Source organism: Tachypleus tridentatus, chromosome 2, assembly GCF_004210375.1.
Source record: "Tachypleus tridentatus isolate NWPU-2018 chromosome 2, ASM421037v1, whole genome shotgun sequence".
In the NCBI taxonomy this organism is placed as follows: Eukaryota; Metazoa; Arthropoda; class Merostomata; order Xiphosura; family Limulidae; genus Tachypleus; species Tachypleus tridentatus.
Window position 1 is genome coordinate 101,702,507 of NC_134826.1, and position 67,795 is coordinate 101,770,301.

Consider the following 67,795-nt stretch of genomic DNA (forward strand, 5'->3'; position numbering starts at 1 on the left):
TCTGTCTTTGATATAAAATGTGTCATAAAATAAACGTATCGTTGCTATTAGATAGATCAAAACTGACCAATGTCAATGATTTGAAACATTTGTTTGACATTTTGCAACAATGTTTCTAAATATTGAGAATACACAGTGTTTTGTATGACTTTGTAATAAATTTACATAGGTAGCAACAATGTTTCATCATTGATTATTGTATTTTAGAAAAATACAGTTTAATTAAATACAAAAACTGATATGTGTCACTACATATTTATAGTTTTGTAAAACAAACTATCGATCTTAAACATACTGTAAATACATATACAGCAACAGTGTATTATAATTGATTTTTATTTTAATAAAAACTTTTCTATAACTTTAAATAAATATCATATGTTTAAGTAGAACTTATAGGACTATAACATTCTTTTCATAATTTATACTGAGTAAAAAATTGACCAATTAAACTTTATGTAAAAACATTTCACTAATTAAAGTACAATGTAAAGTTCATTATTAAATATTCTGAGTATCATAATTACAGTCTAATTGAATTCATTTAGCGATCTGTAAAAGTGAATATTTAAAAAGTGGTATACTAACTGTTCAGTATGTATATGACAAACACTAAATTGTTATCAAAAACTTTAATTGGTCCTTGGACAAGGTAGCCAGCTATTGCGAAGGAGATTAGGTCATTCTAATCCTACGGTTTCTCCTAATTTTGTATATTTTCTTAACCAACATGGTCAGTAGCTTTCAACATCAATGCCAGTTTTTCAGACACTATGACAAACATGAGTTTTATATATAAGCATAGAATATTGTTTTGTAATTTATCTATAAAATGAAATAATCAAAAAATTGTAATATTGGTGACGTTATTTTGTATACTTGGAGAACAACTAAGTTTAAATACACATAAACTTTTGAAAGATGGAAAAAAGAACATTAAGGTTATTTTCAATGTGACTAATGAGCAAAGGTCATCGACTGAAATCTCTCACAGCCCTAGACTGACAATGTTATAATGTTACGGTCAATCTCACTATTCGTTGGTAAAAGAGTAGCCCAAGACTTGTGGTGGGTGGTGATGACTAGCTGCCTTCCCTATAGTCTTACACTGCGAAATTAGGGGCGGCTAGCGCAGATAGCCTCGTGTAGCTTTGCGCAAAATTCAAAAACAAAAAATAAACTTGAATTACCTATTAGTGGGAGGTAGAGGTCTTTTACACCCGACTCTCCTGAGTATCAAAATTTCCAACATACCCAAATACCCACAAAGAAGCGAGTGAACGAACGTATCAGTAGAATTCTTAACTTCTGCCTTTTGGAGTTATTACCTTGAATACTGTAATGAGTGTATTTCTCCGAACAGTAATTTTTCTTAAGGGAATAATAATAATAATACGACGAAACAGTATATTTTTGTAATTATTGTTATAAAAATAACTAAAACATAAAAATTAAAAATGAACTGGGTTAGATTATCTAAGATAATGAAAATTAATAATGACAATACACAACCCCGGATTGAAAGGGTTAATAAATAAGTACATTTTTCAGTGCAAATTTAAACTTTACATCTTAACATAATATACTACTTCATGAAGAACTTTCGTTAGTACTGTTTCTATCTTTTCGTATTTGAAAGAAACCCACTAACTCGAGCGATATGATATTAAAAAGTGAACTTCCCTTCCTTAAGGGTTAGTTGCAAATGACCATTTTTAATAACAACAATTTTTGATCTCTTGAAAACGCACACGCACGTTCTTTTCAATGAAAGTAAATAAAACGCTGACATAAATATATTTTAGTAGACATTTTGTACAACATATTAAAATTTTATCAAAATTTTTAAAAATATTTAACATTATGTCGAATAATAAGATTGCAAGTTTCTTTATTGTTAGTATTAAGTGCAAAAAAGTTCAATAAGAAACTTCACAAGTTACAGCCTTAATTTCTTTTGTATCGAATACAGGCCTAAGACAAATGGACTTATAAATTTTGGTGTCTGCAATTAAAATTGTTTACGTATTATTACTGATATCTTATGTGGTCGTTGCACCAGACTTGAAACGTCACGCGTTTCTAAACGTATGACCTAAATTGCGAAGTAACTATGTGTTTGTTATATAACGTGTATAGGATTTTGAATCAGTTGTACTTTACCATGTAGTAAATAAATTAACTTTGGTATATGAATAATGTTATCACATTTCGTCCAATTTTATTACATTCATTCAAACCTGCGACCTTCAGATTACGAATCCAACATCTTAATCACAAAGTCATGCCAGATCTGTTACGTATAACATAGTAGTCTCTCGATCTGAATTATTAATTAGCGGTATTCGTTTATTTGTCCCGTCCACAGGAAGTACACATTTCCCTTCTTCATTTGTGTTTATCTGTACTTTATGGAGTACAAGGTACAAAATTATGAATACATTCTGTGGCATGAACATATTACTGCTAGGCCAGTGGTTCTAAACTCTTTCGTTCAAAAACAGTGGCAGATTTTACGTTGTGTGGGCCCAGGGGCTAATAATTTTTGTGGGTCCTACGTCCTATGCAATTTAACATACAATAAGATTATCAATAGGCCCTGGGTCTGAGCCCCCCTCTAGCCCTTACCTAAATACGCTACTGACCGCAAACCTCATTCCACAGAGAAAAGGAAATCGCTTGCCACTTACAGACCCACTACGAACCTTATTTCATTCCACCTTGGGAAATTTTCATGCTTTTTGCTGTTTTGAAAATAACTTTCTGCACACCTGACAACTAATCAACCATTGTTCATTAGTCTTTGTTCTAGAAGTGGCCTGAAATCCACATAGCTGTTAGATTCAACTATTAATTCTTTTCCATCTCAGGTTGTTTTGAAAGTATTGTTTCATTGAATTATTTGTTGCATGTTTGATGATGGTCTTCAAATGTGAGGCTTAGGGTTTTGTGCAGACTTAAGTATGAAATATTAAAATTCAGGTTGCATAAACATCATTAGGATAACATTTAATATTTAAACCTCATTTTATGTGTATGTAATTTTTGCATGGACTTTATACAACATATGGAATGAAGACAAAAATTATTTACAAAAGTGATAGAATACAACCTATACTACACATATTCTCATGGCTATACATGTAATTCATAGCTTACAGTTTTAACAGAGATAAAGAAATTAATCTCTTCTCATTTTGCACATTTGTATTACAATTGTAATTCTATCTAGTACAATGCCCAGTCTTAACAGATATGTACAATAATTATTATATAAGTAAACACCTGTCCACTTTAAGAGTGTTTAAACAACATGGTATGTTAAATGCCTGGGTCATATATAAAGTAAAATTATAATATTCCTGAAAACCTCTAAATACTGGTAACCCATATTTATATGCTCTCCTTTACAAGTTCCAAATAGACTGGCAAATCATTAACATTGACAATACAAAGTGTAATAATATTGACACACTCTCAACACAAAAGATATGTAAGCACACAATATCTTCAAGTTTGAAAAACATGTTTTTCCTTGTAAACTTGTAACACAGGTGACATTTGGACATGTACTTTCCTACTGAGCTTCTAACAGTCTATTGAGGTATTGCCACATCCACGAAAAGTTCCAACATGAGGGAATCCTGAATAGACAGCTGTAATTACATCACAAATTGAACAAGAGATAGTGCTATGAGCATTGTAATTGGAAATATACCCAACAAACTCTATCATTCTATGAGCCACAGCTAAAATAGATGACATAACTAGTAGGATATCCCTTTAAACTCTCAATACCTAAAATATGAGTTGTGATAAAATCTACAGAAATAGTTTTTCCCTCTGTTTGAAAACCAATAGCAAATCTCAGGAGTGAAAAAAATTGAAACAAATACTCATTAGCTTTGCACTAAAACATTTTAAGAGAGAGCCAGTTGACTTCTTGCTATGTTTTAAATTTCTTTACAACAAAATTTATACTTACTTGCATTTAGAATTCTCAAAGCAGATGAAATCAATGTTATACTTTTAAAAATTCTTCAAAAGTGTGATATAAGAGGAAAATGTTACACAATACTTTTCTTCTTTATTGTTTTCATAATTTAATAACTACACACAAAACCAAAAGGATGAAGATAAATTTGAAGAATAGCATTTGAACTGAGTCATAGCACTTTGAGGATTGTTTGTTTGTAGTTAAGCAGAAAGCTACACAATAGGCTGTCTGTACTCTTCTCCCCATGGGTATCGAAACCTAGTTTCTAGCATTGTAAGTCTACAGAAATACTGTTATACTGCTAAGGGGACAGCTGGAGAACAGAACCTGTATTAACAATTATCTTAAATTTTGTTTTATCATAAAAGTGTAATATGAAAAAAGGAACTTCATATTGACAAAAGACTAATACTATGTAGAAACGATGTAGGAAAATTTAATTACAAAAATCAAACTATTTCTAACTGGAAATAGAACATGTGAACTAGAACTGATTTTGTGATGATATCATAAAATACACTTTCAGAATTACCAACAAATTGAAACTCTTTAATAAAGAATTTCAACAAAATAACAGCTTTAGTAGCTCTTAAATTTATACCTAATTTATAAATTTGAAATTTGTACAATATTTCCATAAAGTCTAGAAACAAATAAATCTAGTTACTTTTTAAAATTTTATCTCCAGTTTTAGATAACTGTAACCATGATATTAAAACATAAATAAAAAATTTATGGGAAAGACAAATTATGAATATCCAGCATGCAAAATTTTATATACAAAGCATACATTACTAGGCATCTGAAAAACTTACCTATGAAAATAACAGATTTGCGATTTTCATTTTTTTTTAATAATAGCAACACAAAACTACAGTAGATTGAAAAGAACCTCACAACTCACCACATAAACTTTCTATAATACCCAAATGCAAAAAAAAAAAAGCATAAAAATGTAATAATAATTTGTAATGGAAAATCAATACATTAAAACTTCATGAAAATAATGGTTTGTATTTAAAACTATACAATATAACAGAGATACTGATTTGTAAAATTCTATATGTCACTTGATCATCTGAAACTCATAAATACTTTTACCAAAATGAACACACTTCTCTGAAGATTTCTTTCAAAATATTTTTTTCAGCAAGTTTTAATCTAAAACTTGTGTATTTGTAAAGGAGTTTTTGAATATTTCTTATTTACATTTTTTTAAACTAAGCTTTTATCTTATGAAACTACAGTTAACCAGAATCTCTTAACTTTTGCAGTTTTATTCCTCTACTTTAGTTTCCAGTTCAGTTTTTTGTTTCTTTCCCTTTTCTTCTCTTTCAGCCTTTTGTAATATTTCTTCTTTCACTAACAGCTCTATAATTTCTCTCATTTGGGATCCACTAACTTTCACATTGTCCTTCCCAAGCAATTCAATCACCTAAAAGATATGTACCACAATGCCATAAATGTGCTTTTAATTTCAAACGGAAGGCTTTATTCTGTCAAAGAAGCAAGAAATTGGAGTGAATTTCCCTGATGCATGTTGTAATATACATATAGTAAATTCATTCTAAACACTGACTATATAACAAATAATGACATTTTTTCATATGCTCTCTTACAAAATAAAGAATTATATATGACTTGATCCAATAATTACCAAATAAAAGTATGCACACAATTAGACAACCTAAGTAATATTCTAAGTGGAAAATATCTGAAAGAACCTTTACAAAGTATTCCTACTCAACTACTAAATTTTATGAGTGAGCCTATTAGCTTTAAATGTATCAAAATACAAAATGAAACAAACAGAAATGATGATGATATTAAGATAGCTTTCTGAACTTTTGTCAACTGGTTATTCCTGAAAGCATTTCTTTAAAATGATTTATAATATTTCTCATTACAAACTCTGCTTTCTTCTATAATAAGTTCAATTGAGCTTTGTTGGATCACTTTTTTCTTATTTCTCCAATACAGAGGCAATCTATTTACTATTATGAACAGGTATTCTTGAATCATTAATATTTAATCTGCTTTATAATATAGTATATGAAACTGTTCAGTCCCTTTCTGCAGAATATCTTTTAGCTCCTCATTATATTGTGGTATTATTCAATGTATCTCTAAGTTTGCTATTTTGAGTATTATTGAACTTAAAAAAGAATGTAATGTATTTAAACATCTTTACATCTTCTGCATGTTTGATTTGTGTTAAGAATCTCTCATCGTACTTAGCTGAAAAAATGATTATGGAATCTTTCTCTTCACTCATATCCATTTTTACTTTGTCTAACATATTTAATTTTTTGCTTATATTTTGAAGTATAGTAATTAACCCTTTTTGATTTTGTAAACAACTGTCATATCCAGATCTAGCTGACTTTTTAGAACCTTGTTTTGGCCTCCAGTTTTAGTTGATTTCAATGAATTATTTGTTTCAGTTACTTACACTGTTATGTACTTAATTTTGATTGTTGCTGGTTTTCTAGGTAGATTTTTCTTCCTTGACTAAACCTGAAGTTATAATTTTCCTATACTAAATATGTATTTCTGATAGATATTTACCTCCTCTCACAAGAATAGCTATTCTCATTCAGTGCTAGCTCTCTATATGCAAGTTTTTTTTACCTATGCAACAATCTTTTCACTCTCCCCTATTGGAATTGAAAGATTCTAACATGTCTCTCCTGCCAATCATCATGCCTCACCTCATAACTAAAAGGAGCACTATATGCTCATACAATGCATGCGACTCCCTATACACTCCTCTACCGAACTACCACTTTGAAGTTTGGCAGAAAATGTTGACACCAGACAAACGTGGGAAAAAAGACTTGGAGGTGTAAGAAGAGGTAAAATACATTTTCAGTATAAGAAATTTACGACTTGTATGGTACTTACCTCTCATATTAACAATAAGGAGGGTTCAGTGTGAGGGAAAAATAGAAGTATCCCTGAAAGCATCTGAAGGATATCACAAGAAATGAGAAATTTAGATCAGAAGATGGGAACCACACCACTTCTGAGCTAGGTATACCCTTCACCCAACTGTAAAACGTGTAAGATATAAGGGTGGAATATGACAGGAGAACATTCGAACGGAAAGAAATGTGGCAGGAAAGTTATCTTAATGACCAAAATGTATTATAACTCTATCCCATAGTGAGAAAGGTGGGTAAACAAAGAATGCACCCCTTGGTGTAGAGTTACTAGCATGTGGCAGATTGTACTTGGTAAGTAGAAGGACTTAAGTTGATTGGTTCATTCTGAATCAAAATCCTACCACTGGGATACCAACATCCATGCATGAGTAGGACGAGGGCTCCCAAGTGAAGGAGTGAACTGCATTTTGATGTCTCAAACATGAAAATATCATGTTATCTACACCCACAAAACAACACTACCCTACTCTGTAACTAAATGGTTATTGTGAAAAACTCATTCAGCAGGGTGCCTCCATGGTCAACTACCCCAGTAGTTTGAAACTAGAAAGTAGTAATGACTTCCATACCTCACTTGAAGAGAGGAAGGTAACAATGCTGTGGAGGGTCTGTAGGAACATTATCACCTGAGACACTGCAATGGATTCCCCTCTGAGCAATATCTTTACTATAATAAAGTTATAGTAAAGTATCTAAAACAATGTTTATTGATATTTGCACTTTATTTATTTTTTTATAAATGTTCTACATGTATGTCAGTAATATTTATATTCTAGTTTCCTGAGTAGGCTTCCAATATATTTATAGTCTCGTAAAATCTGTATTGTATTTCCTTTTTCATACTTTTTCTATTGTATTATTTTTCCTGTAAAGCTTTGTGTTTATCTTTAAATTAATAGTGAACTTCACTTTTAAAATACTTCTCTAATTTATCTTAGAACAATAATTTATAATATTTACCTTCATTACATGATAGATTTCCACAGCACCATCATGGTCAATGTCCATCTGGTCTAATACATCAACTATTTTCTGAAGACGAATGTCATCTGACACCTTTTGAATTCTTCGAATTGCCAGTACAAGGTCATTAATGTTTATAATATCATCCCTATGTTAGAAAAAACATACAAACCTGTAATGAATATTCTTATATTAATCTGTTTTAAAGGCTCAATGATAAAGATGCTTTCCATAATCTTGTGTTCCTAATTTCACTTAATTTCTTACATAGCAGTGATATCAAGATTCTATATATATAGATATGAATGTTAACAAATTTTACCAGTGTTTTACTTGAATGCATTAAGACTAGTTTAGTATTTTTAACAATTTAAAATACAAATAAACATAGCCATGAAAAATGAACTACAATCTACAGAAAAAAAAAACAGTATAAATTTTAAAAAAATGTAAACACTTAGATAAGATATGATGATATCCAGTCCCCAACAAAAACTGATGGACCAGTGTTTTGCTTCAAACAGACCAGTCACATTATAAAAAGAGACTGTTTTCTTAATCTAGTTTCTGATAATTCTTATGGCTTGTTTCCATTTATTAATGATACTAAGAAGCAAAATGTTGCATTATCACAAGCAGAGGTTGAATCATCACAGGATCACAGTAACTATAACTATATATTAAGTTACAAATATCTCAGCCAATCAAAACCAATTCTTTTATTCTGACAAGTACTGCAAGGTGTTCCAAACACTTATGTTTTATTCATCTGAAATTAAGAGGAAACACAATTTTGTCTTTTCTTTTGCCACATTCTGAACAGACAGGGCAGATGTTTGACATTCTATTGGAATATCAAAATGAAAGTTTTTCAAATAAAAGATTTTTTAATAATAAACTGCTTATTTAATATATAGCAATATACCACATTCCAGACTGCTTAGTTTAATTTTAATTGCATTTACCTCATAAAGACTTCATGTACTAGTTTTATGATAATGTTTTCAGAATATCTCAGCTAAAGTAGGTGTTCCAAAATTTTGTGTAGCTTCGAAGTTTTGAACCTTAGGTTTAAGTCTAATGATATCATAACTGAGCAAGGATCCTGAGTAACTAATGAATTAAGTTTCTTCTCTTTATGTTAAAATTTAACCTACACTAATAAAACCTTAATAGGAACAAAGCAAATAATATTTGGCTGCAAGAAAACAAGTAGTTTTGAAACATGATCTAATTGCATTGAAATAGTAAGCTCTTAAATGCACTACTGTTGATTTCATGTACCTGTTGTTGGGTTTGCTTTTGTTTTATTGCTTGAAAAAAGAAAAAAAAAACTACTGGATGAAAGTGTCTAGAATTTGAAATGGCCTTTGTATAGATAAAGTAGCTTCAATAAAATAAGATGTGATATTTATCCAAATTTTCAACATTGAAATTGTAAAAAGATTTAATTGTGATATATTTTTTAAGAAACAGTTCAGAATGCTTATGCTTTTTATGGATTTTTAATTGCTGATTTTCATGTCTTTCTACATATTTGAAAAGCTTTGTAATACACTTATTCTTTGATCTTTATTTTGATTTTAAAAACAGTGAATGCAATTTCACCATATGCAATTACTGACAAAGAATAAAAATAACTTTTCAGCATATCAAAATTATAAACAAAGCATTTTTTTTAGTGTTAGTCAGGCTTCATTTAATATATGTAATATGTTTAAAGTTAACATTTTTCCAACACTGAAAATTTATTTCTGATAGATACCTCTAACTCTTATAACAGCTTTCTACTATTTATGCTACCATTTATATGTGCCTTCACTGTACAAATGAGCATGTAACAATCATTCATCAAATGAAGTGCAACACACCCTATTTATGAAGCTGACTCCCTTTATACTATACAGCACAATCAAATCAGGCAAGAAAAGATGTATCAGAAGTGGGGAGGACAGGTGAGAAAACATATGTATAAGATGCCACAGCAAAGCTGATAGTGTCAGAGTGCAAAGCTTCTAAAAGAAGGGACATCATGCAGATGAATGAAGAAGTTGAGTAAAGACAAAATAAGAGAAAGAGAAAAGAACAGATTATTAAATTAAAAGACAATGTTCATGTGCTGGAAGTTCATGAAACAAGGGAGCCAAGATTCAGTATAAAATAGCTGGGGGAAGAGAAAAGAAAAAAAAATCATGCCTTTAAAATCCTTGCAATGAAAAAGGAAGATGGGCCTACACCATCATCAGTGAATGGAAGGAACTAGAAGTAAAATTAGTCATAGAAACAGCAGTGGGGAAACATTATCAGATGTGGCAGGCTCAGCTTAAGAATCAGAATTTGATGATCAGGAATCCTGGCTCCAAAATTAGAATGAAACTAACCACATGGTGCACAATAGTGGTAGTATCATTAACTGTCAGAGTGCCTCTAATGGCTAGTACAATACTGGATGACTCTTGTGAAGTAGTGTCAAAAACCTTGCAAGATGTCAGAAATATGGCAACATAAATTTGTAATCCATGTATTCCATGAAACTGAATTTGTGGTGGTTCTATTTTAATCACTTACAAGAAACAGAATCTTTTTATTTTGAAGAAATAAAATTAACCTAATATGCTGATGTTACACAGGCCTAATGCCAACCATAAAAAGTACAAAATGAAAATATCCAGCTTTACATTGCTCATTTTTTATATTAAGTTCTATTGTACTTTTAAACAAATATCTTGCTAAGTCTAGAAATACCATTTATTTTAGTACTTAAGATTTAACAATATAAATATATACCAACCCAATAAATATGTTTGATTTAATGAATGAACTGCTTATTTTTAAATTCAATTTTACTGACTGAAAACATTTCACACAGAAAAAGTGAACTCTCAAGGACTAATATACAGTATACTATTTCATTTACCTTTTTCTTACAGGGCACAGATGATTAATACATACATTAAACAGTGCAAAAAATAAGTTGAAATATCTAACCTTTCCTGCTGGACATTTTCTCCTTTTTGTGCCATGTCTTCAATATGTTGCTGCAAGGTGCTTTTCTCCTTAGCTAGTTCAGCTAACACTAAGTCCATTTTAGTTATCATGTTGTTGACTTTGTTAAACAAATGTTTTGCTGCTTTTGATTCTTGAAGGTTTGTATCACCTCGCATTAAAATTACTTCACGAAATTCCTCAATATCCTGATACACACAAAACATTTCAACAGTATTTATATCAACATTTAATAACTGTATAATCATTACAATACAAAATGGCATTTTTAATATAATTATATACCAATCAGTTTAAACAAAGCTTGGATTAATTACTTCTAATTTCTACTTTATTTTCAGTATTTGTAGTCACACAAATGCAAGCATACAACAGAAATTAATCTGGTGCAAAATATGAATTTATGTAAATATTGCCTGCCATACACTGATGTCATGACAACCATTTATTCAAAACACTACTACCAATTAAGTTCATAAATATAAATTATAGCTTGTAAATTAATGTTTCTCAGAACTATTATTTGCCAAATCTAGACTCACAGAATGTATATTAAAATATGCAAAATAGTTTTATGTGACTCTCATGATTAACGCATCTTGAAGAATCAAGTATACATAGTAAAACAGAACACTTTTAACCTAAGAACTAACTCACAAAACCTTTAATATATACCGTAACAGATTTACTGCATTACTGATATCATCAGATTTAGTATCTGTGTGTCACAAAACTTCTAAACTTCTAGCTACACCAACTTTTAAAATTGTACCAAACAAATCACATCAGCCTAAAGGCTTGCAAAAAAAATCTTTTCACTCAATCCCTTAAGAAACCCAGGTTTTCTCAAAAACACTTTTAAGTGGCTTCCCCAGAAGAATATCCCATATTTGGCAATGATTTACATTTTAACATGTAAAAAAAACCCAATTAGTTACTGTTTGTAACTTGCTTAAAGAAATTAAACATGCATTATAGCAGTAGTAATCATTAAACTGAAAAAGTGCAAAGCCATAGATCAAACATTAAATTTTCACTATAGAGGCCCTATGAATGTGGGCCATAGGTCCAAAGGTTTGCAAATATACTTATATTTTTAATTTTATAAGGCAATGTTAAAAAATCCTCAGTTCTTCTAGTATGATAATTGTGGCATTTGCCATCTAGATATCCCCTCTTTAATTTATTTACCACTCCTCCAAGAAGTATGAAATTTAATGTGAATGACTTAATTTTCTTTGGTGTTTAATACAATATTATTTATAATCAATAGAAAGCCAAAGTTTTAATCTGTCAAGTTACTTATTGTATTATGTTGTTTTTTGTACAGAGAATTGTCTTTTTATCTTCTAGTTCAAATTTTATTTTCGTGGGTAATGCAACTACAAGATCAGCTCAACTTTCAACAGCTGTTATCACATAGTTACAAATCCAGAAAAAGTGAGATACTTATAGCAAATTGTCTGCTCTTGCATGTTATTATTCTGTGTTCTTTGGTGCATTATTTAATTAGATATAAAATTTTGAATTCCATTAGTACTATAAATTTAAAAAAAGGTTAAATTTCATTGATAGTTCACAAGAAAAAAAAAGAATTGGGTAACTATATTTATATAAATTAATTCATTGTTCTATCATTCTTACATTGCTAAGTGTTCAAATTATGTTGTAAGGTTCTATCTTAAAACATTTAAAATCCTTTTATCTTGAAACGTAATTTTTTTTATTGTTGATTAGAAAGTCCATGTTTTATATCCAGTCAGTTTCAACTTGGTTTACATTTTTTAACATTTCTTTTGATAATTTATTTTTCCTGTTTGCAACAGTCATTACTTCCAACTACAAATCATACCAAAATGGCAAAAACTGAATTTTAGTAATGACCTGAGATCCTACCTTCAGGAATGGCATCAATATCACCTTTTTCAGGAACATCAATAATATTTTTGGTCAAGAAAAATATATGCAAAAACGGCTCGTTTGGGTTGAGAAAATATTTTATGTAAAACAAGACTATGTAAAATATTTTCTCAACCCAAACGAGCCGTTTTTGCATATATATTTCTCAACAAGTGGGTTTCTCGACATCACTGGTCAAGATATATTTTTATCCAATGAATACAATTTGTTTGGATAATTAATAATTTTTTTATTTATGCACAGTGTTTGAATATGATAAACTTAACAATGATGTTAAAAACATAAGGATTTGAGACAATGGAATATTTGACTGTTGCTTACTGTACTTATTAAATTGCACTAAACAACTGAGGTTTAGGTATAGAACAAAATTTACATATATTTCAAGCATTCATAACATAACATTAAAACCTTTTTCAGGACTGAAAATAATGTTTAAAGAAATAAAAAGAATTCTTAAATTTGTGGTTTGCTACACAGTCTTCTAAACTTCCGATTAGATTCCATCCTTCATACCTGCAGGAGTTTCATCTAGCCAATTTTCCAAACCATTTTATTTACTCTACATTGTTGTAAATAGTTTAGAATATGCTTTTTCCAATGTTATTTAAACTTAGTTTGTAGATTTTATCAAATTTGTGCTTTATAAATTATTGTTCAGACCACATACTGTCATAATAAAAACATGGAAACAAATGGTTGTTAAATTATACCTCAAAGATAGAAAGAAAATCATGTGAAAAATAAGATACGAATAATTATATCCTTAGAAAAGGATAGTTCCTATCATTTTGAATGCACAGAAAAGTTTAAAATGTCAGTAGGTGTATAATTCACAGGCAAGACTTCTCAGGACTGAGCAGAACTAGAACACTGAACCTTTCTTTAATTTTTTTTTTGTGAACAATAAACAAATGTTACAAAATAACATCACAAAATATCAAGACTAAAATATTTTTGAGTACAAAAATTAGTGAGTTACTTTTGATATTTTTACCTAAATATTGAAATATATGAAGGTGTGCACTTGACATGTGAAAGGTGGTCTGTGGTCATAAAAGTATTAAGCACATTTACATAACAGAACATAAACACGTACCTCTTTATAGTCTGCCATCTCTTCTTTTAGTTCCTCTAACTCTTCCTTTTCTAACAAAAGCTTTCTCTTCTCATTTGCTATATTCTCAAGTGCATCTTCTAAATCTGCAAAGTCTTCCTTGGACAATTCCTCATACTTCAGTCTCTCCATAATAGACTGTTCTGCTTGATCCACTATTGTCAAGAATAAAATTACAGTTTCATTTCTACGTCCTTAAATATTTTACCAATAACTTTTGAAAACTACAAGAACATTACAGAAGTAACTAGCAGCAGTACAGTTTTCTTCTGAATTTTAGTTATTTACACAAAATAAAATTATTCTTAAACTAAATCAGGCTTATATATTTTCCAAATTAACTGAGTTTTACCAAAATATTCTGGAAAAAGCAGAGTTACAAACATATTTCAAACTAAGCTGATCATACAATGATAAGATAGAATAAATTTTAATTAATAACTGGTTGGGCTTGACAAACTTATATTACAAAAATGTATAAATGTAAGTCAAATATGAAAGCAAATATGTCATGTTTTCTTGTACAAGTTACAAACCAAGTTCATGTGAAATAAATATTGCTTTTGGCCAATGAATCCAATTGTTACATAATGTCATTTATGAAGTAGTGATGAAATGAGCATAGGGAACTTTCTAGGAGTGTTCTCAAGTGCAGGAGAAAACCACAAATCAAAATCTGACAATTTAATCATGTATTTAATAACAGAAGGAACAAAATTAGCATGTATTAAACAGTAAGGACCTCCAGACAGTATAAATGTTAGTGCAGTTAACAATGTATTTATTTAAAATATTAAGTAAAGAATAAGCCATTTAGGCGACTCTGACAGAGAAAGCCTTTAGCCCTGTAAAATCAGGGCTGTTTGTTTTTCATCATATATTATTATTGTTTCACAAGTGTACAAAAAAAAAAAAGGTTATGAATATATTATTCAAACTTGGGCAAATTAGACAAACCTGCTGAGAAGTTCATATAAAGGTCATACAATTATTTTTATGGTGATTCATAAAAGAAAATGAGAAAACTTATGTTACTTCATCACTATTGGCCAAGTTTCTCTTTGATGTCATTGAAGCACAAAGGCCTAAAGCAACAACAGCCAGGTATACTCTGCCAAAACAAATGCACAACTATTAAACAAAATTCTGTGAAGATTGTAGGGCTATTTTTAAGCTGATTCTTTATTACACCTTTCAAGATTTTTTAAGTTATTCTTTGCTACCAAAATAAGTTTTTGTAGCCATTAAAATTTTCAGTCATCTAAGCACCATTATTCCCAATAGAAATATTCTGTTTTATACTAACTAGAAATGCTTCATTTTATTAAAGTAAACAATGTGTATATTTATAACAGTCTCCTGCTTTATTATTACTAATTACAGTTCTACAAGCTGCTACAGAAAAAACAGCTATGAATATTTCACTGAAACACTGACAAAAGTAATGAATAAAGAATTGAGTATGTCACAAAGTAGTTTTAGAATTAATTCATATGCCTTTGTTTTTGTACTCTGGAGAATTTTAGTCCTTTATTTTCTGCTATTGAAAAAAATCTGGTATTTAACTAATATACATTAAAAATGACAATAATTTGTGTAATATATAGTGCAATTGGAAATTGTCATACTGACTATTTGTCATTTTCTTAGCTCACTGTTGTACTTTATTTCTACATGATTTTTCTACAACTATTTCAGTGAGTTTATCAATAGCAAATAATTGCCATAAAAGATTCCATTAATTGGCGATTTATTCTACTGAGTTTCATACTTGAGTTGTTTAATGCATGTTTACATGAAACCTCAGAAAACAAGCCACCTCATGAAGTATATAACAGTTGGGTGGAGAAAAACCAATGTAGCAGTAAACTATTGAAAAACATTTAATTGAATGCACATGTTCCTATGTATCATTAACTTTAAATGAGACATAAATTGATAATCACTATGAAAATGAGCTTGAACCACATTAATTATGTATTAAGTGTCAAGTAAATGCATAAAAACAAGAATCTTCATTTTTCATTGTAATGAAACAATTTCTGTAAGTCAAACTAAAAAACAGGTTATGCATTCCTGCATTATTATAAAGAGTAATATAACTGTTTAGCATAATCAAATAACCCACTTTCATTGCAACCTGATTTCTTGTAAATTCATTAAGGTGTTTACATTTTAGCTAGTTAAAAAAGTAAATATGTGGAATACTATTAACATTTTCACAAATTTAACAAGAAAAATGTATTATTTTGACACAAATTTACATGTAACACATTCACTGCTATAAATGATATATTCAGTAACTCTTTTGGTACAAGCATTTTCTTCTGCATATTTCATGAGGATTTAGTAAGTTACACTTAAAATGTAATTAACCTACTTCTTTATTGTAGTGTACGAATAAGTTTGATGTAACAGTGTAGCTAATAATGCAAACTTCAACAGTATACAAGTTTAAGAAGATAATCTTATTTGATAATATTAAAATAAGATTATGAATTTCCTTTAGTATAATAATTGTGAAATATATACTCTAGGCATTGCGTCTTCTCTAATTCACTTACCACCCCTGCAAGAAGTACAAAATTTAACATAAAGTACTCACTATAATTGTTTTCACTTAGGAAAAACATATCTTTGTAGCCTTCACTCTTATTTAGTTATATAGCCATCAAATAAAAATTCAAACCTCTCTTGCCACATTCATCTGTCACATCATATCTTTCAATAATTGTCAACAGTTCTATCTTATATTTACTACTATATTATTTATAACCCATAGGAAACCAAGGTTTTAATCTATCACATGACATATTATGTTCAAGTGCAAACTCCATTTTCATAGGAAGCACACTGGTGAGCTTAGCTGATTTTTTAACAGCTCTTGTTACATAGTTAGAAAATAAAAAAAAATTAGTACACTGTTATGAGTTTAAAGATATTTAAGATAAACAAATATAGTTTCATGTTAGAATCTGAAGTCATTCTAGAAGAAAAAAGGGGTAACAGATTTTGTTAAGAAGTCTGTCAAATTCACCAGCCAAATATGGATTTAGGGTAAAAGAAATAACAGATAAAATAAACTTTTATTGTTCATTTCTTATTTAGTTTAGTTAATGATGTAATTAATTATATATAAATCCCTCCAAACACTAGTGCAAGCTGACCTAAAGACAACAGATGAAAAGCCTGCAAAACAGCACCCTTTCTATCAGAGGTCTTTTGTAGATTATTTCTCCAACATCTTTTTTACAACATCACCATTATGAACATTACCATTTTACTCAGTTGAAAATGCATTTTCAATAGATACCCCCTTCTTTTCTCAAGTTCACAACTTCTGCCAGAGATATGTTAGCATTCAGCCTTGTGAAAACTACCACCTAATCTCGTATGAAGCTATGTAAATTTGTGCCACTGCATGATAATGCCATCTTGCAGCAGAACCTTCCACCAATAGGAGCACAAGACACTTGGGCATGTAGCAACTTCCTTTAAATTTGCTTTCCTGAATCATTATCTTTTGATGAGAGAAGAGGAAATGTAACACCAGAAAAGTAGGGAGAATGGGTAGGAATATATGGATAGATGAGTATTTATCAGAAATACATTTTCAAATTGAGAAAATGTTAACTTCCAAAAGTAGCACCTTATAGACACAACAGCTAGAATCCTACAATGAGAAGATGGATGGACTGTTGCAAAGATTACTTAGATGAACTTAATGAGCTACCTTCTTAAACAATCAAAGGAATTCCATTGGATGTGATATCCAATAGCAGGGGGCATACCTGTAGGAAACTGCATATTTTTTGTATCAAGGTTATATTCTGCAACCATGTAGGAGAAAAGCCAATTTTATGTCACAAGGATAGAATGAGTACATGATTGTCAAATTACTCGTACATAATTTGTTCGACAGCTAGTATATGTAGTGAGGTTGGTGCCCATTCAGACTTTATCTTGTGTGCACACATTTTCTACTATCAGACTTGATGGTCAAAGCCAGGTATGAGAAAAGTGCATTTCTAATAAGTTTCTTTACTCACCTCCTCTACCATCAGTCTTACATACCCCATTCTAGCTGTAGGAAGAAGACACAATATGAGATATACATGCACTTGAACATCAGTTTCTGCAGGCTGCATGCTGGCTGTGGAAGTGGAGTATTTTTTTTTTTCTCAGAGTATAATGTCAAATAAATCAGTAATAGAACGTTCACCTACATGTTAATGAAATTTGGCTGCAAAAGGATAATATGTAAGGTAAAAATGCATAAAAGTACCAATATAGTAAGTTGTATCATTGGTCCAAATGATAATTATGATGTATCATTTTCTAGGGTAACCCACACTAAACTTTGATATCACCTCAAACCCACTTTTCCCTGCACATGGGCTCCTTGTTCTACACTCAGGTCCTAGCTGGTGAGGATTAGTCATAGTCCAATACTAAACCATCTGGAAACTAGTAAATGTTGAGGATCTCCAGTGATGTGAGAGAGAAAATTCTTATTTTTATAGGTTATGGTTTTGTTTATCATTCATTTATTATTCTTTCTCTCAGTTAATTTATTTATAAATTTTTAGTTTCATTAAAGGTAGTTCACCTTCTACCTAAACATGTTTATTTTGAATAAAAAATATATAAATTATGAAACTGACACTAGCTTCTCTAGGAGTAATATTAACACTGCACGTTTATTTTCTGCACGTCATAATGTTTTAATGCGTTATTTATTTAAACCTTTTTTTTTCACTGTATAACAAATAACACAGCATAAAAATATAGCTAATAATACACATTTGAATAGTAAATAGATTTTAAGTTCTCATTTTAATAAGGCAACATATAAAAAATCTAGAATTTCCCCTAGTGTGAGAACAGAGACATTTGCTCTCTAGACATCCCCTCTTTTCCAATTTATTTACCACCCTTTCAAGAAGTATGAAATTTAACATAAATTACTTATGATAATATCATCATCCCTCAGGCAAAGCACAATTTTCACAGCCTTCATTCTTTTGTTACAGAGCATGAAACAGACAGTCAGGCCATTCTTTTGATGCCCATATATCACATTCTTTCTTTCAAAAATTGGCAATAGTTCTCTCTGACATTCAATACAAAAGCCAATTAAAAATAAATTATGTATTATATTACTTTGCTTTAAGCTTGATTCCCAAAGGAAACACATTGATGAGGTAGATGACATTTTAAAGGCTCTCATCCCATAGTAAGGAAAAATTGTGATAGTTATGGGACATTGTCTGCTTTTTGCATGTTATCATCCTGTACATATTGTATCTCAAGTCTCAAGACTGCTAGTATGGGTATTAACACTTTTACTAATGATAAATAATCTTTATTAGTAAAAGTGTTAATACCCATATCAGCCATCTTGATATACATTTTTACTGGATTTATCATCATTACAAATTATTCATGCATTACCTAATTCAAGAAAAAGTAATTTCATGCAGTACTACCATTGGTATAAAAAAGTAGAGTTACGTTTGACCAATAACCAACATGAAAAAAACCCAAAGAAGTACTTTATTTCTAATTTATCATGCATATTCTTTATTATTATAAAGGTAACTAAAATGTAAAAATAGGAAACGTTTTATTTAAGGTTAGATTAGGTGAAATAAATACTGATATAATAAAATTTTTTCATGAGATACAGTTGCAAGCAACTTGTGAGTAATGCAATTCAATAGTTAATGTAAACTGTGCATTTTCCAAGTGATTTACATCTTAAAACGGCATGATTAGCAGTTAGACAGGGTTCAAATGTCAGCAGAATTTATGTATAAATAGATGTATACTGTTATTAGTATAAATCTTTTTAGGATAAACAAATGTAGTTCCATATTGCAATTTGAAGTAATTCTAGAAAGAAGAAAAGAGTAATCAAGATTTATTTCAATATTTTTTATATTTACAAGGTCAGCCAAATTGACCAACCTTGTATAAAGTTAGGATAGAGAAATTAATAGATAAAATATATAGTTTTACAGAAAAAAGTCTGAAATTTAATTTGGAGATTTCATAAATTATGCAAATTAAATGAGATTTTTGTGACGAAGAGAAGTATTTTTAATCTTGACATGAAAACCACTTAGCAAACTGACTAATATACAGAAATACTATGTAAGAAAAAAATTTCAGTAAAATACTTCATAAAAAATAAATTTTTGTATACAAAAGAATTGTAATGTTTACTGAAATTCTGCCATATTTTGTAAACATACACAAAGTGTATTAAAAGTTATAGTATTTATAGCACTGAAACTATAACAAGGATATAATGGCTATAAGAGAGTTAACTCTAATTCACACATTGCCATTTTTATATTCCTTTCTGCATATAATATTGCATTACATTCAAAAGTTAATTGGACTACTTTACTATCAATATAGGTCAATGAAATTAATATTATAATGTATGTTAAAATTTGTATTTTTATGTCATCTAAGTTATAATTCTTCTTTCAAAGTAAACATTTACAAAAATGCTTAAACTGTAGTTTTCATGTCACATGATCCATGCATCCTATAAAACTTGAATTTAAAAGCAGTTCACTCTTACTCACATAAGCTGGCAATGCACATGGGTATGTAGACACTAAGTACATACGGTTAACATGAGATATCCAGTCTTACAACTCTATTTACTGGAAAAGAGAAATAAATTTTCCAACCCTTAACAGTTACCACACCATCCTTTTATACTTTGCCTTGAGAACTACAACATACATGTAGTTAGTTGACACAAGTTTGTGTAATCATTTGAAAGAGCTCAGTTTATGTTATACTCTACAAGCAATTAATTTGAAACTGGCATACAATATTCCTAAGAATGTACATGTAGCTGCCATTCATATAGTTGTTTGCTTGACCAACTATAGCATTTACAGTTTGTTTTTATTTAAATATGCTAAAATTAAGGAAGTGGTTAAATTGTAATTAGGTCTTACTTTCATATTTTAGTTAATCACATAGTAATTTTTATTTAAAAATCACACTTGAAAGGTTAATGATTTTTAATTTCTTTAATTTGTTTTTGCCTGAATTTTGAAAGTATGTAAACAAGATGTCATCATTTGTGTGTTCAAAGCATTAGAGAAGCTAGTCTTTGCATGAGGGTTGCCATGTGATCACCAGCTGACACACTAACATAAATAATTAAAAACAAACTGAAAAGAAAAATTAAAAATGAACTATAAATGAAAAGACATAAATGTGAAATTATGCATATTAAAAAAAACAAGTTTCAAAAGACTTCTACAAAGAGCTAAAAGATATTTTCTTATTTCCATTTCTTAATTTTAAGCATTTAACTACAGTGTAAGAGGATGATGATAATAGTTAATAATATGGTAGAGAAAATGGAAAATAAAATATAAACATTTACCTTAAAACCTATTGATACTCATTTAAAACAGTCTAGAGATGAAATGTAAAAACTGAAGGATAATGAACAGTATTTTTATACCTCACATAAAAATCAACATTCCTGGCCAGTTTACCAGCAAGATGATTTTTATTGTTACAATTTAATAAATTATTTTTCTTTGAACTCTGATCATAATGGCATGTTATATTAGACTGCTACACTGATGCCCAAACAAGGACCTTTTCATAGAGGTTGAAACTTTGGATTGTTTGTTTTTCAATTCTGTGTTGAGTGATAAATGCAACAATAAATAAGATCAGTTAAATATATATTAACTTGTGTTGGAAAATAACTGTGTTACAATGGAAATTAGCAAATCTGACATGGTGAGTTTGAAGAAGTCTGTATCAGTATTGAAAGAACTGGTGGAAATGCTAACATAAATAGGGATTGATTTCCTAGTAAGAAAAATGAAGTCTCACTACCCATAACCTTTGAGAGTAGATTCCACCATTAGCCCTGTTGAGATGTATGATGGTAAGTCAGATGTTAATTACTTAAGAGTTTCTTAAAAGTTTGGAAAAGAATTTTTGTAAGTATCAAGTACCTGAGAATAAATGGGTGAAAAATACATCTTTTTATTCAAGGAGAGGGCCACTAGAATGGTGGAAGGCTTTTGAATTAGAAATGGCTTTTCAACACTGGAGAATAATTAAATATGTACCCAGCAGTTTTAGATAATATTGAATTGTAGAAAGTACCATAGAATGCACAGAAATTGAGATGTTCATTTGGAAAACTGTAAAAACATATAAACTATGGAACCCTGAAGTTACAGTAAAATAAACTGTAAAGTAAATAATATCACAACTGCAAATTTCTTTACAATGATACTTAGAATGCCACTTTGTTGTACCTAATGCTGATGTGCTAAAGTTTACAAAGTAATACAAATATTGCCAGAAATTAAACAAGAAACTGTTAATAGAGAAACAATTATTGAACATCACAACAGACCTGTGTGATGCTATAGTCATAATAAAACTTGGCACTTATTCATGCATTTTAATAAAAAATATATAAACAGAGAACACAAAAATGAAAGACAACTATTGGGAAACAAGAGCAGGGATCATTGAAGGTGGTTTTGAATACTGTGAAAATAAAACCTTTCATTAACTATTTAACAACAACTAAAATGGATCTGCCAATCTTAATGTTAAAAATTGAAGGCCTGAAAGTAGCAGGTCATATTAATACTGGGTTGTATTCTATGATTATGAGAAAAACCCACTTGTAAAGAATTATAAACTTAAAAATGGCTGGTATGGGTAGAGAAAGCACTAGTAGAGGAGCGAACAATGTTTTGATCTTCTTCAATCATTTACAGTCTCTTTACAGAAGTCCCAACTGCTGAAGCCTGCAAGATAGCCTTATAACTCTATATCTGAGACCCTAATCCATCAATAGACATTCCAAGCAACCAATTAGCAACCCTCATAGAATTCACCACGATGAAGACAAACTTTATGTTCAACAACCACAGCTATATAAAAACAAATGGCCTAGGCATGGGAAATCCAGTACAACCAGTTCTAGCCAATATTTTTATGACACAAGTTGAAACACAAGCAATTAACACAGCATTACATCTACCACTATATTGGTACAGATATGTAGACAACATGATTGCAAGATTCAGATCTACAGAAAATGCACTTAAGTTTTTCAATCACATTAACTCTATACATCCCAACATTAACTTCACATGTGAACAGGAAGAAAGTAATAAAATATCATTTCTTAACCTTAAAATTACAAGAACTGATACACAATTTAAAACAGGAATCCACCGAAAAATCACCCATACTGGACTATACATTCCTTGGGACTCAGCACATAAAACAAAACAAAAACTCAACATACTAAGAAACCAAATAAACACAGCCATAAAACTATGCTCACCAGATAAAATTAACGATGAATTAGACAAAATAAAACAATACTTTGTCAACATCAACAAGTTTCCTCCACAAACTGTAGAAAACATTATACGTACACACCTAGACAAAAAGCAAAATCAACTAATGAAAGTAAATATACCACACGATTTAAAAAAAATCACAAAAACATATACAGCTGCATACCACATATTTCCGAAATCAGCAGAAAAATAACCAACATTTGGCAAAATCTAGTAACAAAATATGACATTCCAGTTAATACCAAATTTATTCAAAAACTAGGACAAAACTAAGGTCTGTACTATGTAAAAACTACACTGACAAACACAACACCAACATTATATGTAAAATACAATGTGATAACTGCCATGACTTCTATATTGGAGAAACAAGTAAAAAATGGAAACCAGATTCAAAGAAAACAAAAAGTCACCTTCACACATTTTCAAACACTACAAATCAAATAAATACAACATAACCATAGAAAACACTCAAATACTAAATATAGAAACAAACATAAACAAATGCAAAATTAAAGAAGCCTTACTTATATAACAACTCAAGCCCAAAATAAACCAATACAAAGGAACACCTTTATACCTATATTGATAAATATAATCAAACATCTAGCATGCCCTCTACATTCCTACACTTAATTACACAACCGTCTGAAAAACAATAGGTAAAATATCTAGACACTGTTATTAGTCTGTTATGAGAATGGGCATTAGAAATTGTGTTGTTAAGCACTGTTTGTAAAACCACTAAAATTGATCAGAAATGACCAGTTGAATTTTACCAAAAAACTAAATGAATAGAACCTGGTGAGATAAAGTAGTAGACATCACAGGACCTTAACCTACCCCCATGTGGATTGTGCTGATGAATTACCTCTGTTCCTCTTCAAACGACATTCTAGATGGTCTCCAAACTATTAAACTTCCAGAAAGCTGAACCATAGCCATAATCAAGAACTGAAGCTGTATATATCTGTACTTAAATTGTAAAGGATTTATGAAGTCAGCATAAAGAGAGAATTAAAAGTAAGGGTATAAAAATTGGAATATTTTATAGAAAATGATTAATGTCATCACTTCATTTTTTGAGGAAAGAGTGTAAGATAGTGAATTCTGTTTTCTTTCTTTTTGGTTATGGTTTTGTTTATCATTCATTAATTATTCTTTTTATCATTTAGTTTATCAAAATTTTTAAGTTAAATTAAAATGCTAACTCACCTTGCTGATCATGTTTACTTTGAGTAAGTATGTAATATCATAAAACTGACATCAGCTTCCCGAGCAGTAATGTACAGATACTAGTGTAGCAAAAGATTATGCAAATTTATCATCACATGAGATGTACTCTGGGGACCTAAGAGAGTGAGTAAATACTTGCTATACTCTTCACAAATGGAGTCATGAGATAACTTATTATTGCTGTTTATCACTTGATATTATTAATATAAAAAAGTGATTTTAGAATACAGTGCTGTTGTGGTTTTCAGAATTAGGCCTTTTTAAATGTTCTGTTTTTTTCATGATTCCATTAGTTGAAATAATTAATACTGATACTTATGTTTTATTGTTTATTAACATTAGTATCAAGTCCTGGTCAGGTACGTGTTTATTAAGTGTATATTTGTAAATGCTGTTTTATTTCAAGTGTTGTTACATTTTAATTAATTGTTTTTTGTTGTTGTAGTGATGTGTTATTTTAGATCATTACAGTGCTCTACTTAATAATAGGGGTGGGGGAGGGTGAATTTGCACAGGGGAGATCTAGAGAATGTGCCTTGATCTAAGAGAAGTAAACAGAAAAATAACTCTGGTGCCAGCCCAATTTAATAATCCACGGGATGGACATAGTCAGGATTATATATGGAAAGTATTATAAATACTATGAGGAAGCCACAAATTGTCATGCAGAACACTTCATCTTACAGTAAAAACTTGTAAAGGCAGGGAGGATGATATGATGCTTTATTTTATTCTGATAAATTTGGATTTTGGGAAAGTATACCCTGGTAGACACCACTAGCTACCTAGTGCAATCCTTACAGATAAACAGAGGTGAGGAAAAAATTTTAGGTATACCCACTCACCTCTTTAAAGACAAACAACAATAAAGACAAGATAGCCAGATGAAGTAGATAGAAGGTTTGTGAGGTAATCCACATACCAACAAAGAGAATTTCCTCTAAAGGATGGTGAAAATGAGAAACTAGAGAATGTGTAAGGTGTTGAATCTATTAAGAGGAGACATGAATTGGTTATCATTCAACCCTAAACAGAAGTATAACACGCAGATGAGATGTCAATCCATCCTGTAAGGGTGATGGGCAAAAGGTCTTTAGTAGAGTGAAGGGAGTCCCAAGGAATGAAATGAAGTTGATGGGAGCCCCTAGAAAAGGAAGTGCAAGATAGATAATAACAAAAAGCTTGAACAGAATATATGAATCTCTTCAGGTCCAAACACTCATAGAAATGAGCTATAGAAGAAAGGGATATGGGAAAAAAATGTGTGGCCACCTTCACTAGCTGAAAAAAATCTTGGTAAGGAAAAGCAGTCAAGGTAATGGAGAAGATAAATGTGATGGTAGAGAGTTCAGTAAGGAAAAATAGCATGGACATTAGAGACAACTACAGGCAAGAAAGAGAAGGAAATATATTGTGAATGAGAGATGATATAACAAACAAGTTGCATGAGGTTTGAATGGGTCCTGGGTGAAAGTGCAAAGAACCACATTCAGGTCCAGACAGACAAGGGGGTTTGTTGATAAGGAAGAAATAGAAGTAGATATCAAAAATAGGTAAAAAAAACAAACTACATCAAAAAAGGCAGAGTATATTAGACAGCCCCACCTGATAACCCGAGATGGTTGAAACAGATAAGTCACAGTTGATTAGTCATGTGAAAAAGTAAGATGATGTAAAAGAGGAAGGAGGATTGTTGAGAACAATGAATAGATGGGAAGGTCTAATTTGATGCACAACATCCACTGTTCAAGAAAAACAATGGCCCCCAAAACAAAGAACCTTTCAGGCAGAATGTGTATTTGAGGTATGAACTTAAATGACCAAATGTTCATGGTCCAATAAGCAAATGGGAAAAAGTAGGGCACGGCTAAGGTGAGAGTTGAAAAGAACTTCCAGGTGGTAAGATATTGAATTGGAGTGAGAAAACACAGAAATTTTGACAAGTCACTCCAAGCAACCAGCTTTGTGATGAAAAAGGGAAGTGTGACTGGAGGATTCTACCTATAAATGAACAAGTGGAAATCAGTCAAGCATGTAAAACCATAATCACAAACTTAGACCATAAGTGTACTGACAAAGACCCAGATAATACAACTGTAAATGTAGAAGGCTAATATTAACCATTGACTATCCACAGGCCAAGCTGGAACATCCAAAAGAAGAAATAGAAGAAGAGGTCAGTAATCAGATACCAGTCCCCACTCTTTTTGGAGAAAACAAAGAAGTGGAAGTAGACACAAAGAAGAGTTTAAGAACCCTCTAAACAGTTTGTTTCTGCAACAATTCTGACATTGCTCCCTCCAGATGTTGAAAGAAAGTAAGATTTGATGGGTGGAGAAAGATGACAGGTTGGGATAGAAGAGGGGAAAAATGAAGAGAAAGACTGTGGGAAAGAACCAGAACAAACTATTTGTCAGTTGAAAGTGCACCCACAAGTCTGTAAACTGAAACAGATGAACTCCAACAGGTCCTGAACTGACTGACAGGCCACTGATAATTTAGCATATATGTGAGACATCAGAAGGGAGTGGAACAGGAGAAACTGGAAGATCTGGACACATGAAAAGTCAGAAAAGGACCAGGGTAAGGGTGGTTAAAATGGGAACTCAAGGAAATAAGGGGAAGATTGGTGGCAGGTAGTTTCATGGTGTGATTCAAATATATCAGTGACATGACCAAAAGCATTCAGAAGAAGGAAGGGAGCAAAATAAAGATCTTGGAAAAAGGAACACAGACTTAAGAAAGTATAGTACCCTATCCCAAAACATCCCAACAACAAATGGACCAAGTGAGAAGAGAAAGGGTAGAGAAGATGGAACAGGCCATTGTATAGAAAAGGAGTGTTCTAGATTCTCCAGAAAAGATATCAGGAAAACAGTGAAGAGCTTCTGTTGTAAGGTGAAGGGAGGAGAGGTAACAAATAAGGGTAGTGAGAAAAGATCAATGGCAAGAAAGTTGTGCACCAGGTAAGGAAACAGCCAATAATGAATTTGCCAAGCAAGGAGAAAAGAGTGACTCCAGAAAATGGGTGTCAAGGAATGAAAAGTTTAAGTAAGCATATGAAAGAACATAAGGCATAAGGTTGCAGGAATGAAGTTGACCTAGAAAGGCATTGGCATATACAATTGTATCTGAAGGATATAGGAAAGATAAATGAATCAAAAGGAGAAAAGTTATATAACAAAGAAAGTGAAGGGGCATAGAATATGAGAGTGAGAGAAAGAATTGTAATTTGGAAATATAAAGAAGACTGACAATGCTCTTCAGTAGGTAAAGATGTTCTCAAAACAAACCCTGGAAGCAAAAAAAGCAATAAAATTCATCCTCTCCAACTTTAGGTTTACAGGTGGGGGGAAATGAAGTGAGTACAAATAACAAAAGTGGAGGATCATAGCTGTATAATGGACCCCATAACACAATAGAAACTAGAGTCTCACATGATTGGTACATGAACACTAACATGCCAAGAGACAAGAAGAATATTGTTGGTCAGCTACAGTCACTGTGCTATAGGCCTAGGAACTATAATTGTAACTAATGCCTATTAATTAGAAAAGTATATAATCGGACCAGGAACATTACAAACTGTTCAATTTCAGTGAATTACTTTAGACATTACTGTTTCTATGAGGACATTAAATATCTTCACTGGAAGGAGTCAGCTTGTACCTGGTGTGAGGCTAGCTGAGAAAAGACATCATAAGCCTAAGCAAAGTGCAACAATATCGACTCAGATTTACTTTGTTCATCTTAGACCTGGATTGTCAATAAAATATTTAGTTCTATATCAGATATAAAAGTCAGTGTTGTCTATAAGCTTGTAAAGCTATTGCATATAAACCATCATTTGTAATAACTATTAGTAATAACTTATCATAACCTGTATTGTTTTTATGCTTGTATGTGAAAATATATTTGTGTTAAAAATTGTGTGTATCAATCTTGTTGGCAAATTCCATAAATTTGATACATATTAACTTCTAAGTTCAAATTTATGGTTATTTTAAACAGTAATATGTAATGTACATAACATAATAAATTGGAGACTTGTCTAAAATAAATTATAATATGTAACATAATAAATTGGGAACTCGTTAGAGATAAATTAAAATATGTAACATTTGCAAATCACTTTGGCAATAATGCATGAATTCAAGAGGAGGGAAGCTATTCTATGTGCATACTTTAGTATTAATTTCAGAATAGACAACTGCAGTCCATTTCAGTTTGTTTGTCCACCACATGAATAATCTGCCTAAATCATCCACAAAATAATACATACATTCTTCTTCTGTTGTTTCAAATATTGGACTAGTATCTTGCAGCACATCTAACAAACTAGGCTTTTCTTGGTCATTACAAACTGGTGCAGCTTCCTCAGGTACACCTTGAACACCTTGGACATCAGCAGCCATTGGTTCATCCATTTCGATATGTTTCTTAGATGAAAGACCTGCCACACGTACTTTTGGTTCATGCTCTTTCTACAGACATTACAAACCAGTATTTAATTACTACAAGTTAAAATTCTAATAACAGTATGAAATATGTGTTTGAAACTATTTTTGTTTCAATCTAGAACAATAAAATGCATACTCTTTTAACCTCTACTTTAGAAGTAAAAAGAAATTTCATAACTTGAAAATCATAATCCTAAAATCATAAAACTATAGCCATACCCACAACTTCATATCCTAAATTGCAAAACTGATGAGACTAAAATATTTATACACAACTAATATCTGGCTTTTCTATCCTTGTATAAAGAAAAACAAATTATTTCAAAATTAACAAAAAACTAAAATTTCCATATTTTAAACTATGATACATATATATATATATATATATATATATATATTGTGCATGTAACATAATAAAAGAAAATTAATGGATATGACAATCTAAGACAATCCAATATTTTGTGTGAAAACTGTTCACATTTATTTGCTGTCCATAAAACTTGTTTGAATAAAGCTACCTCTTCTTTTTCCTTTTTCATTTCTTCAATTTCTTTCCTTATGGCTACCTCTTCCTTTTTGATGACTTCAATCTTGGTTTTGTTATCAACTTTTCCCTCTTTTTCTCCAATCTTGAATTTAGCTTTGGTAGCCTAAAATAGTAAATACAATAATGAGATACATAGCTTTAGCCCTCCCCTCCAGTCTTGAAATTAGTTTTGATTACTTACAGAACAGAATACTAAAGAACTAACTTTACTTGACAATTACGAGAATTCTTTTTTTTTTTAATAACTGGTTAAAAACATAACACCACCATTTAGCTTAAAATATAGTCAGGTGCATGCCATGTCTACCTAAACAGCAACAATTGTAAAGCACAATGTACTTGAATGGTAAAATATATAGAACAAACTGGACACTCCTAATAAAGTTGTAATACAATAATTTGAGCAAATATAGCAATTTTACCCAAAGCTTTATGGTCACTTTCATATTTTTTATAATGTCTTTGTCATTTCAGTACGAGCACTACATAAGTATCTTTTATGTAAGTTTAGCTGTTCTTTCTACTGTGATAGAAGCTCGACTGAAGCACCTTTTTTCTCTTCTGTTGAATTATCTGGATACCTTTCAATTATGTCTTCACTCAGAATAGAAAACTCAACTCTCAATAGCAACTCTAGAAACTTGTTGACCTTCACCAAGGCTTTAAAATTGTTAAGGGTGAAATGATTGTGCCTTCCTCCTCTATAATTTGTGACAAGACAAAAAAAGAGAAATAAACAATGAATGGGAGTTATGCTAAACTAATTAGTATAGCACAAAATTGTAGATAATAATCCATCTTTCACTAGTATACAAGTTTTAAGTTTTTAATTTCATAAGGTAATATTAAAAAAAACCTTAAACTTCTAGTTTGATAATTTTTTTTTGTCTAGACATCCCCTCTTCTCTAATTCATTCACCACCCCTCCAATAAGTATAAAATTTAACATAGATTACTCACTATAAAGTAGTCATAGCTCAAACAAACCATTTTTATAACCATCAATTTTGTTAGGTTACATAGCTATAAAGAGAAAATCAAACCCTTCCTGTTACACTCACCTGTCACATCCTTTCTTTCAGGATATGTTGCATGGTTTTCTCTTGCATTTAATAATTTATTACATATAATCAATAGAAAGTCAAGGTTTTCATCTGTCAAATGATGTACTGCATAATGCTGTGTTTTGAACAGATAAGCATCAGTTTCACTCAAGAGTACAAGCTATGTGAGATAGTTAACAACTAGCTTGGAATTTGTCATGGCTCTTAAAAAAAAAAAAAAAAGACAACAACCTATGTAAGTACTTTATTTCTTGTTTTTCCTGTGCATTATTATTTACCATTATAAAAGTAATTAAAATGTAAAAACAGGAATCTCTTTAGCTAGTTGGATTAGGTAAATTAAATAATAATATATAAATGTTTCATGAGGCATGTATAAGAGCAGTTTAGAGTAGCTCACGTTTAATGCAATTTGATAGCACAAAATGACTTCCAGATTCCCCAAGTGATTTACAAATTATAATGGCATAAATAGCAGGTGCACATGGTTCAAAGGGCAATAAAACAGTACAATTTAAGAACAAATAGATGCCTACTGTTATGAGTTTAAAGCTACTTAGCAGTTTCAAGATACAATGTGAAGTCATTCTAGAAAAAAAAAAGAAGAGCAATTTAAATTTATATTGTTTTGTTTTTGTATGGAGTTAAGATAGAGAAAATAACAGATAAGATATAAAGTTCTACAGAAAACAAACACTTGAAATGTATTTAGGAGGTATTTGAGATTATTTCAAAGGAAATTTGAGGTTTCTGAGAGGAAGAAAAGTATTTTTAATCTTAATATAAAATTAATTTTGCATTCAGACTAGTAAAAAAAAGGCCTTTTTTGGATTGTTAAAAATACTTGACTACAAAATATGACTTTTTGTACGTGAAAGACAATGCTTCCTCAAATTCTGCAAAATTTTGCAAAGATATTTATATAGTATTAAACTTAGTGGTATCAAAACTATGATTACTTTAAATGAGTACATATATTAACGTAAGCAAAGGGACATGCAATGTAAGTGCAAAATATTATCGTAAGCATGGTAATTTGTAAGCTGATGATGGACACTTAATATAAGGAGGGAACTAGTAGCTGATAAGAAAGTCTATGTTAATTTAAGCAGTGAAAAAACTCATGTTAATGTAAACAAGGGAACTTGAAACATATGTAGGAAACTTAAACCCATGTTAATGTAAGCAAGGGAACATACAATCAAAGGTAGGCAACTTAAAGTCATGTTAATGTATGAAAAATACTAGTAATCTGAAAAAGGCACTTAAGTCTGTGTTAATTTAAGTGAGGTAAAAAGTGATATGAGTGTGGGCAATTTAAGCCAATGTTAATGCAAGCAAGGGAATGTGCAACATAAAAATGGACAATTTAAAAAACATGTAAGCAAAGAAAAATGAACACTTGAGTGGAAAAATTAAAGTCGTGTTTAATGTAAGCATGGTAACTTAGAACCTGATGTAAACAACTTAAACCTATGTTAATGTAAGCAAAGAAATATGTAAGATCATACTATAAAGTGCTGACTGCAGTAATGAATACAACATGAGTGTGAGCAATTTTAACTTCAAACCCATGTTAGTGTAAGCATGGTAACAAATAAAATTAATCCCATCTTATAGTGTGACCAGTTTTAATGTGGTTATAGAATATGTAAACTTAAGAGAACAAGAAACGCTAGGATTTTTTTACACATTTCTAAATATCAATAGCTAATTTCAATAAGCACACTAATATAGTGTATAATAACACTAATATAACATATAACACTAATTTCAGATGAGCTGATACCAAAATTTTTAGGAATTCTGATATAATTGATAATAACCTCTCTGGATGCTAGATAATGTAAATCTTATATTGCAAAACATATTACTCAATTAGTAAATGTACATCTCTTACTGCATGCTGTTTGCTTGTCAATTTTTGTTAGCTTTACTCTCTCACTAAATGCATCCTTTTCTACACATACCATGAAGTTTTACTGGGTTGCATTCAAAACTGAATTAACCTACTTTATTATCAGAATGCACAAATAAACTTAGTACAAAAATGTAGCTAATAATCCAAATTTTAATATTTTATAAGTTTAACATTCTTAATTTTAAAAGGCATTATTTTAGAAAATCCTAAATTTCCCATAGTAGGAGAATTGTGAAATTTGATCTCTAGGTATCCCCTCTTCTCTAATTTATTTACATTTCCTCCTGGAAGTACATAATTTAATGTAATTTATTCCTTATAATATTGTCATTTATTAACCATGTTTTGGTGTCAAGTTCATTTATATTATGATTATGAAGTAGTTATTTTGCATATAGCCCTTTAAAAAGATGTAACATGCACATTTTGACTTACCCATTGCTAAAGAGTTAAAGAATATAAGCTATTAATTCAAAAAGAAATTAGTAGGTGCAGAACCCTCTATTCTCAATACATACATGTTTGTACAACATCAAATAATTCTTAAATTCTTAAATAAAAATAGACATGGGTCTACATTCCCCCCTTCTACAGGGTGTTCAGAAAGTCACTGTGCACTTACATATTTATTAAGAGACAAAACTGCACAGTGACCTTCTGAACACCCTGTAGATTTCCATCTTGTACAACATTAAAAAATAGTTATGGACTTGTATATTAGAAACATAACACAATGTAAAAATTTAGTAAATTGACTTTATTTAACACTTGTGTAGCAATAGAGTTGATAGTAGGTGTTGACAGCCTGTAAATATATTATACCATGCAACTGTCTTCAAACTTTATAATGCATATGTAAAAATCGTCAAAAGGAGAAATGATATTTCCTTCCTCAGACAATGTCATTTTGAACAGTTAATTCTCAACTTTGTAAAAGTTATCTATAGAACAAAGTCAGTTTACAGATATTATTGGAAACATGCAATAACAACAACTCCTAAAAGCTACCTTGTAGTTTGGTTTTTGATATTTGGAATACTTACTAAAATATAATCAAGAATTAGACCACCAACTTGCTTGTTTACCTCAAACCAGATAAATACAATATGCAATGCACCACCAACCAAAGGAACTCTATGTTAAATCAATAGAAGAAATTTGTACCCAGCAAAAAAACTAGAACAAATGAGAACACAATGACAACATTAAAGACAATACAACAATGAAACATAACTTAACCTTGTTATCAAAAGATCAACTGCAATTTCTGTACAAAGGCCTCAACCACAAGATAATTTCCTGATTAAAGACATGCCTAAAGATTTATCCAAAAGACTAGTGATTCAATGAATAAAAAAACAAAAGACTACTTCCACCTTAAACAGCATCCAACTACAAGATGAAATCCAGAACTCAGACAACCAGATTTTTAGGATAGGCAATTATAACAAAATGTGGTTTCCTGAAATTCCCAAACACTGTATCTTAAACAACTTTGTTAAAGAAGTTTCTAACAAAACCATTAACGAACTTAACCAAGTCCACAAAATGAAGCCTAATCTCACAAGCAATAACAAAAAAGATATATTAAAATTCCAAAAGCTAAGAGAATATAATGGCAAATTGAATGACATCCTCTCAGAAAAACATAAATTTAAACCTATCCCAAAGAACAAACACACCTAAAAACAACTGAACAAAACCCTATCACAAATGAAGAAAAATAATTTAATTATTGAAGATCTTTATTTTTATCTAAGAATAACTAACTTATACACACCAGAATCCTATGGCATTCCCAAACCACACAAACAAGACTACTCATATGACCTATACAATCCACCTACGACTCTTTTAACTGTAATTTTCATAAGTACAGTCTGGGCTCCTACACTTAATACAACATCTGCAGAGATGCCAACTATTTCAAATGACTGAGAGTAATGATTGTAGACAGAGCCCTTTCACAGCTTTAGTCCTTTTATATTTGCCAGAAACAAGACAATCTGGTGAACAAGGCCTCTTTTTTTCCATCTTGTGAACGATTGCATTGGTGTTTCTATGTCACTTAGAAAACAAGAAATACCCATCTACATGAGCGCTGATTGGCTGACAAGCACTGGTGGCGTAACTATGGATTCTCCCACATACCCAGTATGGAGAAGCACCGCACTCAAACTATTGGTAGACGTCGGAGATACAAATATTTTTTGTTACTTCAAGCACAAACATGATTATCTCAAGTAGCCATTTGGACTACGTCTTTTATTTATTATCAAAATTTATTTGTATCTCACTAGAAATTTTCTTTTCATCCCTTTCAAGCCCTAGGGGGACAATTTATCACTATTATATAGACCTATATAATATACTAATAATTTGGGAGTTGCAACAAGTCGTAATATTTGTCTGTATGAGCGTATAATCGTAACATATACACCAAAATCGTAATGATTACGCTCAAATCGCAATGGTTGGCATCTCTGCATCTGCAGGTTTCTTTGTTTTTTTAAGATGTCTTTGACTTTAGAAACAAATTAAACCAACTATTTCCTAAAGCCTTAATGTCTATCTTTGACATTATGTCACTCTTCACCAAAGTTCCTGTCCAGGTAGCTTGTAATATTACACTTAAACTATATCTTAATGACCCCAATTCTTTAGTTCACATCTTCAATATACTTTTTGTTTTTTCTTAGAATGTACAACAGCAAAAACTTTCTTCAAACAGATGGTTTATGCATGGACAACACTGTTTCACTTATTCTGCATTTTATCATACCTTTTAGCAATACAGTTATGCCAATACCACTTTTACTAATTTCCCTTCTCCCAAACACATAGATACTTTTCTGAACACATGAACTCCATTCAACCTGGCATTAAGTACAACAATAAATACAAAAATAACAGTTCAAAACACAATTCAGTGAAATATCACTCACACAGGCCTTACACCACCCTGAAATTCAACCATGAATAAAAAAAATTCAATATACCTGAAAACCTTATAAACACAGCTTCATTCAATGATCACATTCAAATAGTTTCTCTTTCTTAACCTGAGGATGACCTAGGAAAGTTGAAACTTTGTTCTCTCCTTCTCAGTAAAAGTGTTAATACCCATACCAGCTGTTCTGGCATACAAATAAAAATAAAGTTCTTTGATATCTACAAAAGTTAAATTTGAAATGACAGTATTTAGAAGCAGTACTGAAGTTCATTTGTATGGCTGCATAACAATAATTACTTGTTCAGGAACAATATCAACATAAATATTTATATAAATTAACCATATTTTGATATAAAAATTTCAACTCAAACATAGAAAACATTGTGTTTAACTAAAATCTAAAATGGAAACAAAATACATAAACCTACAGCTTCATCAGGTAAGTAAGACAAGGTTGCTTTCAGTTGATCAGTAGCAGGAAGATTTTCAGGGAGGTACAAGACTCGAGACAGAAGTAAAAGAGATGGTGGTATACGTTCATTTAAATGAAGTTCCAACCACTGTTCTAAGTTTGAGCGTAAACGAGGTTCTGGAACCCCAAGTGCCCTCATTCCTCTTGCTCTACAGGCTGACTGCAATTCAGATACTGTCAAAGTCTCTATCCCTTCTTTCTTGATCATCTAAGAGATAAAAGGTTAATTTTCTTTTCAACAACCTGGACTTTAATACAGAGGTTCCCATACTTTTTAAGCCAAAGACTCCTCAGAACATTCTATCTTGACAGATGCCTTCCACCCCACCCAATGAATTTAAAGATATTGAGTATTCAGCATCTGCTATAATTATATTTGCCCACCTGAGAGTCTGTGACCAACAATCTGGGAATTCCTGTCCTTTAACACTTTCTTCCTCCATCCCTTCTATACTAGTTTTTTTATTTGTCCTTCTTTATCATTTTAATAATTTGCTAAATGTAACAACTTACAAACTCATATTAAAAGAACCATTTAAATATGATTATCAAGAAATACAAAGCATGAAAGTAGGAAATTTGGAGAAAAGTAAATGTTTACTTTAAACTCAATGATAAAACGTAAAACTGTTAAGACTAGAGAAAAATTCTTTCTAAACCCCTTACAAAATAGTTCCTATATCTTTAAAGTTCATCATTAGATGGCAGTAACAAAACTATATTAAACAGATGACAGAGTTTTGGCTGCTGTGCTTACATAAGGAGCAATTTCTCTGTAATGAAAAGTTATGTTTAAGGATTAATGGTCCTGGGGCAAAAATCTTCTACAGACATATTATGATCATGAATGAAGCCTAAGGTCTAAAAGACTAAACCACAATAAATGTTTTACTTCTGAAGACAACAGGAAAATAATACCCACAAATTTGCAATACTCATCTCCAAGTTAATGAACAATATTAGATATCTCTTGAAGAGGAAAAGTGGTGCTCTAAAAAATACAAAATTTGTATTTGGACAACAAAAAATACAGAAAAACCACATACACATTCACAAGCAAACAAAAAAAAGCACACACACATGCTTAGATCACACTGGTATATATAAGTATGCCTAGCAGTTGTAGCAGATCATGTTATGAGTACTTGGTTAACCCTGTCTCAACGTTACCATTTCTAAACCCCTTTAATATGAATGTATTTTAATGTAATTACTGTTATCAAGTACTTTATAGTGTAAAGGTTTGTTATTTATCTACATTAAATGACAAGCCTATCCATATCACACACTTTTTTTTTCCTCAAAAATAAGTAAACTCAGTGAAATAATTTTTATTAAGCATTTACCTTAAAACATTAAGATGGGACTTTTTTTTATAGCAGGTCTATTTCCAGCCCAACCCTGAATCTATAGCCCCACCAGTCAAAACAATAAATAATACAATTAAAAACAAGATTTTTTGTTTCTAATCTTAAATGTTCATTAAAAAACAAACAGAATTTTAAATAAATAGCTAATCCTACTGAGAGTTTTTTACCTACAGGAAATTTATCATACCTGATCATCTGCATTTAGCATGCTCAATTTCATTTTAAACTGAAACCGCAGAAAATTATTTGTTCCAATTGGCTGGAGCTCCAATAAACGACAAAGAGCAACTAACTGAGGGCGTTGAAGACTATCCAAAGTAATTTCATCTTCAAACAACTTAGAAAATTTCATTATTTCTTCTATTGTAGGTTGTTCTGCTGACTTCTGAATCTGTAAAACCATAAATTAATAATGTTCTACACATCAGTGGTATAACAAACAAGACTTTAGATTAGATCTTATTCCATTTTTCTATGTTATAAGAAACTATTTTTAATGAAGTAGTTATCTTTGAGGACAATATCCATGTATAAAAATGAAAATAATTAACAACAAAATACTATTCTTAATGTCAAATAAGTAATGATTATCATTTAATTGGTGATTGTTAGATATACATGACTGTTTCAATTTAAAGTTTATGCAAGTGTTATGATTTAGATAGTTTATATAACTCAAGTATTAAATTTAGTTACTTTAAGGAGTGTTAGTCATCACAGGTTTATGTAACTATTTATGAATCATACAATGCTTAGGTAATAGTTATGATTTGGTGACTGGTATGTTACTGCATCATGTAACAGGAACCTTCCAAGTTTTTCACATTGTTTTAATTGAGTATTATTGCATTATAATATCTAGAAGTGTGGAACATCCTAAACATTTGTCAGGGTATAAATATACATCAAATATGTAGTTCAATATAGATAGATTTAGGCTGCATGATTGAGAGTTAAACCATAAAGAGCATATAGCAGCAATTCTTAAAGTGAAATTATCACAGATTGTACTGCAATAACAGATTAGACAAGAATAACTTTTTTTTTTGTAAGTTATGTAAAACATTTTTTTAAATTTGGTTTAAGGTTAGTTAGAAAGTCAATTATATTCAATTAGGAACAACCTATACTGGTACTTGATATATATTTATTTGTATTATTAAAAAATGTTTGAAACTTACATGTTTTTTTATTTATGCAACTAAACTGATGAGAAAAACTAAGATTACTGTGCCATGGCATTGAATACAAAAGACATGAACTTAGATCTAATAGCTAAATTTGTTTTTTATGCATTTTTTAACAAAAGTAATTAAAACTCAAAAGTTAAAAACTTCAAAGTTTAGGCAACAAAACTTAGATAAAAGTTTTAATTTCATAAATGAAGCCAATCCATACTCAATCTTGCAGTATTAGTATGAATTTAACTTGTTTACCCTAAGTTCTACTGGGAATATCCTACTGTCATTTATTGCTTTTCACACACAGAGAGTGTCCAAATTTATGGTAATAAAACCATAAACTTAAAAGTTTGCAAGCTGATGTTAGAATGGGGAAATAACTGTAATTCTCCATTATAATATGCTGTCATTCAGGAAGAAAAGAAAAAAAAATGTGTTAATCATTTTATTTCTTATTTATGAACTTTTCATTTTGCTTTGTATACTGATGGCTTTACTATAATTAGCAGTGGCTTAAACCAATTTTCTTTGAAGTGAAAGTAAAATATCACTCAGGTATTAACGTTTAGAGTATGATCAATACACAAGAGGATCAATTTCCAAACCAATCACAATATTTTAACAAATTAATGAATAGCTTTGACCACTTAATCCTCTCACAGGTTTTCTTTACTGTGTCTGATACAAAGTCTTAGTGTCTTACATTCAAAATTTCCTTTTTGTTTATGTTATACCAATTAGTATAGCATAAAACCATAGTTAATAGTCCATATTTTAATAGTATAAGTTTTAAATTCTTAATTCTGTAAGGCAATATTTAAAAAAATCCTGAATTTCCCCCAGGGTAGAAACACATTTTTCTCTAGGCATTTTTTCTCAATTTTATCCACTGCCCCTTCAAGGAGTATAAAATTAAATGTAAATTACTCAATCTTGTCATTGTTCATACAAACAATAATTTCTATAGCTTTCAATTTTGTTATAGAGCTAGAGAATAGAAAATCAGACCACTCCTGCCACACCGACCTGTCATATCCTCTCTTGCAGGATTTTTTAATAATTCTCTCTTACATTTAATTATATATTACCTGTAACCAGAAGAAAATCAAGATTTCTCATCTATTAAATTGTGTTCTAAATGCTCAGAATACAAGCTACTTTCCTGTGAGAAAGTAATGACTAGCTAAGATGAATTTGTAATGGCTTTGTCATTCATTTAGAAAAAAACAGAACAATTTTGAGAGTTAGGGGAAATTGTCTACTTTTTATGTGTTATTAGTTTATGCTCTTTTTAGTTCATTGCTTTATTAAATAAAAATTATTTAACTCAATACTACCATTAGTTTTAAAAAGTAGGATTAAATGTCATTCACAATAACCAGAAAAAAAAGATTAGGTAAGGTAGTAATTTTCATATACTGAAAATGTATTTCTGATAGGTACTTCCCTCCTCTCAAAAGATTAACTATTCATGTCCAGTGCTAACCTCTACATGAAAATTATTTCTTTATGCATGCTACATGCTTTCTTCTCCCCTACTTGAATCATGTGATTTTAACATTTCTCTTGTAAATTATCACACAACATTTCTCCATGAATAAAAACATGACATACACAACACTTGAGAATACCTTAAAATACCTCTACTGAACTATCATACTGAGATTTGGAAATGATCCTAACCATGTATGTATGTATGTGCGTATATATGTAACCTATCCCACAAAGTATAAAAGGGAGTAAGACAATGGATGTGCCCATAGATCTAGAAATGGTTTAGGTATGATAGACCATACTAAACAAGTCAACTACATCCAAAACCAATGACTCTGGGAATCAACATCCACACAGAAGGTAGGATGAGGATCATACCACCCTCATCTGAAATTAAAGAGATCAGGAGGAATCTAGAACCACTCTGATACCTGAGCATCACACATTTCAACTGATCTATTACTCTGGAAACCTGACATCTGGTAGCAAAAGGATCTATATATAATATAAATCAACTTCACAAATAGCAAAAGTGAGAGGAACCATCTGCAAAACAATAACATTATCTGAATCAAATACAGTGAGGGACAGTAAAAAGGAGAGAACCACAACCTCCAATGCAACCCATAACACAAAAAGAATATGATTGAGGAAGGAACACAGACAACCATAAACACATAAGAGGAAATACATTGATTGGTTCTACTCTAAGTCTAAACCCAGCCATGGGGTACCAACATCCAAGCAGGGGTAGGATGAGAATCCCAATCAAAGTGATGAACTGCGATTTGACATCTCATTCCTTTATGAGTGTATATTGCATATTGGAGGATAGCATGTCATCTGTGCCCACAGAACAACACTATCCTACTCTGCACTGAATGGCTATAGCCATCTGTGGAACCCATTCAAGAAAGTGCCTTCATGGTTGACCACACCAGCAACTTGGAACTGGAAAGTGATAAGGGCTCTCATACTCCACTTAAAGAACAGAGGGTGGAGTGGGGGGTACGAACATGGTGGAAAGTCTGGAGGAATGTCATCACTTGAAACAGTACAATAAATGACTACAAACTTCTATTTTGAAAAGCAGACCATACTGATTTATTCAATAAAAACATGGCAGAGATGGGTAGTTATTCTCTTCTGCCTTACTCAGGCAGTAAATGGATGGTACAGTCCAGAATGGATAAGTTTATGAAGCAACTACATCAAAAGGTTATTCACCTACAAATAATCTTGTGGAACATCCAATCACTATAGTGACCATTGCAAAGCCATAGAAGATAAAGTGAGTCAATGTGGCTGTACAATGTGGATTTGAGATTTAAGAATACTTGGTCAGGCACCTCTCACCACAGAGTAGGATCCTTGTAAAGACTAAATGAAGCAAGGGTGCCTCAAAGGAAAAGAAAATTATGAATATAAGATTAACCATTTAAAGTCACACCCACACCTCAAGAATGGGCATAGGCAGAAGACAAAACCCAATTAAAAAAACTGATATATAGTGTAAATAATGGGAGATGAATGTGTTAGGTGTAGTCCAAATGCTTGAGTGTAGAATTTTTCCCGATGGCTGAAGCAGACAAGGTATAAAGTGAGATGTTGAATCTGATGAGAAGACTTCTGGAACAAATTCTAAGAGGAATTAGCCACTCAATTCAAAAGTCAAATCCAAATGGTGAGGCTAGAAGAGAAAAAGATTCCAAACAGGGAAAGACTACCAATGGAAAGAGAGTCAGGAACAGGTACCAAGGAAGAAAGCCATGCAGATAATATAACAAAAAAAAAGTACAAACTGAAATACAAGATTATTTGGATCAAAACGAGGGCAGAAATGATAAACAGAAAAAAGAGAAATAGGTGAAAGGGAAGAGTTACCCTCCCTAGCTGCCAAGGCCTTTACAATAAATGAATTATCTAGATAAAGGAAAGGACAGGTAGGGTGGTAAAGCTAACACAAAATGTCAATGGCAAACATATAAGCCTGACATCCTCACACTAAAAAGAAGAGGAAATACGTTTTGGTGGAAAGGTGAAACATAGAACATGAGGAATGTGACTCAAACAGAAGTAAAGTGAAATAGTGTGGCAATGCATTAAGATCCCAGTCCAGAATATAAGGCTGCCAGGAAGAAAAATGAATCTGAAAAGAACACATGGTAGGAACAGAAAAACCAAAAAGTCTACAATATTAAGAAAAATGAAAGCTATGGGATAATACAGTCTAATAAGTTGAAAAGAGGAGATCAAAGGCTTCTGCTTAGACAGTAGTTTCTGAACCACTACCAACAAATGTTGGCTAATCATGGGATTCCAAGGCAGAGGGGAAGAAACAGGTAAAGGAGATAGGAAAGTGAAGAGAAAAAAATGGTATCATGAACCTTTTTGATAAAACTTGAAGAACCCAACGATCCTCGATGAAAGTATCAGTGATGAAAAAATCATCAAAGTGAGCCCACACTGGACCAAAATCTACTGATACTGTTGATGATGTGAAGTGCTTCATTGAAGACAACAAGATAAAGGGACAAGTAAGGGCTGGGGAGAATAGGAAATAGCAACTGGGCTCCAACTGAGATAAAATGGCAACTAGGTTAGAAAGAGTAGACTGTTGCTGTACTGATGCAACTCATGACTCCAAAGACTCAGAGACAAATCATCTAATAAATGGGACCATACATAAATCCCAGTGAAAAGATGATGGTAAACAGATGTAAATTATGATCACATCATAACCAAGAAAGTCCTAACAACAGAGAAACCAAGTATATAAAGTCAGAACCAAAGACAACAAACAAGCCAGCATGGAGGAAAGAAGGGTGAGGAATGAAAATTGGACATGCATAAGACTTAGATGATATTTAGGGGACATACCCCAAACAGGAACCTGACAATTACTAACCCAAAAAAGGACAGTCTGCACAATGATATGTAAGAGTAAACTGATCCAAAGCCTGTGGGTGGGTAAAGCATGCTAATTCTATTACTTAATTGTGAGACAATTGATCAGCATGTACCTGAATATCCAAATAGGGATGAGAAGATATTTCATGTAGTAAGAAAGGATGCTATTCTTGGGAAACAAGGGATAAAACATCACATAAATGAGAAACAAACTTAAAGAAAATGTATTAGGCCTGACAGATTCTTCTGGAAAGCCCTGATAAAGTCAGGAGGGAAAAATAGATGATTCAAGTCCTCCTTCACTTGATAACAATTTGACTAAACAGTGGAATCCATGAATATAGACAGAATCTACTCTGGGTACCAATGTACTATGGGGCTGATATCAGGAGTCTTAAACAGAGGCAGAACTAAGATATTTCATGTAGTAAGAAAGGATGCTATTCTTGGGAAACAAGGGATAAAACATCACATAAATGAGAAACAAACTTAAAGAAAATGTATTAGGCCTGACAGATTCTTCTGGAAAGCCCTGATAAAGTCAGGAGGGAAAAATAGATGATTCAAGTCCTCCTTCACTTGATAACAATTTGACTAAACAGTGGAATCCATGAATATAGACAGAATCTACTCTGGGTACCAATGTACTATGGGGCTGATATCAGGAGTCTTAAACAGAGGCAGAACTAAGACTCCTTGTACAAGCCAATGAAATTCAAGACAATAACCACAACAGGGGTGAATGTATAAAGTGACAACCAAACCAACAGTTTAAAGAAAGATGCAGGAAAAAGCTAATCCAAATCCTCTCCAGAATGTCAAAGATCACCCTGTATTGCATCCTCATGGCCCCCCTAAGAGAACACCACAGAGTCAAAATATGTCCCCACTTCATGAAAAATATGATCGCTGACAATCTAAATCCGCAATGACTCCCTTTCTGATTGTTGCGAGATGCTAGATATCAGATCTGAGATAGGAGAGACATGATTTGATTTCATGCAACAAATAATAATCCTAAATCCACCATAAATTGGCTGGCCAAATCAAAAAAATGTTTTTCAATTGGATAGAAATCAGCTAGATGATGCAAAAACTGTAACTATCTCAGCACTTCCTTAGAGAAACCCATATCTATACACTTTATTAAGAAAAAGTAATAAAATAATCTGAATGAGGAACTTGTATATAGTAACAGGATAGAGGGCATATTGATGTAGATGGACAGAGTCACAATTGAGTGTGGTATAAAAGACTAAAGCAAGCAAGAAAGAATTAGACCAATGCTTAGATATACATAGAAAAACCCTGAAGGTTGAGTAATAGCTATAAGCAACAGCAGGGGCATGTTCTGGAATTAATAAATCATATAGTTTAAAAACATTATGCTTTACTGCAGAATAACTAAAAGATATATACATCTGTGAAATAAAATTTCATTATAAATTCAGTATATTGCTCTGCCACCATGAGGGGGGGGGGAATATTTCAAAATGGCACACTATTCTAAGTTATTTAATTTAGTGCATAGCTACACAATAGCCAAAATGCACTCTGTCTGCTACTGGGAATCAAACTCAGGATATTAGCAATTTGAGTCCATTAACTCACTAGTGACTCATCAGTGGATGTGGAGGATATGCATCTAAATTTGGAGAGAAATACCTTAATATATATCAAAACTATTTATTAAAACACTTTAAATCTATATAATCTAAAAACATATTATCTATTACACTGCCTTTGTATGTTAAAATTATCACAATGATTTTATTTAAAACAATATATATTTAATAAAACATTTAATTAACTTGCTTTTATTGATGACACATAATAAAATAACTGTAAAACAGTGACTGCAGATCAGAGATTTTATGTATAACCAAAACCAGTTGTTACTTTAAAATACATATTTTTTAAAGTACCAATTTTAATTTTCAATCTTAAACTCACTTTTCAGTGATGTCGAGAAAACCCACTTGTAGAGGAATATATATGCAAAACCGGCTCGTTTGGGTTGAGAAAATATTTTACATGGAAGAGCGAACAACGTTTCGACCTTCTTCGGTCATCGCCAGGTTCACAAAGAAAGAGGTAACTGACCGGAAGCTGACCACATGTTTGAAAGGGGTTGTGTAACTGAGTGTTGGAATGTAGAGGGCGGTGTTAGATGTTTGAATATATAATTTTATTTATTTTATTATATTAATATAGGTATAAAGGCGTTCCTTTATATTGGTTTATTTTGGGTTTAAGTTGTTGTATAAGTAAGGCTTCTTTAATTTTACGTTTGTTTATGTTTGTTTCTTTATTTAGTATTTGAGTGTTTTCTATGGTTATGTTGTGTTTATTTGACTTGCAGTGTTCGAAAACGTGTGAAGGTGACTTTTTATGTTCTTTGAATCTGGTTTCCATTTTTCTACATGTTTCTCCAATATAGAAGTCGTGGCAGTTATCGCATTGTATTTTATAAGTAATGTTGGTGTGGTGTTTGTTAGTGTAGTTTTACATAGTATAGACCCCAGTTTTGTGCCTGGTTTTGAATAAATTTGGTATTAACTGGAATGTCATATTTTGTTACTAGTTTTGCCAAATGTTGGTTATTTGTTTGCTGATGTCAGGAATATATGGTATACAGCAGTATATGGTTTCGTGATTTTTGATTCGTGAGATATACTTACTTTTGTTGGTTGATTTTGCTTTCTGTTTAGGTGTGTGCGTAAATGTTTTCTACGGTTTGTGGAGGAAACTTATTGATGTTGATAAAGTATTGTTTTATTTTGTCTAATTCATCGTTGATTTTATCTGGTGAGCATAGTTTTATGGCTGTGTTTATTTGGTTTCTTAGTATGTTGAGTTTTTGTTTTGTTTCATGTGCTGAGTCCCAAGGAATGTATAGTCCAGTATGGGTGATTTTTCAGTGGATTTCAGTTTTGAATTGTGTGTCGGTTCTTGTAATTTTAAGGTTAAGAAATGATATTTGATTGCTTTCTTCCTGTTCACATGTGAAGTTAATGTTGGGATGTATAGAGTTAATGTGATTGAAAAAATTAAGTATGTGTTCTGTAGATTTGATTCCCGCAACCGTGTCATCTACATATCTGTACCAGTATAGTGGTGGATGTAATGCTGTGTTAATTGCTTGTGTTTCAACTTGTGTTATAAAAATATTGGCTAGAACTGGTGATACTGGGTTGCCCTTGCTTAGGCCATTTGTTTGTATATAGTTTTGGTTGTTGAACATAAAGTTTGTCTTTATTGTGGTGAATTCTATGAGGGTTGCTAATTGGTTACTGGGAATGTCTATTCTTTTTATACCTTATATTGTTTTATCCGAGGACATTACTTAAATTGGGAAATTTGTTACATAACAAAACAAAATTATAAGTTGTGGTGAAGACTGCACCATGAAAATACATTCTTCTTATCATATAAACGCAATCTTAATATAACTGACAAAGCATGTACATGTGTATCAATGTATGTATTTGACTCAAATACCATGTACCATCTACTGAATGGCATAACCAGCAAAATCCATTAAAAAAATTTCACACTTAAGGTATTCAAGATTCAGACAATCAGAAAAATAAATGCAGTATATACAACAACCATTTCTTTATCACATAACACAATTTTAAATAAAAAGCATTCTCCTTACAATAAGAACACAAATTTTACTAGGACAGTAGATGAGGATTTCATTATATCTTTATTAATATAATTTGTAAATATAATACTAAAAAATGGAGTTATTAAAAATTACTTTTTCAATACCAGTGTTTTTATACCAGTGTTTAAGTAATTATGAAGAAAAAGATAAAGAACCTGTGCAAAAGGTCTCAAAATTATTCATCAGCAGCAGAATTTACTTCAATATTTTTTGCCTGAAGAGAATGACAAACTAAAATTAACCAAAGCTCTTACCTTCACACTACTACACCAACTAATAATATAAATAACTCTCACTACAAGACTATGATCTCGACCCCAGGACCAGCCTCATAACCATTTTGTCCTCGTTTTCAGTTTTCATGCTACAACTTTTAATATTGTAATATTTTTAAGTAATAATTTTGTTTTTGAATGTTTACTATCCCAATGGAAGAATAATTATTATTTTAAGATTATTATTTTGTATGTTATTTTCACAAGGGCCTCTCTATGGGTTTGGTAAATTTGACCAACTTCATAACCACTATAAAAAAATTAGGAAATAAATGTAAATTATGATTTTTTTCTTCTAGAATGACTACAAATTATAAAAAGAAACCATAGATGTTTAGAATTTAGTCTAAATAGCTTATATCATAAAATTATCCATCTGTATACATTTTTATTTTATTGACCTTTCAATCATGTCTGAATAAACATCATAAAAGCTGCAATAACACAGTTTATGTGCACTCGTGTTACTTTATCCAATAGTATAAATCTGGTCCTTACAAAGTGACCTGTCTTGGCTTTGTTCTAGTAGACCAGTGTTTTGTAAAATAAATCATATTTCAGTTATAATACAGTAAATGTGTGTGTGTGTGTGTGTGTGTGTGTGTGTGTGTGTGTGTTTGTGTTTGTATTATTCCTATTTACAAATAAGTTCTTAAATGTCAATTATTTTTCTTATAACATAGAAGAGTAAATAAAGAAGTACAAAAAACAATAACTCTTCTACTTATGTACTTTGTACTCGGTTTGTTCCTTGCCATAATTTATTGAACTTTGTCAAATTTTGCACATGAAAAAATTAAAACAAAATTTTTTTTAGGTTTTATATATGCATTTTAAAATAATAAGAAATCAATATCAATATGTATCAATAAGGTAATAATCCAATACTATTTATTAGGTTAAATAACTAAACTGTGTTTTGGTCTAACAAAATATATTTCAAACATTTTCACTTGCCCATTCCTTCCAAGATTTGGGACAAAAGAAATAATATTGAAAAGTTTCCATCTTCAAAAACCTAATAAAATCATAGGGGGAGAAATTCTGTGCTTTTTACTGGTTGTAAAGTTATGACTTAGTGAAGCAGGTACACATAAGAAAGTATTTCCAAAAATGGAAGAAGTAGGCAAGGCCACTGTATTTGATTCAGCAAATAAAAAAAATAGAAGGTTCTTATTTTATACTCTACTTTTTCAATATCAGTAATTTAAGTTTCTAATTCCTAAGAAACTACATACTTTGTAGTTGGAAATAAGCATCTACTCTAACCAAAAGCTGTATTTAACATACCCTGTGATACATAAAAATATTTACTTTTAAATTATGAAATTGACCATTGTATGATACTAAAATTGGAATTATAATCTATAATTTGATAATAAATTTGAAATACATTCATAAAATAGTTATTTAATAAAATTTTGAATGTGAGTTAACAAATGTGATAACATGCCCTTTGACCCATGATCATAGGAAAATTCAAAGTGAGAGAATTAATCATTCAGATATGAAAAATGCAACTTGACTTTTAAATTGTTCCTTACCTTATCAAAAAACTGGGCAAATTCTTTAGCAGAGTGAGAGTGTTTGTCACCTCGAGCATGAAGAGCCATTTCATCCATAGTTTTCTGCAGAAACTTGGCCATCTCCAACTTGACCTTAAGCTGTTTCTTCACCTTAACTTCCTGTTATATCATAAAGTAAATTTTATACAAAAATTAAACAAGAACAAAAAATAATTTTAAAATTGTCAACAAAACTACCTAAAGAAATTATACATGAACTGGATATTTAGTCAACATACTTTTGCAATTAAAACACAAACTTAATAAAGCCAATATCACATATATATTCATTGAAAAGAGTTTTATTCCAACAGAATACTTCACAGAAACATAAACCATATTCTAAAATACAAACCTCTTATTTAAAAAAAATTTGACTGCTTGCCCCCTTTTATAATCTATTTCAGACTTTTCCTAAAGTAAAAGACATGTAGTGAAAATCAATCCTTTATCTTATTTAGCTCAACAGAAAGTCAGGTTTATTAAAGAGAATTGAACCTAAACATGTTTGTATGTGCTCTAAATTCAAAGCAGTGGAAAAATTTATGATTTTTTTTTTATTAAGTAATTTTGTAATATTTTATGTGGAAATTTTATGTCCAACATCTGATACAAATATTCAGTGTTTGATAACAAGTGAAATAAAATTGAGATCACTAGTTGTATTCAAAATAGGGAGAAAGAATATTATAAGAATCACCTAAGTTATACAAGTAAAAACTTCAACTTTACCCTTTCTGAAGAAGTTTCAAAAGTTGATGGAAGCATACCAGGAAAGAGTTTTATGGCTACTGGTAGCAACAGTTCCATAAAAGGCACAATGATAAAGACAGAAAATGGAACAATGCGAAAAACATCAGAAACTGTACGAACGAGCTAAAATTCAATACAAAATAAAAAAATTATTAATCCTATAAATGTATTTAAGAAGTTATTATAAATGTTAGCAATCCAAAACACCAATAAATTTTAAATAATAATCTGTTCATAAAGTTCATTACTACTAGAATCCATATCATGTCACTATTCAAATTTCTCTCTCACAGATGATTATAACAACTGAAAGCTTGCTATCCTTCCAGTTCAATAATCTCCAAATACAAAATTCCAAAAGATCAAACAACCATGAACTTAAAGTTAATACAAGTACATACATTTTCATGTGATATTACTAATTTTGACTAATGATGTTAAACCAATTTCCTGAGATGCATATAGAGAGTACATGTACATATATGGAATATCACTTATTGATACCAACTACACTTCAATTATAATTTTGTACTTTATTACAGAAGTTGAGTTGAAGTTCAATGACAAAAGTCAGTGATCCTAGGTTTAATTCACTCAAGTAATTATAGAAATCTCTTCCTAATAACAAAGCTTACACAATTTAAGGTGTATTTACAAACATTGATTATAAATGAAAACACACAATCTCTTTTTATACAAGTAACCTGTTTGGGCTCATTTGGAGTACTATGTACAGTTGGAACGGATAATTCTAGAGAAGGAAACGTAATCTTGCAGAGATAGATTAAGATCTTTTATCTTTTTTTAAGAAAAGAGGGGCAAGAAGTGATTTTACTGAAGTTTATGTGATTACTTGTGTGTACAGAGGCATGGGTGGATAAATAAGGGTTTTAAATTTCTCTGTACTACATTCTGAAGATAATAAGATGAACAAATATAAGTTTAAAATATGGAAAATATATGTTAGTTGGGTTCAACTAAAGATACTTGTTTTTCTAACAGTGTGATTAATTTATGGATTTAGTAGTCAAATTTAGAAAATGACCCTGGAGTTTAAAAGGGTAGGTTTAGGTTTTCATTTGGATGTGCAATGAAAACATTGAAGAATGAAGTATTATCTTACTGTCCATATATGATGCAATTTAGAATAGAATTCATAAGTCCAGAACTTTCTATAATACTCTGCTGGCAATACGATCAAAGGACACAAGTTTAAAATATGCAATATTCAAATGTGACAATTAAATAATGTTACATCTTTAATATGACAGCTTACTTATCAAAAGACTTAATTGATTTCAGGTGTAGTAACAGCTACAGTGTTTAAAAAGTTTAAAAGAAAGTGAGTATTTTGGGAAAACAAAAAGTTGGATAGAATAAATGGGGTTATATATGTAGTTAAGATCATGACAGTTGTAGGAAATGGAATAGCCTCAATAAGCCCCACAGTGCCTTGTTACTCCTTGGAAATTAAATATTACAAATTGGTTCACATTCATATCAAAGAACTATATATATAGTAAATTATTATGTACCTGAAGTTTACCCCAAAATTCAGTAGTAAAGAATCATTAGTAAGAATAGGAAAAATTCCTCATAATTGTATAATTGCAAATTTGAAACCCATATCTAAAAAGAAAAAGAATAGAAGGAACTAGTAAATTATAGCTTGAGCAATTTGTTGTTAGCAGGTGTTGAAATCCATTCCTAGTAAGCACTGAGAAATTTGTTTGGAAAGATGGCATTTAATTAATGATTTTCATCATGGTTTTCAACAGAATTCTCTTATCTTACAAATTTATTGAGGATTTTGTATAAGGTGTCTTCCTTTCTCGATGGCAGCATCTCAGATATTGCTGTTAAATGACTTTTGTAAACTATTTATTAAAATGCTTTAGAAAGGAAAAGAAAATATAAAACTGTATTCTTAAAAAAATAATGATAGAATTAAGAACTTAAGTTTTTGTAAGTGTGTGAGATTAAGGATAACCTCAGTAGGTTTAATGGCCTTTATTAAATTTCTTTATATTCTTAATACTATTTCTCTCCTAAGAAAAGTTATATCAATTTACTCATTAATTTATACATCTATTTAAAGATTTAGCTCAAATTTAGTTATAATGTTATACTCAAATGTTAATTCACTTTTGTTAAAAATACATGACTGTTTCATATGAATTTAACATGGGAATTATGATAAATTTAGATAGTAATAAAGTGTGAATGCTAAATTTAGTATTTTAAAAGCAATACTTAATCACAGGTTTGATTACATAACTGTTTATGAATTATTTGTTGTGTAGTTCAATTGTTGTGAATTGACATCACATTATTCAAACCTATGGAATTTTTCATACTGCTTTAAAAGGTATATTGCTACATCATATCTCATAATTTGCAGAAATAAGCAACAATGTTAGTGAAAATTAAAAGGTGAAGTTAGACTCTATAAGTTAAAACCTATCCATAAAGAACATATATTGGTTATTTACAAATTAAGTTTCACCACTTGTATTGCAGTAACAGAGATAGAGGAAAATAATTTGTCTTGTCAAAGGATGTTCTAATACAACTGAACCTGCCAGTGTGAAATTTGATGAAAAGTCCAAGTAGTCATCAAACATTTCTTCAAATATATTTATTTCTCATTTTCACTATTATACCCTGAGAGGTTTGGACAACATGACCAACCTCATAACTACCATATAGGAAATATAAATTACGTCTTTTTTTTTTGGTCTAGAATGACTACAAGGAATAATGTAAAAACATAAATGTTTATAAACTAAACCTTAAATCTTGTAACATTATACATTTATATATATTTTTTTTAGTATACTGACCTTTCAGCTGTGCTTGGCTAACAATAAAGATGTTACAAAGAATAGATGGATGTACATTCATGAGATTACTGGTATTTACAAAGTTCTTAAAACACAAAACAGTAAATAGAGTTAAGCAAACAATTATCTCTTCCAGTTATGATCTTTGTATACAGTTGCTGCTTGTAGCTTGCTAAACCTTAAGAAATTTTACACAGAGGATGTGAAACAAAATTGTTTTTAAATATCCTATACAAAAATTTGAATAACCAAAAAAATAATAAATTTTTATAACAATATTATATAATTCCATTATGATTTATCATTTTTAATAACTATGCTGTATTTGGATCATTTGGATCATAAATTTGAAATTTCAAACAAGCTAAAGACTCAACTTCCAAGCAAAAAGGTTTGACTTAAAAGAAAGAGATGCAACTGTTAAATTTGAAAATGGTAAAAAAATTGGAAAGAAATAGGTGGAACCACTGATTTGATACACAAGCAACACTTCAGTAAACAGAAAAGATAGGAGGCTCTTATTTTATATTCTAGCTTGCTGATATCACTAATTTAAGTTCTTAATTCATACAAATCTATAGACTTTGTAATTTCACATCACAAATATCTGATCTGAACCAGTGTTGCATTCAACATACCATGTGACTCAATAAAATCTATAGTTAAGTGTTGCATTTTTAATATTTACTTTTAAATTAAAGAATTAAATAATGCATAATATGAAAATTTGAATTATAATCTATATTTTTATACCAAACTTAATGAAATAGTAGTTCAATAAAATTTTGAATGTGATAGCATGACCTTTGACTTATGACCTGTCTAGAAAGAGTTAAGACTGATAATTGAAAATAACCTTATTGCTGACTGTTCATTATTCAAGGTTTGCAAAATAATGTTGCACGCATAAGAAGTATTACCATTATTTGTATTCCAAGAGAACTTCTTTACTTAATGTATTCACTTTCCAAAAGTTTCCTTCCTTACCACAGTTATTTGTAAAACCTTTTAAACACCACTCCAAAGAAACTTTGATTTCATTAATTTAAGCTTTATAAACTCATTGAACAGGAGGTAAAATAATAACTGCAACATGCTATCAAACTGCAAACCTCAAATTATATAGTTAGCATGCAACATTTCTTTTTCTAACCTTGATTAACGACAGAAAACTACAACATATTTTGTATTCCTATCACTAAAAAAATGATATTATACATCATTTCCTGCTGCTCATATTAAGTGAATTAGAAGAATAGGAAATCTAACCTAAACTCAACAACTTGTTTTGACTTATAAAAGAATTCCTACAGATTTTTAATAAATGTTAAGAACTATACATCTGATGAAAATACTTGTTTAATTGAACCATAATATAAGAAAACTGAAAGTACTGTATTTAGAAAAGTACATTAGCATCCAACCTACCTGTCTATGTTCTCGCCGAGTCAGTTCCTTTCCATGAAGTAATTTCAAGCAAGTCTTGAAGATACTTTAATATCAATATATAAAAGCCTGAAACCATGATAATAATGAAGGATTCCATCTCCTATTTTCTTCCACACAGAACGTTTTGGAGGTGCTACATAGGTAGATTTATCTGAAGTGATAAATGCTCCAATTTCTTGCGTAGCTTTTTCCACCTCCTGTTTGAGTACTTTGACAGAACTTTCAACTTTAGACGATTCTTTTTCGTGTAAAGTAAAATCTATATATACTTTCCTAGCAACATACACATCTAAGTCTAGACCATTCCACCTGTACTGGTCACTGTCCTTATACCCACAACCTAATAAGGAGGATTTTTGAATGTTTAAAAGAGAGTAACTTTTAACACACGTTCTTTGGACTACATACTTAGCTGTGTTATAGTTAAAACAGGTTAACAAGTATGTCACCTGGTGTCCATGGTAAGGGCAAAACCACACAAAAACAGGTACTTTGATCCTACTTAGTTGCAACATGGCTGGAAATCTGAAAGACTACAAAGTTTCTAAAGAAATGTATCAGTTAAATAAGAAGTGGTAATATAAGATTTGCATAATGTAAACTCAGTAACACATAATATCCAACTAATATTAAATATAAAACATAAACAACCTATTTACCAGTAACACATCTTAAATCTCTGAAAACAAAATTTTAAACAGATTAAAAATATTTTAGTTATGCAAATTACTTTCACATTTATCATTTATATTACTAAATTCACATAACAGGGCAACACTTCTTTAATGAAACGTTTTATCTATTAGTATTACAAAGCTTTACATTTAAGTCAACAGTAATATACAATATATATATATGTAAATACTTATAAATATACAAATACTTGGTATTACAAGTTGATATTCCTGTCACAGTCATCCCAGTGAGCCACACACTTCCTCTGAGTAAATTTTATTAGCAGTGTCAAACCCTAATGTTAATTTTATCTTCTTTGTCCAAACAGGTCACTCAAAAGTTCAGGGTAAAACTGTGTGCGTTTGTTTTTCTCACAACAATGCCACATCAGACTATCTGCTGAGCCCACCGAGGGTAATCGAACCCTGATTTTAGTGTTATACTGAAACGTTTAATTTAGTTGAATAATAACTCAGTACCATGGAAAGATCTTGTCACCATATGACTGGAAAAAGATAAGTTTTATACCAAAGACACAGGAAGTAGACAAACTTTAGTCTAATTACTCTTTACAACTTTAGAATTTTACACTAAAATATTAAAAACTAGTAAAACTCCCACACTAACTTCACTAAGCCTAATACTAAAAATAGTAATAAAAATAAAATGTGCTTATATTGCTCCCCAATCAACAATTACTCTAATTACAAGTTTTCCATTTTTTACGAATTTTAATACTTAATTATACTTTTCGTAGTATTATGTCCATTATATTTTTAACAACACAAGAGTTTCCAAGCAGACCATATACCATTATTTCAAACGCACTCTGTCCACCAGAGAAAAGACTTTCACACCATACAAAAAAAAGAATAATTTTAATACTCTCTTAATCTAATTTCTGTATCAAAAGATAAATTTCAGTGAAGATAAAATGGAAGCCTATTCCATTTTTGATTCTCTACTTCTGGAGCAATAAATGAAACCAAACTAGTTTTAATATTATATTATAGGTTACAGCTTTTACAGTAAAGAAGAATATTTCAAAAACAGGTGTGACGTTTCGATCACTGGTGAGATCGATCATTTTCAAGTACACAAGTTTTAAGGGTGAAGAAAGCTTTAGTATTTAAATTAATAGTAAAAAATTAACAGTATTTTACCCGTTTTTGAAACTTTCAGGGCTTACTGAAAGGTGGAAAGTCACCGGTTACAAAACTAATTTTAAATTATAGTATATCTTGTTTGTTTGTCTTTGAATTTCGCGCAAAGCCACATGAGGGCTATCTGTGCTAGCCGTCCCTGATTCAGAAAACTTATTACTATCATTTATCCCCATATTAAACCCGTTATACTACTCCATAATTTACTCCACCACCAGCTACGAAGCAAGATATCATTATCGGCCAACTTAATACAGTATTGGGATGAAAAAGTCTGCAACATCATGAACGGTAAGATGCAAGCGAGAATGAAACTTCACAAGTTGTTGTTGTTCAATGAGTATCGGAATATTTATAAAACATTCCCCAATTTTCACACACAAGACTTTAATAACGATAGCAAAAAAGAAGTCACTAAATCAAAACACTGTCTCATGAATTATGACCTTCGTGAATAAATCTTTAACTACTTGTCTTCGTCAAGCGAATATAAGATCTGGTTTGGACATCCACATGAATAATTAACAAAACTTTGATAAATATTTGAAAGATATGCTTATTCGTTCAGCCTTCTATAAAAAAAAATGCGTACGAAAAACAAATGTTTTGCTAAAACCAGTGGCTTAGAGCAGTGGTTCCCAACCTTTTTTTACGCCCCACACCCCTAAAAAATTTTAATATGTTCTCGCACCCCTCACAGTAATTATTTATTTAAGAATAAAGGTAAATGTGGCCAAAACAAATTTTTATAATTAGTTTTTAATGATATATAAACAAAAACGAAACATTTGGAAAAGAAAAAATATTACAACAAACTAAAAGTTGCATAAACCCTACATGGCCTACAAAAAAATAAATTTTCATCCATGCATGAAATGAAAATTCTTTAGATTTTAAATGTTCAAATCTTCATAAGCCAATTTAAATTTAATGACTCTTTTGTTCCTGTTTATTTCTTACGAGTTTTTCAAAGCGTGGCACTTTGTTGCTGATAACAATACGCAAGTCTGCCTGTGCACCCAAGCGAAAATTTCTAGATTTTATCTTGATAGACAAAAGGGTACTAAAGCAAACTCGCATAAGTATGTCGTCGCGAATGGGATAAGCATATTTAGTGCTTTTTCACAAAGTCTTGGAAACATGTCCATTGCCGAACACCAATATTGTTCCAAAGTTTTGCTTTCAAACTGCATTTCAAGAACTCGATTTGTGCGCAGTTCAATAAGATCTTCCTTCAATTTTTCATCATCCGACATATTATCCAAATTGAAGGAGTATGGATTCATAAACCATTCTTCAGAAGTTTCCAGTTCTCCTCCAAAATATCCATCAAATGACTTTGATAGTGTTTCCAAATGATCCATAATTTCTTCACACACGCATAGAATTAGGGACTCATCCTCACCTACCATTTCTTCGAGTGATGGAAAATTTGAAAGATTCCCTCTTTTAACTCGTCAACACCAAAGATCTAACTTTTCGCAGCATTTCAATATGTTTATGTTTTTCCCTTGAAGAGATACACACAGGTCATATATACGAGTAAAAATATCACTCAAATAGGCTAGCAATTAGTTGAATTCTTGTGATTCTATTTCTCCGGGCAGATCATAGTCACCTTCCTTCAAAAGTTCAAAACTCGCAGTTCAAAGAAGCGCGTCAAAGCTCTCCCACGTGACAGCTACCGGACTTCTATGTGGAAAAGCAAAACTGAATGCTCACTTCCAAAATATTTACAAAGCGACTTGAAGAGGCGGTGGTTCAGAGCGCGACCCCTAATCCAGTTGATGGTATTCACAGAAGTGTCAAGGACCTTTTTCAACTTTGGAGGCAATGTTTTTGATGTCAAAGCACGTCGATGAAGAAAACAGTGAGTACCTTGCAAGTGCGGAATCTCTTCTTTCATCAGTGCAAAAAATTCTGATTTATTTCCTAGCATAGCAGGGGCATCGTCAGTACACACAGAACCAAAAATTTGGATATCTAAATCATATTTCGCAAATAATTCCTCACACACTGGAAGATATCTTTCCGTTTTGCGGTTGTTTTCAGATCTTCACAGAACAGGAAATGTTCCATTATGGCACCATCATGGACATACCTCACTAGTGCGATGAGTTGACTGTAATTTGCAACATTAGTTATTTCGTCCAATTGGAGAGAGATTTTCAAGGGACTAGCCCTGATATCTGCGATAACTTGGTCCAAAATGTCCGAATTCAAATCATCAATTCGGTTTTAAATAACATTATTCGATAACGGCACTAATTTAAGTTTGTTTGACGCTTCTATTCCCAGAACAATTGTTGCCATTTCTAATGCACATGGTTTTATCACCTCTTCTGCAATTGTATGGCGTTTCTTTAATTTGACAACTTTATACGCCACGTGGTATGTAGCCATCAGCAATGGTTTGTCAGCAGATATAAAACCTAATTTTGGAAGAGTTGCTCGAGAATCAAAGCGGACCCTTCTACCTTTCAACGATTCATCATCATGGCCTGCAACAGCTGCTCCACCATGCAAGTTGTTAAAGTGTTCCTGCTGCTTAGATGTCTTCAATTTTGCGTTTGAAAGGACAGCGTCACAAAGCATGCACTGGGGTTTTTGCAGATCCTCAGTTCTTCCGATGCAAATGAAACCAAACTTCACATAATCATCATTCCATTTCCTTTTCTTTGACATAATGAAGTTTTTTTTGCACGAACACAGAATCAACAATGCACTGACTACCATAGCATCACGCATGGGTTTATATACTCTGCGAAACTTTCTAGAACATTCTCAAATATACGTTACATGACGTCATCGATTAATTCTGGATACTTCTGGAAGTTTCTCGAGTCACGATCATGTGAATACATAACATTAATAAATAATAGACACTTTAAGACGACTTTCACGAACGTAACCTAATTAGTTGTGCCGAGTATTTAAGTCACGTTTACGTTTCGTGTGTTGTTTGTACAGTTGTACATTAAGATTTCGGTCTGCGATAGTTTATCTTAACATGGTAAAAAGCTACGTCTGTAACAAGAAAAATAAGAAATAAAAATCGAACGTAATTTTTGAATATATAGAATAGTACCTTTAATATAAACAAAAACAAACTGAAATGTTATCTCGCACCCCCTGGCACGCTATCTCGACCCCTGGTTGGGAACCATTGGCTTAGAGAAATCTTGCACACTTGGGAACGCCATCTGTGAAATAACATGGGTAATCTAATCGTTCAATACATGAACATTTCAAAGAACAAATTCGTGTCACTGCAAATCTCGACAACGAAAAAAGCCACCATTACATCAATGCACACTGCATAACTAATAAGACATCTTATTGGATTAAAATTATTAGAGATTTGTGAGAACTTTACTGACAGAAAATTTAAAGTATCTGTTGATTCAGCCCAGATTTCCGTCCGTTAAGATACACAATTCCTAGTTCCTTCAATACCATTATTATTTATTTTTCTATTTTATTTATTATTTAACGTTAACTTTTATGATCAGCGGCTGTAACTCGTTCAACAATGCTTTTAGTGTGCTTCATCGTACACCGTTCATTGTATTTTACTTTTATATTATTTTCAGTTAATATCATTTAAAATCAATTTTGTAACCTGTAACATTCGTAGATCCTTAAAAAAAGCGTAAGTTGAAACGACGGGTAGAATAAATAAAAGTATATCTGAAGTCGTTTGTCGTCTTCGTTGAAAATTTGACAATGTATTTACATTTTGAAATTGATAGAGGTTACTTATCCATGTGCTTATTACTCAGCGTAAGTTGACAGGTTTTTTATTTATGGCTGAACAAAAAGTGAATAAATACAAAAATCTGAAAATGTTGTGTGCGAAATATTTGCATGAGATCAGGGTTGTCTTGAGAAATAACATTCGAAGATATATATGGATGTGCCTGAGTATCTGATAATTGTGGGATTAATAATCAGTGGGATTGTTTGATTTTATTAATAACGTTTCTCTGATTTTTTTTTTCTAAGTTTCGTGTGTTAAAATGGTAGATTTCCGTTTAGAAAAGCTGTAGTTGTTTTTATTCATGTATTCATGGACTTCGGAAGGGCTATTAGTTTTCTTTTAACCTAATGTTGAAGTCATACCCCGTTTCATCTGTGTAAAAACTTGGGTAGTTGTTACAGTTACACTTTAATTTATAAGTGTTTCCTTGTGGGGTTACTCGAATATTACCACACCAGTGAATGAAATGTCGTATATATTCTAAAAACAAATCTTGCTTACTGTAAAAGCTGTATATTGTAATAAAATATAATTGCTGGATTGTATGTATAATTAATTATACACGAGCTTTTCCCTAATATTAAAATACTTTTTCTATTTGCGAGATTTTGGGTCTCTTGTAGAACCTTCATCGGGCAAAAAAACCCATTACTCAGTACATTGCTGTCCGATGAAGATTTCGGTAAGAAGGTCGAAAGTTCGAAATAAAAGTATTTCAACATAGTGAATAGTCTGTGTATAATTCTACAAATTAATTTATCTACGCTGAGTCTTTAAAAACAATTCAATTTTAGATTGTGGAATATTCTTTATCATTAAAATTTGTAAAGTTAGGAATAATCCTACTACTGAAAGAAAATTTTTGCTTTCGCTTTTTCTCCTTGTCGGATTTTTGGTCTTATAGATTAGAGAGGGTCATGTTCGCTTGGATCTCTTCTTCCTACTGAAAAAACCGTTGTACACATTTTGTTTGTTTTGAATAACGAAGGTTATTTGGATTAGCCTTTCTTAATTTGTTATCTAGGTTAAACAACTAAGCCAGAGGCCCCAAAGGTTCAGATATAGCAAATTATAATTATGACCTATTGATCAGAGGAAGGTCAACTAGTCAGAAGCACAAGAATTCTGTCGGACTGTTTCAGTACGATTAACTGTCACAGCCAGGTGCGTAACTACTTATCTCACATGTTGAATGAAACCCACAGATCCACGAGTACTTCCTATCCAAGTTTCCGTAGTCCTCACAAAAACTAATAGTAATTAAGGATACCCATGTAATTTTGATACAAGGGTTCCATGAGTCTAATAGCACCAGTAATCACAGCTGAATGTACAAAAGAAAATCAGTACCGTCATAGGTTAAACTTGGGACCTTTTGAATTGCCATGCAGTAAGCTAGCCACTAGTAAACAGCATACCATTTAACTTAAACATTGGTATGAAAGGAAGTTCTATGTTTTATTCGAAACTTTTTAAAATAAAAAAGATCTGAGAATAATCTGAACAGCTGTTCTAAACGTGTTTTATACAAATGTTACGTATTCAAGGGTATAATACAGTAATATTTCTGGATAGGCATAACACTTCAGTCAAGCCGTGTGACGCTCTGAATACATTTATTTAAATATCAGAGTGACTCAACTTCAGATACAATTGAAAAATTGATCTAACTAAAATATATTTCAATGTCCTTATTCCATTCTTGCCACGAACTCATAAGGTGTTGAATTTATCTTTTTTAAATTAATTTTGAAACACAGACACGATGAAAATACGTTAAAATGAAACTACGCCAATCATGTTTGTTTGTTTCGTTATGACGCATAAAGCTAGACGTGGGTTATCATCGCACAACCATCCTCAATTTTGAGCTAATAGATTAGAAGGAAGAAGCTAATTTACTTCACCCAGCTTCAACTCTAGGACTACATTTGACTAATTAAAAAATGATATAATACATTCATTCTCCAAAAGTGTGAAGCAGTAATGAGTCGCGAAAACTGTATCTTCAAATTTACAGTTTAGGCACTCTAACGACTTGGTTCTTATTATTAGTATAATTACAATGTCACAGGTGATTGTACCATAAAATGACAGAGAGAAATTTTAAATGAAACAATTGATCCATAAACTTAAAAACACATACATCTACAAACAAAGGTCATGCAAGGGCGTAATTTTCTTAAATAACTTTAACGAAATGAACTTATTAATGAGGATATTCTCCTCAGTTATACCATTTTGTTCAAGTTGAGTCAACTTCACTGTAACGTAACTAAGATGTTTGGTGTCAGATAGCTATTTGCGGATACATGCCGAGTGGTTAACATAATTAATGGTTGGAAGAAATAAATATTAGTGTTTAGTTAACTTGTCTGTTTCACAACTGGTGATGCTACTGTAACTCATTACTGACAAGGTAAATAAACACATGTATATACATACATTGAGAAGTTTAGACTAAAACATATAATGATATTTTGAGCCTAAGTGGAACTTTATGTGTAATGTGACTTAAATTAGAGATTCATATGGACTTAAGATGTAACTTAATTCCAAGGATATTAAATCATATATAACTTGGATTAAATGTTTCTATTCTAAATCACACACAACTGAAAGTGTAGAAAATATTCTGAAGTAGCACAGTATAAGCCTGGACCTTCTGTGTTACACAGTTAGGTACTTACTTACCTTCAACAACTGAGAGAAAAGGAAACGTAAACCGATCGTCATCAACAAGGTAATCCAAAAATACTGGACCAAGAATTTGTTAATAGAATACTTGTTTATGTCTTCTTCTACATATTCATTGTAGTTTTCACATTCGGATTTATGGATATTAAAATACTTCATCAACTTTACCAATGAATCATTCCTGTAATAGTTATTAAGAAAGTTAAACATTTAAAACACTTAAATAATATACCATCATATAAACCTTTGCTTTTTCTGCCGTTAAGCACAAATATGTACAACTGGGTATCTGTAATGTTCCAAGAAAAGTTTGATGGTATAAGTCTTTAAGCTTACCACTGAACTACCAGAAGACAATCATATAAGCACATTGTGATATAAGACAATACGTTTTTTCTGTCTAATTCCTGATTAATATTTAATGATTTTGAAATTTGAGTATTTTCTTTCAGGTTTGTTTAGGTATTGCAAGTCACTCAAATAAACACATATTAATTTTATTTCTTGCTATGGATCCTTCGAACCTGCATTTAGAGTAACCTAACTGAATAATGTAGAGATATAACGATAGCCTAAAAATACAACACCAGCAACAACTTAATGTTCTTATACAATTCAAATGCAATTAGATGTAAAGTTTGTTTGTTGCAGAATTGTTGGGAAAAGCTAAACAAAGAATAATCTGTATACAGTTGTTCATTGTTTCGTTATTGGTTTAGCATTCTGTCTAATAGTATTTTTTATGACGAATAAAGAAAATGATCGTCAAGTTTAGAGAAGCTTTGTAATTCTCCTTAGTAAACAGGTAAGCAAATGAGTACAAAAATACTTCGAAAGATTTTCTGGGAGTTTATAGCCGCTTGAGTTACCATGCGGCCATATATATGGACTATATTTCAGTTCGTTATTCTTCAGTAATTACAAATATATATATATAATTTTGATCTTACTATGATTAAAATAACCTACAAATATACTGCAGCCCTCTTACAAAAAGCACGTAGCCGAAACGTTAGATAATATAGAAAAATAATTGATTCTTTATCGATTGGTTTATGCATTGGATAAAAATAAAAATAAATATGTACAGTTTTTCTTTTTCTTTTTTTGGCCTATGACGTATATTCTTAATTGCGAATTGTGAAAGCCCTGCCTGTTCTCTAAACTTGTAGAGAATTACTGAGTAGGCCTGGCATGGCTTAGCGCGTAAGGCGTGCGACTCGTAATCCGAGGGTCGCGGGTTCGTGCCCGCGTCGCGCCAAACATGCTCGCCCTCCCAACCGTGGGGGCGTTATAATGTGACGGTCAATCCCACTATTCATTGGTAAAATAGTAGCCCAAGAGTTGGCGGTGGGTGATGATGACTAGCTGTTTTCCCTCTAGTCTTACACTGCTAAATTAGGGACGGCTCGGTGCAGTGGGCTAACAACCTGCACACTTAAAATACTTGTTGAAGAATCCGCAAGCGATTGCGGCCCTATGTTCCTAAATGGAATCTAATGGTGATAACTAACTGAGTAAGGATCAACAATGTACTATGTGTATACATAATATTAGTTATTGACAGTATCGTCGTGAGCTTTGGTGAAGGTCCTAGAGTCTCTCGTGATTTCTTTAAAAAAGCACCTAGCTGAAAGACAGTGAAGGAGAGGATTACTGGACAGCTACAGTCAGTGTACCGTAGGTCTAGGAAGTTATAATTGTGATTAACGTCTTTCAATCTGAAAACTACAGAGTTTGATCAACAGCTTTTATCGATTTCGAACACTATGAACCTTTCAACTCCAGTGATGTTAGTATTGGATGTTACTTTGGATGTTAATATTTCTAGGAGGACATTAAATAGCTTTATCGGTAAGAAATGAACTTGTAGCGGTGTGAGACCAATCAAGTCTAGCTAGCTTAAGCGAGGTGCAACAATATCAACTCAGAATTAATTTGTTCGTTGTGGACCTAGATCGGTGATAAAATATTTAATTGTACACCGAATATAAGACTCAAGACACCCTGAAATTGATGCCGCCGTTTGAATATATTTTAGAAAGTTAGGAAATAAAGGACTGCCTCTAAAACAAAAAAAAAATGTACAGGAAATAGTGGTATTTCTTTCGACGCTAGCCGTGGCTGGTGTGAAAAATTTATGTAAAAAGAAAGTTTATCACTACGACAAAGGACAATAACTGGTCAAAAATTGCTGTCAGATTTTCAAAATGCGGAAGATTGAACGTAATATGACATTTTTTGGGACAATATTGAATCAAGCGATGACGATGTTTCAACTTCAGAATATAACAGAGAGCCAGAAGAAACATTGGAGTAGCATTGTAGTTGGATAAAGAAAGCAGGAAGAAACATTATTGTAATGAAAATTTAAAATTTCCTGTATATTTTATATATTTATTATATTTATTTTAAAGTGTATTATTAACATTTTTTATTCGTTAATAAACTCTTTTAAAACAAATTTACTCCTTTCTACTTATCATCCTTTTTTCCTCCTGAAAATCCCTTTTTAAAAGTGGGGTGAATTTTGAATTAGAGGGCGCCTTAAATTCGAAGTAATACGGTATGTTAATCTAATGATACATTGTAATATCTAGCTATATGCAGCTTGTTTATTGTAATCAATGTAGTTGTTTAATGGGGTGAGGTTTTTTTGTTGTTTTGTTTTTTGAATTTCGCGCAAAGCTACTCGAGGGCTATCTGCGCTAGCCGTCCCTAATTTAGCAGTGTAAGACTAGAGGGGAGGCAGCTAGTCATCACCACCCACCGCCAACTCTTGGGCTACTCTTTTACCAACGAATAGTGGGATTGACCGTAACATTATAACGCCCCCCACGGCTGAAAGGGATTCGAATCCGCGACCCTCGGATAGGGTGAGGTATTCAAGTACTATTTCATCATGTGTGAGATATTTTGTAATTTCTGTTAGAATGTTATTTTTGTACAGGTTTTTATAGAAGCACTTTATTGTCGTATATTAAAGCCTGTCATATATGTAAAGCATATTTGAATATTTATGTAGAACTTCTGTTCATGTACTCTGTATGAAGCAGTTAGTATTTTGTTTCAAAGAGTTTGTAGTTTGAGGCTCGGCATGGCCAGGTGGGTTAAGGCGTTCGACGCGTAATCTGAGGGTCGCGCAGGCTAGCGCAGATAACCCTCAAGTAGCTTTGCGCGAAATTCAAAAAACACAAACAGTTTGTATTTTATTTATAGTGTTTTGTGATATATATTGTACCAGACTGTACATGCACCATACAATAATGGTCTGATACATGTTGTGTAGATTTTTAGAATGTCTACAAGTAACATGCCGTAGTTTATAACTCCCAAACTTGACATAATTAACGCGTTTCCATGCTCTATTTGCTACATCCGTTATATGTTGTTGGTTTTTTGTTTGTTTTTTACAGTTTAGTTTGAAATTATATGTAACCCCCTGGAATTTTGCTGATGTGATATTCTGGAGGCGAGTTCTTTGTAGGTATAGTATTGCGAAATTTTTGGTAATTTTGGATGATTTTGTAAATAACAGTAGTTGTGTTTTTGGTACCTTTATTTTAATCTATATATTTGTATCATAATCGATAGAATATTGCATCGTCGAAGATTCTCGCGCCAATTGATCCAAGGCCTGAATCTTTAAAGCACATAGACCACACGGACCTTTTATTATCAGTATTATGTTTTTTTCAAAGAATTTCAAATATTATTAAAACTAGAGTTTTCGTTAATTGTTTTTATTTATCATAACAGCAATGATTTATAATGATATAAACTAAAAAATACATAAATTTGTAAGTGATTTATGTGTACACTTCTTGGATCTATTGTTTATTGCTTTTTTTAATGTTCTGTTTTTTATAATTCCTGTGGTATCAAATATGTGATTGCTTCACAGTTTAAAATCATCAGAGGCAAAGCAACCCGGAACGAATCTTTGTGACGATTAAAACAACTCCTAGTCTTTATCCATTTTTCGTGTAATGAGCGTTTCTCCTTTTGTTTTTGATTTAATCGTACCACAGCTGTCTTTAGCTGATTTTTCAAGACGTGGTTGAAAAGCTATTAATGTCACGTTGTTGCAACGTTGTTCTTTCCTTGCCGGGTTCCTTTGAATGATTTGATGAAAATAATCCCATGTATAGTCCACATAACGGTAACACATTAGTTTATTTCGTCTTTTAATAAAGTTTTTACACACGCCTAAACATGATTACAACCACCCTGAATGTATTACACTTGTCTAAAAACAAAAAAAAACAACAAAAAAAAACGATAAACAAACGATGTACAAATAAGTATTCATAATAACTAACATAGATACATATACTTCACTAAAACGAACTGATTCACTCTTTTGACTAGAAACGACTTTATTTTCTTCACAATTTTTACTAAGTCTGGTATTCATAAGCTAGCTTCTAAATTTGCTGGGAAACTTAGAATCTTCAGAAATGTCTAGGCCTATATTATCAAATCTTTCAATCTTAATGCCATTGTTAGCTGCGGCTTTCTTTAGTGAACAAACAAATAACAAAGCTGGAAATATGGTTTACAATAACTATGATATACAGGTATATCACATGTTCTTCAAGTAAAATTGGAATATAAAAATCAATTATTTAATGTATGTATAATTTTAGCTTAAGAACATGATACAAAATTCATTTAAGTTATCTTGTTTAAAATTTGTTTCTTTCTTTGATATCGCAAATAATCTATATGAAGAAATTATTACAGCAACATATAGCATTCTTGTTGAAAGAATTAGTGACTGAACTATAAATTCCTAACGAATTGATAATGTCTGTGTGTTACAGCTATGAGAACAGTGGAAATGAAATGATTCTGTCAACTAAATAAATAAAGTGAGTTTGAATTGAGATCAGTGTGTTTGATCTAAAAGTATGTTTTTACCCTGACCTTTTTTCTTTCACAGCATTGATCATATGAAACAAGCGGAATTTGCCAATTCAGGCAACAGGGAATATTAAAAATGCAGTAAAACCAGTACAAGCCAGAAGTATAAAAATTTTGTAGCATTATCTTAAGATTTCTCTTGTAAAAGGCCATCTATATGGTTGAACCTGCGTAACGCGGACAGAAAAACTATCTTTCACCTACCTCATCTATCAACTAGTAGGATTAGAACCTGAGTAAGGCGGAAAAAATGTTTTTGATTATATATTCATTTCTTATTTGATTAATAATTTATTTAAATATCAATAAATTCTTGTTTAAATTATAATTGGTTTAAATATTAATAAATTCTCGGACATTTTGTTACAGTAAGTATTGGTTAAATATATTCTGTTTTGTTTTTTTCCGCCGTCATTATTTTTGCATTTAAGTTAGATTCATGATTTCTAGAAATATATTTGTCTTTTAAGTGCAAAATTCTGCTCTTTAAATAATTCTCACGGAAAAAAATTACTATTTTCTCTAATTTTAGCATTTAGGGAAAATTTACTCCATAACCTCATTTTAAAAAAAAAGCTACTAAATATCCTAATTTTTTTTTTAAAGTTTTCGTTGTGACGATTCTAGTGAAATCCAAACTGATTGAGAAGATTGATGTAGATGATTCTGTGAACGCGGAAAGTTTTGTGAACGTTGACAAGAAGATGATCAGTAATATTCACTCTTCAAAATTAGTTACCCAATAGGTATTATATAAATCTATGAAGTGAAGTACCTTTCTAATGATACATTGACTCACGTTGGGCTGATACAACAAACCACCTCGAACAGTTTATCAATCAGTAGCTTTGAAACAAAGAATGATTATCAACCTGGTTGTTGGAGTTTCTGATATCAGCTTCAATTTAGAGTTATTGAAAGAACAAATACATAATGTTAAAGAGGATGGTTAAAGAAGACTTAGACTGGCTCTTCAAGCAGGTATCTACTAAGAATGGGCAGAATCAGAAATAGGCTGTTCAATGACTAATCCTGCTCTTTACAGCTTGGTTCTTAATACCATTGAACACGTGG

General features: G+C 31.3%; 1 pseudogene across 1 annotated transcript; it reads right to left on the reverse strand.

Annotated features, from left to right (window-relative positions):
* Positions 1–3,008: 3,008 nt before the first annotated feature.
* LOC143244709 (mitochondrial proton/calcium exchanger protein-like) lies at positions 3,009–55,007 on the reverse strand (annotated as a pseudogene). Its single transcript, XR_013025287.1, has 12 exons — positions 54,987–55,007; positions 53,480–54,033; positions 49,188–49,331; positions 48,435–48,575; positions 37,545–37,748; positions 35,944–36,195; positions 29,549–29,680; positions 28,853–29,054; positions 13,931–14,103; positions 10,894–11,099; positions 7,903–8,053; positions 3,009–5,432 (listed from the first exon to the last, which is right to left on the reverse strand). The product of XR_013025287.1 is annotated as a mitochondrial proton/calcium exchanger protein-like (transcript).
* Positions 55,008–67,795: the final 12,788 nt, after the last annotated feature.